General features: G+C 40.9%; 6 protein-coding genes across 6 annotated transcripts; 5 read left to right on the top strand and 1 right to left on the bottom strand.

The window, feature by feature from the left end:
• The first annotated feature begins 20,063 nt into the window (after nt 1-20,063).
• Nucleotides 20,064-25,277, top strand: LOC115365926 (arrestin domain-containing protein 3-like). The gene is made up of 6 exons (XM_030061149.1): nt 20,064-20,416; nt 20,499-20,571; nt 21,066-21,213; nt 21,467-21,569; nt 21,671-21,936; nt 23,044-25,277. The coding sequence occupies exons 1-6, from the start codon at nt 20,146-20,148 to the stop codon at nt 23,137-23,139; spliced, it is 957 nt and encodes a 318-aa protein (XP_029917009.1). The 5' UTR covers nt 20,064-20,145; the 3' UTR covers nt 23,140-25,277.
• Nucleotides 25,278-28,306: 3,029 nt separating this feature from the next.
• On the top strand, nt 28,307-31,403 carry LOC115364714 (arrestin domain-containing protein 3-like). The gene is made up of 6 exons (XM_030059267.1): nt 28,307-28,562; nt 29,240-29,300; nt 29,572-29,722; nt 29,861-29,957; nt 30,682-30,938; nt 31,082-31,403. Exons 1-6 carry the CDS (start codon nt 28,307-28,309, stop codon nt 31,337-31,339), a joined length of 1,080 nt encoding a protein of 359 aa, XP_029915127.1. The 3' UTR covers nt 31,340-31,403.
• Nucleotides 31,404-32,402: 999 nt separating this feature from the next.
• On the top strand, nt 32,403-42,028 carry LOC115365873 (arrestin domain-containing protein 3-like). The gene is made up of 7 exons (XM_030061074.1): nt 32,403-32,805; nt 33,133-33,177; nt 35,603-35,663; nt 36,264-36,414; nt 36,709-36,805; nt 36,892-37,148; nt 41,240-42,028. Exons 1-7 carry the CDS (start codon nt 32,544-32,546, stop codon nt 41,495-41,497), a joined length of 1,131 nt encoding a protein of 376 aa, XP_029916934.1. The 5' UTR covers nt 32,403-32,543; the 3' UTR covers nt 41,498-42,028.
• Nucleotides 42,029-48,205: 6,177 nt separating this feature from the next.
• On the top strand, nt 48,206-50,890 carry LOC115365404 (arrestin domain-containing protein 3-like). The gene is made up of 6 exons (XM_030060393.1): nt 48,206-48,508; nt 48,631-48,691; nt 48,786-48,933; nt 49,039-49,135; nt 49,965-50,221; nt 50,352-50,890. Exons 1-6 carry the CDS (start codon nt 48,250-48,252, stop codon nt 50,478-50,480), a joined length of 951 nt encoding a protein of 316 aa, XP_029916253.1. The 5' UTR covers nt 48,206-48,249; the 3' UTR covers nt 50,481-50,890.
• Nucleotides 50,891-50,951: 61 nt separating this feature from the next.
• Nucleotides 50,952-53,806, top strand: LOC115364713 (arrestin domain-containing protein 3-like). The gene is made up of 6 exons (XM_030059266.1): nt 50,952-51,525; nt 51,695-51,755; nt 51,884-52,055; nt 52,279-52,366; nt 52,477-52,733; nt 53,693-53,806. Exons 1-6 carry the CDS (start codon nt 51,270-51,272, stop codon nt 53,804-53,806), a joined length of 948 nt encoding a protein of 315 aa, XP_029915126.1. The 5' UTR covers nt 50,952-51,269.
• A 3,899-nt stretch (nt 53,807-57,705) lies between these two features.
• LOC115364712 (piggyBac transposable element-derived protein 4-like) lies at nt 57,706-59,733 on the bottom strand. Its single transcript, XM_030059265.1, has one exon. The coding sequence runs from the start codon at nt 59,731-59,733 to the stop codon at nt 57,706-57,708; it is 2,028 nt and encodes a 675-aa protein (XP_029915125.1).
• Between the last annotated feature and the right edge of the window lie 11,039 nt (nt 59,734-70,772).

The raw sequence follows: 70,772 nt of genomic DNA, 5'->3' as shown, positions 1-70,772 counted from the left end.
CCAGAAATGAAGGCACTTTACTTTAAGCTCACAAAGTCATCCTCTAACACATTATTGATGTTAATAAGGTATTATTCCATCTCAGAATTTTAGCATTTAAATATCTCTTATAATGTGTTACAGCAGTTCATTTTATTTATTTTATTTTATTTTATTTTTTTGTAACTGGTTATAACATGGTATACAATCCAGGACTTCAGATTCCTCCATAAAACACTGTTGTCACTTTGCCATGGAGGTGTAAAACATTATGAATGATGAGTTTATAACACATTATATCCACCACTTAAATTCATTTATAAACCTTGCTATAAGTTGTTATACATGATTATTGTTGTTTCATCTTTTGTAAAGTGTCCTTGAGAGTTTGTGAAAGGCGCTTATAAATAAAATGTATTATTATTATTATTATTTTTATGAACATTTAGAACATGTTTTATAACGCATTATAAATGGATTATAATGCATTATGATTATGAGTGCGCTCATAATGCATTATACAATAGACCTTCATAGAAAGTGTTACCGCTATGTTTCTTATTTATAATTGTATTTAGGTCTTTCACATAATGGTCTCTCGTGTTGCAATTTAAATGTTGTTATCTAATAACAATAATTAAATAATTAGAACAGTGTAGTGTATTAGTTTTCCAGAAGGCTACTGAAAACAAATCAAAACAAATCAAATCAAATTTGTCTCTTCACTCTAAACATGAGTGTAAAGGTGAGTGATAATCTAGGATGCTTGCCTCTCAAGAATGTATCTACATGAAACAAAGACATAAGCAATGCAACTGAAATCTCCAAAAAAAGTAACTGTATGCATCCATTGTTGATCTAATGTAACAGGCCTAATCTGTTACAATCCCAGTTGGGGTGTCAATTGTGGTGGTCTGTGGGCTTGTGGGCCAAAGAAGTTTCCTTCGAGTTGTAGTTGCCTTCTATAAATTAAGATCAATATTGTTGGAGATTTTGTACACTCAGATCCCTTACACAAAAATGTACCATTTTAACAATTGTAACATTACTTAGCCACGTGTAATGTTGTCATTTAGGGCTGAAATAACATCAAATAGGGAATAGCAGAATTTGAATGCAGAGGACAGTTATTTTTTTCTCCTGTGTACCAGGATTTTTTTTTTACATACATGTTTACTGTTGTTTCAAGTTGGAAATAAAAAAGATATTTTACATAGACTATAGATTTTTTTTTTTTTTATCATTTTTTTAAGCATTATTTTCAGATGTCTCCATTTATACAAAACTGGTGACTATGAATCCTATACTATTTTGTTTTTCAGGTTAAATCTCCAATATTTTGTGCTATATGAACAATCCATGACACTTCTGTTTGGCTTGAATGGAAATTTAATGGAAAGTTTAAGTAAAAGCTGCGCCAAATATGCCACCATTTTAAATAATGCCATTCTAAGCATTTCTTTAAATTCTCTTGATGGCAGGCAAATGTCAAAAGATGATTTACAGGAACGTTTGGCTTTGTTAATTGTCGTATGCAGCATTTTTTATACTGTCGTTGATTTTGGAGCTAAGACATAAGCATATTCATCTGTTATGAAAACAGTCACTAATTAAGCTACCAATACACGGTGGCTGCATCGGAAGCGTCTGTGTTCACCCTCTGAAAAAGGCCGGGGCGGCAGCAGGAGCTGTCCGCGGTGCTGGAGACTGGAAGCCGCCGCGGCCCTGGAGCGGCACGGCAGGAGTCTGCGCGTGAAGCATCTTAAAACAGAACTAGAGACTGGGGAAACAAAAACAGAAATTTGGAGATCCAGAGACTCTCACACTGGAATGAAAAATAAAGTTCAGCAAATGTTGATACTGAAAACATTGTTATCTGTTTATGTTGAAAACATTGTGAGCTTTTTGTTAGAATGTATTTTGTTTACATTTGAAGACATACAATTTGGTATAGCTTCCCAAATCTTGAAAACTGAAAAGCCAAGAAAAATAAAACTAATCAGTCATTGATTAAAGTGTGCACTGTCGCTGTCTCATGGCTTAAATACACAGACATAATATTTATTTAAGTGTTGTCATTTCCGTTCTAACAGATGATTGCCATAGCAATAAAACTCTCACCTAAAAGTTCCCCAGGGGAGAGGTGGTTATATGGCAAACAGGCTTAGTTAGACTCATCTAATCTGGGAATGAACGACCTGTCTAAAACCAAGCTAATCACAAAGTTAAACTTAACTGGTTCCTGCTTTCTCTCACTGCCATTTCCAAGGAGTGAGTTCGAAAAAAACATTCGCGATCCTGTGTTGAAACAGCTAATATTGTTATACGTTAATTCGATGTAATATAAGTTGTTTATTTATTATAGATATTGTTCACCGACAAACTTATGCAACAATAGACAATAACTTAAAAGGCAGTGGTGATTCTTTAGTAAAAGTACAGGAATAATAGACAACAGCACTTACAGCTACTGGCAGTAAAAGGACAGAAAAAACTCTTACGTTAGGTTTTATCAAAGTTAATAATAGCAACATAGATTATGATAATAATAATTCATAAGAATGACATCGGATGAGGTGATTATAGATTCGATATTGATTACCAGACATATCTGAAGACTATAGAGAAGCTCTGCTGATTGCGTTTTCCTCCCTCCATCTCACCTGGTCTTGCATAGCCGTGACGTCATAGGCCGATAATCCGCCTATGACGTCACGGCTATGCATCGCTAAGTCATAATCAAATGAAATATAAGTCGGTGTCAAGAGGAACTCTGTACCCCCCAACCTAACTCTTTCACCACGAGATCATGCCTAAAAAGAAAAATCTTCAAAAGCCTCCCCACCGGTACAGCCGCCAACAGGCGCGCTGTGCTGCGGGGAAGGCTGTGACTCGGCGGCAGTCCCCTCCCGCCGAGTCACGCCCTCCGCCTCAGGAGGACAACACAGCCGGAGCAGATGCTCTGGTCACTCCCGTCTTTGACCTCCGGCCAGATTGGCTGAAGACAAAGACGAAAAATGATTGTAGCAGGCTAGCTTTGGTCAAACAACTATTGCTACAACAGTCTCGGGAGTCAGATGACACTGAGACCATTTCAGCGGGCCGCCATGCAGCCGCCATGCAGCGTATGCCTGCTGTAATTGCAGCAGGAGCACTGGTACCCAGCCTGGAGCCAGCTTGGCTGAAAAAAATAAATGCTGGAAATGGTCATGAGGCCCCACTCTGTGTTCCCACCCCACAGTGCTGTGACCAGCCGGAGCAGCCACAAGAAGTGGGCAACATGGAGAAAAATCTGGATCTCGAGAGAGACATCCAGGAACCTGATGACCTTGAGGCACCACTCTGTGCCCCCACCCTACAGTGCTGTGACCAGCCGGAGCAGCCACAAGAAGTGGGGGACATGGAGAAAAATCTGGATCTCGAGAAAGACATCCAGGAATGTCATGGCCCCGAGGCCCTCTGGCCAGATTGGATGAAGACAAATAAGAAAACTGATTGTAGCAAGCTAGCTCTGGTCAAACAGCTGTTGCTAAATAATTCCCTTGAGTCTGATGACCCTGAGACCATTTCAGCAAGCCGCCATGCAGCTGCCATGCAGTGTATGCCCGCTGTAATTGCAGCAGGAGCACTGGTACCCAGCCTAGAGCCAGCTTGGCTGAAAAAAATAAATGCTGGAAATGGTCATGAGGCCCCACTCCGTGTTCCCACCCCACAGTGCTGTGACCAGCCGGAGCAGCCACAAGAAGTGGGCAACATGGAGAAAAATCTGGATCTCGAGAGAGACATCCAGAAACCTGATGGCCGCGAGGCCCCACCCTGCGCCCCGAACCCACAGTGCTGTGACCAGCTGGAACAGCCAAAAGAAGTGGGCAAGAGTGAGAAAAATCTGGATCTCGAGAGAGACATCCAGGAACCTGATGACCTTGAGGCACCACTCTGTGCCCCCACCCTACAGTGCTGTGACCAGCCGGAGCAGCCACAAGAAGTGGGGGACATGGAGAAAAATCTGGATCTTGAGAAAGACACTCAGGAACCTCATGGCCCCGAGGCCTTCCGGCCAGATTGGATGAAGACAAATAAGAAAATTGATTGTAGCAAGCTAGCTCTGGTCAATCAGCTGTTGCTAAATAATTCCCTTGAGTCTGATGAACCTGAGACCATTTCAGCAAGCCGCCATGCAGCTGCCATGCAGTGTATGCCCGCTGTAATTGCAGCAGGAACACTGGTACCCAGCCTAGAGCCAGCTTGGCTGAAAAAAATAAATGCTGGAAATGGTCATGAGGCCCCACTCCGTGTTCCCACCCCACAGTGCTGTGACCAGCCGGAGCAGCCACAAGAAGTGGGCAACATGGAGAAAAATCTGGCTCTCGAGAGAGACATCCAGAAACCTGATGGCCATGAGGCCCCGCTCTGTGCCCCGAACCCACAGTGCTGTGACCAGCTGGTACAGCCAAAAGAAGTGGGCAAGAGTGAGAAAACTCTGGATCTTGAGATAGACAACCAGGAACCTGATGGCCTCGAGGCCCCACTCCTCGCCCCCAACCCACAGTGCTGTGACCAGCCGGAGCAGCCAAAAGAAGTGGGCAGGAGTGAGAAAAATCTGGATCTTGAGATAGACAACCAGGAACCTGATGGCCTCGAGGCCCCACTCCTCACCCCCACCCCACAGTGCTGTGACCAGCCAGAGCAGCAACAAGAAGAGGGCAAGAGTGAGAATAATCTGGATCTTGAGATAGACATCCAGGAACCTGATGGCCTCGAGGCCCCACTCCTCACCCCCACCCCACAGTGCTGTGACCAGCCAGAGCAGCAACAAGAAGAGGGCAAGAGTGAGAATAATCTGGATCTCGAGAGAGACATCCAGGAACCTGATGACCTTGAGGCACCACTCTGTGCCCCCACCCTACAGTGCTGTGACCAGCCGGAGCAGCCACAAGAAGTGGGCAACATGGAAAAAACTCTGGATCTTGAGAAAGACACTCAGGAACCAGAGATGCCCAAGACAGTGACCCCTGTTGAGACTGAGAAAAATGATCAGGAATTGGATGACTCCCAGGAAGAGAAGAACAAACTTGCTGCGGAGCTCCAGGCTTGCAAAGCTCAAATGGAAAAGCTCCGTCAAACCATGGAGCAGCAGGCTGCCGCCCTCAAGGCTTTAGAGACAGACAACGAGTCCCTTGTCCACCTCTTGGCGAAATCGGATGACTCCAACAGGGGCTTCTGCAATGATGTGCAGAAGCTCCAAGAGCAGCTCCACAGTGCTAACCAGCAGATTGTGGACCAAAAGAATGCTGAGAGCATGCTTCGCCAAGAAAATGAGGTGAACATAAAAAAAATTGATGGGCTCAAAGCAAAAATCACCAAAGAAAAGGCCCTGAATGATGAGACAAAGGCCATGATGAACACGTTCAATGATGATATGCAAAAACTCAAAGAGGAGCTCCACAGCGCCAAACAACAGATTGTGGACCACGAGACCCTGGAAAAGACTCTCCGCCAGGAAAATGAGGTCCAGAGAAGACAAACAGAAGCGCTCCAAGAAGCACTCTGCAAAGAAAGGGCCAGAAATAGCCAGATGGAAGCCATGAGCCTCAAGGCTGCTGAAACAGAAAAAGCACTCTGCCAAACCATCAAGCGCCACCAGAGCGAGATGTCTTCTAGCACCAGAGAAGCCACCATTAAGCTCCAAACGATGACGTCAGAGAGAGATACTTTCCGACAGAGTAAGATGATGCTTACTGAGAAAATCACGGTGCTCAAAAATCTGATTGAAAAAGAGAGGGACTTCAGCAAGCGGCAACAAACCGCCATGCTGAAGTCCTCGGAAATGGAGAGGACAGTACGAAAAGAACTGGTGGAAAAGGATCTGGAAATCCAGAATCTCAAAAGCAAGGTGACGGCAGAGATTGAGCAGAAGAAGGCTCTTGGCCTCAAGAACACAGCTCTCCGACAAGAGATGGATGAGCTCACCATCAAGTTTGAGGCTTGTGAAATGGAAAGGTCAGCTCTTCGCCATCAGCTGGAAGGTCAACGCAAAGAACCAGTAAAGAAGAAAGCTTGCTGGCTGACAAGACTCATGAGGTCCGGGAGACAAAGAAAGAAAAAAACACAAGAGGACTAAGAAGACAGAGGAGTTCATTTCCATCAGGGACTCCATACATACCTCCTCCCCAGTCCCCAACTCCCCTACTCCCCTACACCCTTTTGCAATTTATCACATGACCAGGGGGGTCATGTGATGAATTGCAAAAGGTCACCATTCTATTTGTCTTCAATGAGAAATTAAAAAGAACAAAACAAAACAAAAGAAAAACTCTAAAATAATGCACTTTCCAGGAATATTGAGATTTCTGAGTGACACTAAAGCCAGCACCATATGTCTTGCTTTCAGTGCTGGAATGTAACTAACCACTTTATTTCTTAGGGAAATAATATCCTTTTTACTGCACTACATTTACATTTACATTTACATTAACCACAGTATATAAGGCAACACATCATATTTTGATGCTAACATTTTGTAATATTAAGATTTTGGATGCAAGACTTTTACCTGTAACAAAGTACTTTTGCGCTTTGACATGGCTATGTTTCTAAATAGATTTTAAGATCTGAATGCTTCTTCCACCACTGATGCTACTGAAGACAGCTGGACAAGAGGTGCTGCAGTGGCCTAACCAGTAGTGTGTGTACCGCGAAGGCAATGTCCTTGCTACAGCAGCCTGGGTTGGAAACATGTCTATGAAGGTCTGTTGTATAATGCATTGATAAGGCATTATAATGCATTTACAATGCGTTAAAAAACACATTTTAAATGTTCATAATCATGTATGACAACTTATAACAAGCTTTATGAATGATTGTAAGTGGTGGATATAATATGTGATAAGCTCACCATTCATAATGTTTAATACCTCCATGGCAAAGTGACAACAGTGTTTTATGGAGGAATCTTAAGTCCTGGGTTGTATATCATGTTATAACCACCAGTTATAAAAAATAATATGAACTGCTGTAACACATTATAAGAGATATTTAAATGCTAAAATTCTGAAATGGAATTATACCTTATTAACATCAATAATGTGTTAGAGGATGACTTTGTGAGCTTAAAGTAAAGTGCCTTCACTTCTAGAATAATGTCTAATAAACATCAATAATATGCTATAGGATGACTTTGTGAGCTCTAAGTAAAGTGACAGCATTGTGTAAGGTTATTTAGTTTAGTTTAGTTTAGTTTTTATTTTTCTCAGAGTGTCATGCACCATTAATGGTGCCCAGACCTATAGGCTTACAGGACACTGCAAAAAAAAAAAAAAAAAAAAAAAAAAAAAAGAAAAAAAAAGAAGAAAAAAGAAAAAAAGAAACAAGATGGCAAAACAAAACGAGCTGCATTAAATATAATGGCATGCTACCTCACAACATAAAGAGTAGACTTGCGTAGCTGAAATGCATCTGACAGATACTTAGCGAGTGGGAACACTTCTTTGGTAAAGAAATATAACAACATTGATTCATCGGAGAGTAGGTCACAGCCAGGAACCTTACAAAAGAGATTGAGTCTAAGAGCATGGTACAATGGACAATAAAGCAGAAAATGATTTGTGGAAGTGACCTGTTTCCAGAGCCAGGGGCAAAATGCCACACCGGAACTAGGCACAGACAGACCACTGGTTTCTGGTCAGGTTAAGGGTGATATAGTGTTCAGACTGGTAGCTGGTTTTTATCAGACAATAGGTTCTTAGCTTTGGTTTTCTCATAGCTATCAAACAATATAGATTTAATTTGCCTAACGCTACACCTCAATTTGTTTCTAAATATATGTTGTAAGCCAGCTTCATCAAAAACGCTTTCCAGCTCCTTGGTCCAGGATCTACCTGTAGAGAGATCCCATAGGAAAATCTGTTTAGTAAGTCTAGACTAGGGCATGGCAATTAATCTATTCCATAACCTCACCATGTCACCCTTATGCCGCACTTCAGGTGGCTCCCACCCCATGTCGCCCCTCACAGCAAGCTTAGGGGCCAGTTTATGCACCCCTAAGAAACAGCGCATTGCTCTGTCCTGTGTGACATCCCTTTTGACATATTTACTGTACCCCCAGACTCCAGCACCATAATCAGAAATGGGGCAGACATAGGAGTTAAAGAGCTGCATGTAGGTTTTGAACCCAAGGTCCCGACAGAATTTGATTTTGTTAAGGACAGCTCCTAGGGCCCTCCTCCATCTTGGCCCCTCCTAGGGCCAAGATTTTAGTCCCTTCCTCAAAGGTTAGGTGTTGACCTAATGTAAGTCCTAAATATTTATAACTATCGGTGTAAACTAAAGGGGTAGAGCCAGATTGAAAAATGAATTTGGACTGTGGTTCTCTTTTATTCCTAAAATGGATAATCTTTATTTTATCATTGTTAATCTTCATTCTCCCTTTGTTGCACCAACAATAAACAATGTTCAAAAGAATTTGGAGATCTTTCTCAGATTCCGCGAGGAGGACCAAATCATCTGCATAACAAAGGGTACTGACCACCGTATCCCCCAATCTGATCCCAACGTCAGCTTACTTAATTTCAGATATTAAATCATTTATAAACATAGCAAACAGTGTTGGGGACAGAGTGTCTTCCTGCTTGACTCCAAAAGGGGTCGGAAACCACCCGGTGTTAAAGGCATTGACCTCGACACACGCCATTGGACTCTGGTACATTGCTTTTATCTCCTTATAGAAATTCCCGTTCACCCCAGAATTTAGCAACTTAAAACAATGTAAATCATGGTTTAAACAATCAAAAACTTTTTGAAAATCAATAAAACAACAGAAAGTTGGCTTCCTGACCTGAATTCTAGCATGAATTATAGTACATAAAGAATTTATGTGATCAACACAATTATTATTATTATTATTATTAGCAATTATATGATATTATAATACAATTCTGAGGTCTTATGGACATTATTTGCTTACTGCAAGCAAAGTGTCGGTCAAAAAAAGCAGATCAACTCAAAGTATGGCTCCTTATTTTCACAAATCAGTCAAACCAGGAAAAATAAAACCCTTTTTGAAAAGTCAAAATCTAAAAAGTAAATATTGTTAATACTAACAACTGGGAAGGTGAACTGACCTGGGAAGGCCCAGCTTCAAACACTGCTACATGAAACACAATTCTTGTGTTACTGATCAAATATGGGAGATGTTGAACATGTTTTGAACACCATTCTATGATATGAAAGCATGTTTTTTTTCTTCATGTGTTTGAGATGTGCAATTAAATTGTTGATAATAGGACAGGAAAGAAAAACTGCACATGTACACTACATATAGCAGAATGACAACATGCATATTACTTTTAATATCTATTTCATTACAGATTACTTAAATACATTACTCAGAGTCAGTAATTTCTAAATCCAAATATTTCAGATTACTTTTTATTTAGAATACGGTGTTTTCCATAAATGTTAGGACAGAACATTTCACAAACTGGATGAATAAAGTAAAGCAAATTTTCGTATTTTATATTTTTGATTTTGCTTTATATTCATTTCTGCATGCCCCCCTTCTTGGGAAAATATCATCATCAATATCATTCAGCCACATTTGTCACACTTTGATTGTACCCAGGAGAACCAAATCGACCTGGAAGAATACACATCAGTGACATCATACATCAGCAAATGTGCTGATGATGTGAGAAATGCCATGTTTTATAAATCAATCAAGAGGGAACCACATTTTAATTTCATTATACAACCTGTTGTATAATGACCAATAAACTTCCTTGTATCCTTGTAATTTAGCTGTGTACATAATGAATCTAGCTCAGGACAGTGAGCATTATCCCATTAAAAGGACAATTCACTACAGATGTGTTTTGAGGTGTGAGGTCTCTTGATGCTGACACAAGTTTCATTGCTGGCTGACACAGTTTGCATGGCACTATTTTGTTTCGACCATGTTCATTGCTTGAAAATGAAATGTTCATGGTATTTCTAAACTGTAAGGGATTCCACTCCATTATCTCCGTGTGTGTGTGTAAGTCACTGAGAGTGACTGCAGATGTGATGGAACATTGCTGGTGGAGACAGATGTTACAACTGATTGAATACTGATGAAAATATAAAACAAATGAACAATAAAATTATAATAATAATAATAATAAAAAATAGGTATGCAAGAGAATTAATCTTTTGAACTTGTAATTGCATTTGTAACTGATTACAGTTATTCATATTTTGTATTTTAAAGGTGTAATCCCGCTACATGTGCTCCTTTAGTGCCCCACTTGTTACTATGTCTGTAATCAGGTACAGTTTGGCCAACCAGTGATGGACTGTATCAAGTGTGGCTGCCCCAAGTAAGGAGATGATTCAGCCACCCAATCTACCCACAATGCACCCTGTCAATCATATCATTATGCTGCTTGCTAACACTGGAGTGTTCACAATTTGAAAAGTTTGGCCTGATGGTGGCGCTAGAGAAATGATGATGAGATCAACAAAACCAGCAGGGAGACTCTTTCTCTGGTCTGCGGATTATGAATGCACACAGCACATTTGAAAATATTAAAATAAAACAAATTTGAGTTTTCATGCTCACTGCCAGGATCTGCAATGGTAGCAGACACAGCAGCTGTTGGGGCAAATCTATAACACTCCCATGTCTGTTGGTGCATGGATATTATTAGTTCAGTTTGTAACAGTCTTCCAGCCAAGCTTACTTGACAGTAGCGGTGCTAGACTGTATAAGGAAAACGCCCTGCCTGATGGCAGTGATTGTTGCTCCAACAATCAATCATATTAAAACTACAATTTGCAACATTTCAAGATAGCAAAGTGTATTTCAAAATCCTCCTCTTTTTCCCCTCAGTTGGGCAGGTTCATGCCCCAAAACTTGTCACACTGTCATTATGTGCTGTGTACTTTTACATGGCATCCAGCCTGAGGCCAAGGAAACCAGTGTCCACCAAAAATGACGGAGAAGCAAACAACGAATGCAGCCAACTGGCTATAAAAACAGTCACCCTGTGTTGTGACTGTCATGTCCCAAGTGACACATGCTCACAGCAGACGGTGGATGTCTCAAAATGTCTCAAACATCATCACACAAACAGTCACAGACAAACACACATAGACAGTATACATCTGAATTGCTTCTTGTTCATTTATTACAGATTAAGTTGTATTTGCTTCTTTAAATTACATGCTGAATTATTATTATATAGTTAATAATTGTTTGGTTAGGCAGACACTTAATAATTTTACCTCTAAGTCAAGTTTACAGTTCAGGGCAGGAATATCTGCAGCAGTGACTTCTGTCACCTGAAAATTCATCTTGTTTGCCGTATTTTCTCTTACCACAATATAATAAGTGATAAGCGTCTTTGTAAGTCTAATGGTGAGTGGGTAGCTGATTAAAAGCTAGAATAAATGGCATTTTGTGACATCAGATGAGTGAGGGAGGGGACTAATGTGTTGACAGCATGCAAAAAAGAAATAAATATTAAGCTTTTACTCATTTGCAGTTGATTTATTTCTGAGGACGCCAAATTGCCACAGCACAGTTTTGAAGAGATCATATAATGGGCTAGATAATCACCAAGACACAGTAAGGTGTGTCCAACCCTCCACCATACAGGTTCAGCCTATGTTCTCCTGTTCTTCTCTTTAAATACAGAGTAACAACAGGATAGCCGTTTACACTGTTCTCCCAGTCTTACTCTCTAAGTACACAGATCCTACAGGGTATGGGCTATATTTTGGTTATGTGTCTATTTATTTAGTCTGTATGGGTTAGAGCACAATGATGGAAGTACATGATGGCCATTTCTAGGCTCAATTATGACCAAAATATGACCATTTTTGACCACTCAAGAACTGATAAACATGGTCAAAAATCGCCCACACCCGCTATTTAGCCCCATTGCCAGCAACCTAGAATGACACACTTGGCACAAATGCAATGTCAGTGATTCCTTAGATTGTCTAGATACATAAGGAACCAATATCTTTACTATAAATCGACTCAGGAACAACATTACAGGTCTTATGCCCATCTGATGTTACAATAAGGCACCCAAAGACTAACTGATTCTGTCAAACCTTGAGAGTGCAAAGACTTTTGTTCAATTAGTTTTCATTGATTTCTCCTCAGCTTTTAACTGTATCCAGCCCCATGTTTTAGCAGAAAGGTTAGAGTACATCTGTAACATTGATTCTGGCCTGATATGTTGACAGATGGATTTTTTTTTTTATCTGGAGGGTCGCAATGTGAGAAGTTTAATGATGTTTTAGTAGATGTTCTTTTTTCCTCCACTGAACTGAATCAGGGGTGTGTCCTTTCTTCTCTTTTATTTGTGTTGTACACTAATGAGTGCCAATGCCAGTGTATGGGGCATCATATCATTTTGTTTGCTGTTGACTTGGTAATTATGTCTCTCCTGAGCAGTGATGACCCTAATCATGAACCTGTAGTGGCAGAAATCTAGGACTGATGCAAGTCGCCCTTCTTGAACATCAGTGTGTCTATAATTTAAAAAATATGGCAATACATTTTAGGAAGAATCCTGCGGCCATCTCTCCTGTGGTTATTACTGATCAAGCTGTTGAGTTTGTGCAGAACAAAGATCTTGGCAACTTCTTCATGAAAATGTTTCAACCGTGTTTCATTGAATCAGATTACCATATCCAACATCCATCGAAAATTTTGAACAATGTATGTTTTCCAAAAAAAAAAAAAAAAACAACAACAACAACAACAACAACAACAACCTCACAACAAAGTAAATACAGTGGTTTAGTAGTGTTAACTAAGTCAAGTGTTTTGTCTCTGTAAGAGATGTTTTTATTGTTCCATGGGATGCAATTGTGAGGAGAGCAGTTATGTTTGAAAAGAATAAAGTAGCTTGTTTCCCAACAGTGTAAGAATATAGCAAAAAAAAAAAAAAAAAAAAAAAAAAAAAATCAAGACCACCAGTTTTACTGAAAACACATTTGGAGAAAATATTCCTTGAACGACTTGGATTATTAAGATATATTTTAATCCAGTTGATTTTTATAATTCGGTTAAATACTGTAAAAGTCAAAACATCGAGTCCTCCTTAGCCTAGGATTTAGAAAGAACTGATATTAATTTTATTTTATGGGACTTTTTTTCCGAAAGAAATTTAAAGAGGATCTAATCCAGTTAGGAACATATAGATTTGGAGATTAAAATAATGATATGAACAGACACTCTTGACATCCTTTCTGCTTTGCTTCACAAAACTCGAACTTAAACAACTAAATCTGCAAGAGGTGTCATCTCAGAGTTTTACAGTGCTATTTTTATCTTTGTAAAGTGTTTTAACAGATCTCATGAAAAAAAAACCCACAAAATTAAAAGAGCATCAAAAATAAATGCGTGACTGCCTTCTGGAAGTCTAAAATACGAATATGAGTCATCAGAGATCAGTTTTCTCTAATTAAACAAATCTAAAACTAATCTCATTTTATTAGAAATGTGACATATAGGGCTCTAGTTTCGCAGACCTGGCGAGGCGCGGGCGCAGCGCAGCTGTGCTGCGCTGCGCCAACTGGGTGTGGCCAAGTGGATTTTGCAAGTTTGGCACGCCGTGCGCCTTGGCGCATCTACTGCGCCGTTCCTCCTACCGGCGCAAGGGAGGAGAGAAGGCGTGGTGTGGGTTTGACACAGCCGATTCACTTTAAACCAATCAAATGAGCCCCTGTCCTCGCCTTTAAAATGTGCTGCGCGAAGGCGTAGTGGTAGTCTACACATTTGACATGGACGAAGAGAGCAGCCGCATCACACACGCAGTGAGGCCAGTCTTGGCTGCTGCAATGTTGCTGGAGCTACCTGCCATCCATCTGTCCACCCATCCATCTAACCACCCGATGCATTTTACATTTTCGATATGTGTGGAATCAGGGTTTCATTCATTCATTCATCTTCTAAACCACTTATCCTCACTAGGGTCGCGGGGGGGTGCTGGAGCCTATCCCAGCGCTCATAGGGCGAAGGCAAGGAAACACCCTGGACAGGTCGCCAGTCCATCGCAGGGCAAATCAGGGTTTCCGTTAGAAAAAATTGGCACCGGACAACGTGACCGGCAGGTTTTCAATTTACCGGACAAATGTTTGAAATTCCGGTCAAATATTATCTGAATTTACTGAGCTTAAAATTATATGCAGGCTATATAAGAATGATATCAAGGCATGTCAATTTATAGCGTAATCTTTTTATTGAAAAGCAGGCTGTATCAAATTAAATTAGTGTCGTCAATTGACTCACGTGCGTAACGTCTAAAATAAATAAATAAATATTGCACAAGCCTGTGCTCTTTTAACATGAACGTTGCATACAATTGCAACTACAATTTGCAAACAAAAAATGGGCTCATATCATTTTAATAACGCGGCGTGCTGCCAACTTGAAATCAAATAGATGCAATAAAAACTTAATTCAGCAGCTGAATTAAAATCAAAAGTCTCAAGTGTCTCTCCGCAACTTGCAATGCGCATCAGTCTTGTGACCTTGTTCTCCCCCAGGCGACTACGCTGCGCTGTTTTGATCCGGTTCTGCAGAAAAAAACCCTCTCTCTCCCTCTGGTACACCGGAGACAGGGATCACGCAGTCTATTTTTTTTAAATTACAAATAAAATTACGTGGAAATTGACTGTTTTAATAAAATTCAAATTGTGAATATTTTCACCGGACATTTAAAAATTACTGGACTTTGGCAGATTTTACCAGTCATAGTCATAGAGTGGAATATTTAAATATATATGGAAGAAAAACTGTGTAGTTAACAGGGGCAGCGCCAGACACCATAACTGGAAAAAAGACATCACTGTATGGGACACATTGTTTGACTGACACGTTGGGTTTCCATTACGCTGCCAAACGGTGCCAATCTCCTTTGGTCTGACATCAGTTGTGACGGCACAGTCGATATGGAGATACGTTTATGTGCTGATTGTGATCGTAGCATTGAATAGTGGTTTCTGTGGGTATTTATTGCATTGTTAATGTGCCTGACATTCTGGAAACCTGCCTGTGAGGTTGTGGTGACTGTGCGCACTGCCCGCTTGTCAGCCAAACTTCCACTGCGCCAGCCACGCTGCGCCTTGCGCCGAAAGTAGACGTGGTTTCAGGAGGCGAGCTTTTGGCGCACCTCGGCGAAGCCTTTTGGCATGAAACTGTCACTGCGCCAAGCTGAATCTGTCGACACCTCCCCCTGCTGCGCCGCCACTCCCATCTCGGCGCAGATCCGTCTGCGAAACTTGGAAACTGTTCGCCTCGCGCGTTGCGCTGGTCGAAACTAGCTCTGCGCAGGGTGCGCCTCACTGCGCCACCCTGCGCTGCGCCGGGAAACTAGAGCCCATAGGGTTAAATCTACTGTGAGATTCATGAACAAGGCCATTTAACCCTTTTTCTGCCATCTAGTCACAACAGAAGAAAGCATTTCATAATCACTAATAGTAATGTAAAGCCATGCCAATTATCAGTGATTAAAGAATCCTTAATTGGTTTTGGAATTAGAGTTATTACTGTACCTGTTTCACTGAAGGAGACAATCCTTCCTTACTGATGGCTTCGCTGTATACTGCAAGCAGAAATTTTAAAATTTCAGTAGAGGATGCATGACAAAATTCTGAAGTAAGTCATTTCCCATGATCTGTTGAGGTTAAGATTTTTGATACCCCATTTTATCTCTTCAATAGATAATCTTTCATCCTATTACTCCTTATTACTTGCTTTTTGATATTTGCCAAAGGCTTGAATATATTAGGACTATTAGAACAAATGGCATTTTTATCTGCATAAAAAATAGACATATTTTGAAATCACTGTATAATTCTCTGTTACAGAGTTTTTATTTAGATAGTGAATTTCTTTCTGTATTTCTTTTTTCTATACTAAAACAAATACTTGCTATTTTTCTCACCCTCCTCAATCCATTTTAATCTGGATTGTATAAGGCACCCTTAGCTTTGTATTTAAAACATTGATAAAACTCTTCTAATTCCTGTTAAGGTTCATCTAACTGTGCAGGCAGATAGCCTATTTGATGTGATGTGTGAAATACATTTGATCAAATTTTCTGTTAGATCTTGTCTTTTTAGCTAACTCACAAAATTGAACTACAAATTTCCTAATTTCATATTTAAGCAATTCCCAATATCTCTCATACTGTCATTGTTTGAGATAACATATTTCTTGTACAGTACAAGCATTTTTGCAGTTTCCGTAAATAGGTACCTTATTACACAGTAATGACCTCCATATCCAATGGTTCAACACCCTTTTGTTAACGTTGCTTGAAAGATATAGGTTGCATAGAACTGTTTATGATGAGTCATTATAGCCAGTGTGCGAGATAAGGGGAAGCTAAGGGGAGCACAGCTCCCCTAGTGGTGACATGAGCTCCCCTGGCTGGAAGCATTGAGAAATTTGGGGGGGGGCGGTGCCTACTCGGTGCCGGCCAGCACTGCACGGTGTGCGTGGCCACCCGGTCAGGTCTGCTGGATCTGGTGGATTATTATTATCAGTTGATTATTGATTGTGCAATGCCGCGATTCGCAGTTAATCGAGTTGCGCGCATTAAACAATTTTTGCGGAAGCATTAGGACGGCATGATTTACGTCGTATCCACGTTCGCGCGCTGCGTGCGTGACCGTGCATGTGCTCGTGCATGAGCGCCCGTACCGTACTGGAGCACACCCCCTCCAACCGTGCCAGAGTAATTTTAGGTTGATTTAATTAAACAGTCAGACGTTACCTTGGTGGTCCGTGGATTAATTTTTATCTTGTGGGTTGAAGTTTGCGTAACCCATATAAATGCTCGGGAAATCTGTTGTTCTCTTTATAATAATCCTAAAACAAAAGATCCTTATAATAATCCTATGCCTGTTCTGTTGTAGGATATTAATGCAATGACCAACAGTTATACAGCGTTAGTAAGAGGTGTAGGCATATGACTGTGTGCAGTACTATTGTTAAGGTGTGCATGTGAAGTGGTTCAAACTATCCATTAAAATGCATAGAAATGCAGGAAATTGAATCGTGACGCATGTATTTATTCATCATGGAATCAATAATAGTTTCCAGCTCTGCCAGTAAGGAACATTTTAAATAGTCTGAATTATATCCCTAAACATTCCCCAGCAAAACAACACAATCATAAATCTCACAAAATGTCAATAAATCACCAAGAAAAGGCAGTGTCCCTTTTCATCAGATTCTGCTTCCAACACTTCATCTTTTAAAGTTATCGTAACAGCCTGTAGCATCTCCTGTCTCTCAGCTCACGGAAACAGTCATCAGTCTTTGCCGTACTGGCGCTTCCAAAATGATTAATTCTCTGAACAGGAATGACTTTCTTGGAAAAAAAAAAAAAAAAAAAAAAAAAAAAGTAAATTAATTTTTTAAAAAAAATCCACTTTTGCCTCCTTAGAAAACAAACAAAAATACTTTTTCTTGACAATACTTTGTGGGCTCCTTGTTTTTACAGATAGTATTTCCAAGGTAAACCCATCTTTGAGATCATCTGAAATAACTCATGCACTAATTGAAGGTGTAACTTATTCGTATGAATCCATAAACATAAAATAGCCTGCTTACGGGTTCCTACCGTCACTGACATGTAGCGTAGGCACAGACAGAAAACAAGTCAAGCAGGTAGGGCGCCTCATATAGGCTATAAGAACAAATGCTTTGCCCTTTGCTCGTGGCTATCATCAGTTCAGCAGGCAAGCTGCAGCCGCACTCCTGACATTTACTGTGCTTACGTCTGCTGCTTCTTTTTGTAGATTTGAACATGAACAAGTCGAGACATGGGTCCATACTTTTAAATAGGTGCACGCTGGAGTGGAAACCAAACTCACCTCGCCATGACGGACACCTCTATGCAAGGCTTAGTCACCCGCGGACGATAAACTAATAGCCTACAGTTATGTAAAAAATATGCATATATACAGTACAGGCCAAAAGTTTGGACACACCTTCTTATTCAATGCATTTTCTTTATTTTCATGACTATTTACATTGTAGATTCTCACTGAAGGCATCAAAACTATGAATGAACACATGTGGAGCTATGTACTTAACAAAAAAAGGTGAAATAACTGAAAACATGTTTTATATTCTAGTTTCTTCAAAATAGCCACCCTTTGCTCTGATTACTGCTTTGCACACTCTTGGCATTCTCTCGATGAGCTTCAAGAGGTAGTCACCTGAAATGGTTTTCACTTCACAGGTGTGCCTTATCAGGGTTAATTAGTGGAATTTCTTGCTTTTCAATGGGGTTGGGACCATCAGTTGTGTTGTGCAGAAGTCAGGTTACTACACAGCCGACAGCCCTATTGGACAACTGTTAAAATTCACATTATGGCAAGAACCAATTAGCTAACTAAAGAAAAACGAGTGGCCATCATTACTTTAAGAAATGAAGGTCAGTCAGTCTGGAAAATTGCAAAAACTTTAAATGTGTCCCCAAGTGGAGTCGCAAAAACCATCAAGCGCTACAACAAAACTGGCACACATGAGGACCGACCCAGGAAAGGAAGACCAAGAGTCACCTCTGCCTCTGAGGACAAGTTCATCCGAGTCACCAGCCTCAGAAATCGCAAGTTAACAGCAGCTCAGATCAGAGACCAGATAAATGCCACACAGAGTTCTAGCAGCAGACCCATCTCTAGAACAACTGTTAAGAGGAGACTGCGCCAATCAGGCCTTCATGGTCAAATAGCTGCTAGGAAACCACTGCTAAGGAGAGGCAACAAGCAGAAGAGATTTGTTTGGGCCAAGAAACACAAGGAATGGACATTAGACCAGTGGAAATCTGTGCTTTGGTCTGATGAGTCCAAATTTGAGATCTTTGGTTCCAACCGCCGTGTCTTTGTGAGACGCAGAAAAGGTGAACGGATGGATTCCACATGCCTGGTTCCCACTGTGAAGCATGGAGGAGCAGGTGTGATGGTGTGGGGGTGTTTTGCTGGTGACACTGTTGGGGATTTATTCAAAATTAAAGGCACACTGAACCAGCATGGCTACCACAGCATCCTGCAGCAACATGCCATCCCATCCGGTTTGCGTTTAGTTGGACCATCATTTATTTTTCAACAGGACAATGAGCCCAAACACACCTCTGGGCTGTGTAAGGGCTATTTGACCAAGAAGGAGAGTGATGGAGTGCTGCGGCAGATGACCTGGCCTCCACAGTCACTGGACCTGAACCCAATCCAGATGGTTTGGGGTGAGCTGGACCGCAGAGTGAAGGCAAAGGGGCCAACAAGTGCTAAACACCTCTGGGAACTCCTTCAAGACTGTTGGAAAACCATTTCAGGTGACTACCTCTTGAAGCTCATGGAGAGAATGCCAAGAGTGCGCAAAGCAGTAATCAGAGCAAAGGGTGGCTATTTTGAAGAAACTAGAATATAAAACATGTTTTCAGTTATTTCACCTTTTTTTGTTAAGTACATAACTCCACATGTGTTCATTCATAGTTTTGATTCCTTCAGTTAGAATCTACAAAGTAAATAGTCATGAAAATAAAGAAAATGCATTGAATGAGAAGGTGTGTCCAAACTTTTGGCCTGTACTGTATATATATATATGTGTGTGTGTGTGTGTGTGTGTGTGTGTGTGTGTGATATATATATACATATATATGTGATCACACTGTAAGCTATGTTAAGAGTTATAAGAAATGTTTTTATAATTTAATTAGGCTACACTAAAGCCACAGCGTACGTGCTGTTCTCTTGTTGTTACTCCGTTATAGGCCTACAGGGTAACAACAGGGCGGGTTAGATTATGAAGTTTACAATGATTTCTTTTATTTTTATAGTAGCTCTAATTGTGATTTCCCCCCCTACTAGTGATCACCAACTTAGCTCATAGTTTACCCATTCTTTTATGAACATCGGGCCCCTGACCTCTCAAGTTCATAGATGCGTAAAGGCAGCGTTCAAGACTCCCCTCTTTAAAAAGACACGCCCCTCGTGCTTGACGCTTGCGCAGTGTGCTAAAGATTTCTTTGTTATTTTGTTGCACAAGGGTGGGGCATACCCCAGAAGGTTCGTGCGTATCTCCCCGCCGACTTCCTCTGTTGTAAAACTGAGTTACATGCAGGCTAATCATAACACGGTCCTTGCGGATCCCTTGCTGCAATGTTCCAGCCGAGGTTCAAGAATTTCAGTATCAACTTCAACAGGGTGAATGAGGCGGGGACTTTCTCCAGCGGGGACCCGATCAATGGCCAGATCTCGTTCGAGCTGACGAAGGAAACGAAGATTAATTCAATAACGCTAACATTTCTTGGGAAGGCGCACGTCCACTGGAGCACGAGCTCAGGGTCGGGCAAGAGGAGAAGCCGAAGACATTTCACCGCCACCGTGGAGTTCTTCAAGCTGAGCAGCACCATCCTGCAAGAGCGCACCGGTATGGTAACATTTGCAACTCATCTGTCAGGCGCCTAAATGACAAGAGTTGAGGTATTCATTGTCCAGTCACTCTCTTCCAGCTATTGGCGATGGAACAGAAAGACTTCAGCCTGGGATGCATGTGTACCCGTTTTCATGCCAGATCCCCCGAGGGTGTGTATCAAGCTTTCCCCTGTCGAGTCATTTAGGCTCTGTTGTCGCTTCCAGTATTAAGAAAACTGTTTCCAAGTCTTCATCTTAAGTTATAGCAAAGCTGCTGTTTTGTTTAATTAATTCATTGTTGGAAAATGAGAGTGTCGCACAGTCCTGCTCCATCTTAGATTTGAGTTGGCAATATTGTTCCTTTGATTGACTAAGTGTTTTGTCTTTTTCCCATCCAGCTTGGCTACACATGATGCCTATACAGCCCATAAATGAGTGTGTTTCACTCTCTAATTTGATCTTGACAAGTTCTAGGGCCATTATATTATTCAAATAAAGCAGCAGTACAGTGCATGGAGCAAGAGTGTAAAACTTGTTTTGTTTGTTTGTTTCCAGTGATCAGCATGTCACAATTTTGCCTTTGCTGTGTGCCACTTTTTTGTTACACACTGTTTGTTGTTGCCAGATTTGATTAGCGCTCATTATTTGCTTTGTGTAAAATGCAGAGACTTCCCATCCTCCTTCAAGGGGCCAAGTGGTGAAATCACCTACACCTTGACAGTTGGTATCCGCAGGCCGTGGCGTCTGACCAAAGACTTTTTGACAGAGGTGAACTTTGTAAGCCGCATTGATATCAACCAGCCAGGGCTTCTGGTAAGTGATAGCCCTCCTCCTGCAGTATTGGTTATTCGTTTTGCTGTGCGCCCCATCAGCTGTTCTCTTTGGATTAGCCTCAGAATTCCATGTTTAAGTGCCCGAAAGTAGGTGTGTTGCTAGGTGATAATAAGATAAGAAATGAATGGTTTAAAATTAAAAGTCAGCATCACGTGGATTTCCGCCAGTCGCCTACTTAATCCACTCTAACCTCGTCTCTTTCTCTCTTTGTCCCTCTGTTGTTTTTGTGCAGGCTCCCCTAGCAGGAACCAACAGCATGACAGCGTGCTGTTTGTGGTGTGCCCAAGGTCCCATCACAATGACTGCCCGCCTGGATAAGAAAGCCTTTGTTCCTGGTACTGAATTTTGAACAGTTTTCTTGTTGTGTCATTGGTCAGAAATCAAGTGTGGGACCGAAAAAAAATCTGCCAAAATAAACACAAACACTCTCTTTCAGGTGAAACCGTCAAAATAAGTTGCGAGGTCAGCAATGCTTCCTCCCGCACCATCACTCCGAAGATACACCTTCGTCAGAAACAGATGTTCTACACACACAACAAGGCCAACAGACGCATGCTTGAGAAGCAATTGGCCTCAGAGACTAGGCAGCCAATCGCCCCTCACACCTCTGATGTATTCACTGAAATCATGCTGACTATCCCTCCCGCTGTTTCACCCACCATCTCTAACTGCGCCATCATTGAAGTCAGCTACATGATCATAGTAGGTATCAGTGACCAAATGATGCTTTGATGGTGTGATGTAAAGAGGCCTTTTTCAGAACTATTTTAACATGAAAGCAGGGTAAACGCAGCTGTTACTAATGATTAATTGCCTAATTGTTTCTTAAATCAGATCTTTAAGACAGACTGTCCATACTGTTATTTCCAAGTGAGCAGGTTGGATTTGTGTGTCCAGACATCACCAACCTTGCACGGGTTGCTGTGGTAACGACATAGGCGTCAGTAAGTATGTACATGCGGCTAGTGACATGACTTTCCAACATGGAAGCAGGAGAAATGAACAGAAGCTTCACCCAAAAAGTGCCAGCAGAGAGTTTGTTTCAGCACCTGTTTCTCTCTGTGTCGTCCTCCATACCGTTCAGCTAGTAGCGGCACGGATTCTGCTCAGCTGCTCTGATGCACTGCTGTCAGTCTGGGTTGATGTCGTCATTGTGCGTTGCATTGCGAGTGACATGACAGTTTGAAATCTGATTTGAGCGTCCAGACTGAGATGCATCTGCAGAAATCCAATTGGAATCACATCTCACACCATCTACAAATGTGGTTTGGATCCAGTTTGCAAAAATCTCATTGCATGTGGATTGTGGCTGTCCAGACTTTCTAAAATAAATGTGAATACTATCTGGATCTGCCAAAAAAAAAAAAAAAAAAAAAAAAAAAAAGATTAGGGCTGGCAGTTTGAACAAGAACCAACAGAGAGGCGGGCCTGGTATTGTGCATGCTGACTGACCGGAAAGGCTGTGCTACAGTGAGATGGATCAGAGCCATAATTGATAGCATGAAAAACACCGGTGTCCACCCTGCTATTTTGTGTCCAAATGACTGCTGTGAAAAGGTCCGTTATCGTCAAAGTCATTCTTCAGTGATTTATTATCGTTGTCAGTTTGTCTCAGCTCTGTAAAAACATACAAAAGCCTCTTGCTTCCAAACAATGGCATCACGAAACTTTCCGATTTTTCACTCTCCAACCTCTCAACCTCTCCACTTGCTTTGGGTCATCACAGGGGCTTTGAAACAGCCTCATGAAATTCAGGTGTGCGTTAATGATCGTGGTTTACAATGTCTCCTCTCATTGTCTCCCTTATAGGTGAAACTTTGTCCTAAAGGTTTACCCAGCCTCGAAGTGCATTGTCCCATTGTCCTGTGTCCTCTTGCATCCGCTCATCTGCCACCCTGTTTGTGAGTATGTAACTGCGGTATTCCACGTGATGTGCTTTTTTCCCTGGTTGAAGGAGCCACGTGGTGCACAGCTTCATCTCAAGCTTGTCCGTTCCAATTCTTTCTTTGTTTAAACCATCCAAACTGATGGTGAACGGTATTTTAAGTAAATGTATATCCTTTTAAATTGTTTTACATTAAGCCTATTGATAATATACCACTGTTACATGTCATGTGCTTCACATAGTTTCACAGTGCACTCTGTTAGTAAGCCTTATTTCTCAGGGTGTTTTTATCAGGCTTACCTGACAGAGGATGTTTCTTGTTACTTTTATTCTAATTGTTTTTCATCATTCATTTCATCATTGTTTTTCATTCATTTAATTTTAGCTGCTACAACCTGTCTTCTTATGGTTTGAGTTAATCTTACATATTGTCTAATACAAATTAATAATATATAGTGCACTAGTAGATGTTGCCATTTTTTTTGTGCACTTCTGCATTCACTTCTGCAGGTATAGGCCTATTTGTGAGTGTGTGGCGTCCCTCTTCTCCTCCTTGTATCTATCCAATAAGTATGTACCTCAGCCACTCAGGTGTGCATTTCTCCTCTTGACCAAAGTGATCATTTGTACCTGTTGTTATTAGAATAGCCATTAAGTCATTGTCTTGGCAAGAAAAAAGAATGTCATGCCAATTTGAACACTTGGACACCATAGTGCTTTGTTTATTATTAACCTTTATTTAACCAGGTAAGTCCCATTGAGATTAAAAATCTCTTTTTCAAGAGAGACCTGGCCAAGACTGTCAGCAGCAAAAACACAAAGTTACAGACAGAGACACGACAGAAAGAGTTAAAATCACAAGAGAAAATCACTACAATAAAAACAATACAACGACACGGCAGTACAATACAACCAAGTCAAAAGAGGAATAAAACAGAGCTTTCTGGGAGACTAATATAAACACTGATGTTCTAAAAACAACATTCAATCGACCTCAATTTACGATCTCTCATTATTGATTTAAAAACATTCATTGACACCGAGTCCTTTAGTTTTAGTTCACTCTGCAACAAACTTTTTTGTAATGAACCTCAAGGATGCATGGTACACTGTGTCAACCATATGAAGACAATGACCAGAGGCATACATATATAAAACATCACCATAATCCAACACAGGTAAAAAGGTGGCAGCGACAAGACGCTTTTTTACATTAAAAGAGAAACAGCTTGTTACGAAAATAAAAACCTAGTTTTAGCCTTAGCTTCCTGACCGGGTACTGAACATGTGGTTTAAAACTGAGAGAGTCATCAATTAAGATACCCAGGTATTTGTAAGACTTGACAACCTCAGAGGTATACAGAGGTATTGTGAAGCAGAAGCCAAAACCCCAACTGACTTTATGGAAACTGCCTTATAGCAACATGCTGCCATAAACTGTTACCAGTATTTACATAGTAACTGTGGGTGCATTTCTGTTTTGTGCATGCACTCACTGCACAGTGTGGGATATTGTATGTATGTGCATTGATTCGATTTCTGCAGATGGCAAAGTAGATGTTGTGTGTTGCTTTAGAATTTGAAGGTTTTTACCACTAGGGCTATTCCAGAGCCCTTATCATTGGAATATTTTTTTTTTTTATCTATGTTTCTGTACCATGTTATAGTTGGGAATCATCTAGGGGTGTAACAGTGCGTGTATTCATCACAAACTGTCACAGTATGGACATTATGGTTCGGTGCATGCAGTCATACCAAAAATACCAGGTAGCCTATGTGCGAAGACGGATGATTCAACACTGTACACTGCAGCAGTTTATTGTTTAATGCAATCAAGTATGTTTATTGGTAATTAGGTCATGTCTTCGCCATCCAGTGGAAAAAAAAATGCGTACACCATGGTTGTGGAAATACATCAAACATGCTAATATTACAAAATTGGCCAGTTGACGAAATGCTCCCTGGCTCTGCTACTCTACTAGCAAGAATTTTCCTCTGTCTTTTGTTGGGAGGGTTGGGCTTAAGCTTTGAATGTATAAATATAGCCTAAGTGGAACAAATTAAAAAAACACCTAATGCCCATGTTTTATTTTGTACTTTTATAACATAGGGAATGCCTTTTCAGTTTTGTAGCCAATTGTGTGCTATTGCCTTTTTTTTTTTATCTAGACCTACATCACTAGGTGAGCCTTTTGCACACCTGTAGGTCGGCAGGTGCGTAGGAGAAAACCGGGGACCGGCAATAATCAGAATAAAAAACTCCCGCACACTGCTTGCATCATTTGCAAAGGAGAACTTACGTTCTCCTTTGCAAATGATGCAAGCAGTGTGCGGGAGTTTTTTATCTAGACCTACATAAAAGGACACATTAAACACTATATTCTGTACCAACTACCTCAAGGTGGATTAAACAACAGTAGACTTGCACTACTTTGTGTTCAAAATAAATGAAAGGAAGGCTAGCCTTATGCATTTTTGTACTTTCCCCTGCTGTACCGCAGTTGCACTGAATTGCGATGTACCAAACATATTTTGCGTGTACCGTTACACCCCTAGGATCTAGTGACATGGAAAAAAGAAGTCATAATTGCACTGTATATTTTGAGTATGTTACATTTTAATGTTAATATCTGATATTTAATCACATCTACATGTCAACCATTGCATGTTTTATATTGTTTATAATGCCACAATATAGAATGGTTGTATCTGAGGAAATTTAAGCCATGCTACTTGCAGAAAGATGAAGTTTGCTCTAAATGATGATGATGAAGACAAAGATCAGCCGCTCCAGTAGCTGCGTTCCGGTCATTCCAGTCATCAGCAGGTCACAATTGCTATTTCCAGTCATCATCCCATCAGCAGCATGAGCACTGCAACTGCTTTGCTTCCTCTACTATGATTCAGCTGTAGGAAATTATGATGCTTCATATGATGGCATAAAAGAGCATTTGCCATTTAGCCAACACGAATCCTAAAGTGATTTTTAATCGAGTGATTAGATAGGAGGTCAGTGTCTTGCTGAAGGACACTTTGACAGCTGAAGTCAGTGAGCCTGAGCCTACTTTAGCTTCAGTCTGCCTCTGGGACAGTATCCCTACCCACAAGGCCACCCTGCAGCCCCACTTAATTTAACTGGGTGTCAAACAATTTGATGCTGCAGCTGGTTCTGAAGCCAATTTAGAGTGTCTCTGCTTTACGCTCAGACTTGTGTCATGGCAGATACAGTGGTAGTTTGCATTCAGAAACAGAGGGCTCATCAGAATGGAAGATAATTTAACTACCTCTTGGACATCGTCATCCTCCAGCTACCTTAGCGCTGACTAAAAATCTGTCTGGAAGGTCTGGTCTGTGTCTGTCAGGTTATCATTTAGGGCGAACTTGGCTCATGTGGATGTCATTCATCTCTTCTGGAAAGTTTCTCTTGAGCCCTGTGCCTTCTAACGTGATTACATGTCATGTTATTGAGTCTTTAGCTCTTAAATTAGACAGTATTAAATATATTTTTCGGTTTTTATTGTAAGCTGTATTGGGTTCTTCAACTTTGTCACTCCTTTTCTCGAAAATGTATCAAATATTAAACAAAAACATGATACGACTATCATGTTTTCTATGTTTTGTGTGTAGTTTTGTTAAAATATTATTGGAAGGGTACTGGATGTACTAGACCTGTGCTTTGTGTCCTGGCTTGCAAATATGGTGCCTTCCACCTCCTATCTTCTAGGGCAGAGTAATGCTCATGGCTATATTGTGAAGAGCTGCACTTATCTAATGCTTCTCTCCCTCCTCCCCCTACCTGGCCCTCTTTAACAGTTCAGACTGCCAAAATGCCACAAACCAATCAAATAAGCTCTGTTGCAGAAAAATGATCACCATTTTTGCCCTGCATATTTGTTTCCAGGTCAAATGTGAACACAGAAATTGGCATGCCCCAAATATTTAACTGATGTCTACTAGTTAAACTTTTCTTTATCAGATTACTGCCAGGCACATGTCTGCATTCCTTGCTCTGTTTGCATGTTATAATACTATAACAGGTGCAGCCTAATTAATGCCATCAAGCATGTTTATTCTCATGTCTGTACGGTACCTAAGGTGTTTTCACTTGACTGATGAGCCGTTTACAAATGCCCCAGGGGTGCAGACACTTACTTTGGATGCCATACATGCATACAAATACATACATGATCCTACAAAATATGTTAAACACACATGAACCCAGAACAAGAATCAGAGTCACAAAGAAGTAGACATGTTGTTCCCCTCCAACGGTGCATGGTGTTATGCCCCTTGATGTTTTGTAATATGCCATGCCCCCCACTGTGAAAAATAAGGTAGTTCTTTCATGGCCAGTGACCCACCCATACACAATATGTGCTGTATCATTTAGGTCAAGTGTTGACCACGTGTCAGGGCAAATTTCAGACCAACTGGAAAAAGATAGCACAGGTAGAGGAAAAGACTTTATCCAGCAGATCAGCGTTTTGCTTTCAAATTGCACTACACCCCATTTTTCCCAAACACAATATTTCAGATTCTTAGACCCCACACATTTTGGAAAGAAAAATCTCTCTTCGGCTAAGGCCAGCCAGGAGGGATTCATCAACGAGGATTAAGAACCAAAGATAATTAATGATGATGATGATGATGATAGTTTATTTCAGTCTCAGTTACAATCAATTGGCATTTTCAAAGATTAATAAATTAGTTTTTCAGAGTCTGAAAAGGTGTAGGCTGAAGCCATAAGTGTTAAGTTACAAACAAAACAATTGCAATAACATAAGATGTCATAACATGTCAGAAAACAATAGGTAATTCAGACACACACGAAAAAAGTGAAGGAATGATGCAGGGTAGCAGATACGCCTATCAAATGTAGACTTTGTCTTCTTCTAGTTTCTTTCCATGATATCAATGAGAGGAAAGAGAGGTGATGGCAAAATTGTAAGCAAAAACAACACAGTAGAAATAGTAGCTACCTCATACCGGTGGTGTTCACTGGTAGGTAATCTTTGGGATTACTTATTGCTAAAAAAAAAAAAAAAAAAAAAAAAAAAAAAAAGTGTTGTTCTGTACTTCTAGACACACCCTGCACGGCCTCTCAATAGTTCGAGCTCACCACCTGAGCTTTAGCACTCGCCGGAGTCTCCAGTGTTTGTCAGGACTTCTGCATAACGGTGATAGATCATGTTAAATGCTGTGAAGAATTTTTCAGTGGGGTATAATCCCAATAACAAAAGCAACACTTTCACCAGCGGTGATTACCTTACAGGAACAATTACATTGGATCTTGCCGAGGACTGCAAAATAAATTCCCTCTGTGTGAAGCTGAAGGGAAAAGCTAAAGTCAAGTGGGTTGAATCATATGGCAGAACCATTGTGGTGTACCACGCCAAGGAGAAGTACTTCAGCATTAAGCAGTTCATCATTCAGGAGGGCCATGGTGAGTGTGTGCTGCTTATGGGATTTTAATTTCAGAGCATCACAGGTGACCATAAACAGAAACTCTTATTTAGACTGTAATTTCTGTTATTTAAAGTGAAACACTACAAAAGCGATTGATGTGTTACATGTGAAACTGAATTGTTGAGCAGGTGTGTCCTGCAAAAATGAGATTTACTGAGCTTTACTTGCACATACCAAATAATAAAGTACAGCAAAAATGGTAATTTTATGGTCTGCACCTGTGAGATTGAAGAAAGCAAAGGGGTTTTACTAAAAATAAAACAAAATATTTCACATCCAGATTAATTTTATGTTATAGTTCTGTTGATATTTTCTGCAGGCCATTTATTGTCTGTATACTCAGAAAATATGCTTATTTTCACAACCTCCATAAGGTTTTCCCTAAAAATGCCTCTGCTGTTGTCACCTGATGACAATAAGTTATTTATTTGTGATTTTTTTTTTTTTTAAAGTTTGCATTCCAAAAGCTGACTGTGTTTACAAATGTAGTCCACACTGCCCCAAATAAGACCAATACAAATTATTTGCTTATCATTATTTTCTTATTTGCCTAACTAGTTCACTACACATCTGACAACTAATGCATAAACTGACATTATTTTGCAGCCCTCCAAATTGTGTAATTTTTCTTTAACTTTAATTTTTGTTTTTCAGGGAAGAGTAACGTTGGCCAAGGTAGCCATGTCTACCCATTCACCTTACAGTTCCCTGAACAGTGAGTTTTGTCTAAATTAATTTGTCATAGCATCTCGCAGATAATCAGCTACCATACTTTACAATATTTTTTGGACTTATATATTGCATAAAATCAAAAGAAACTGAAATATTTACACTTGAGTATTTTCACAATTTTACTCAATACTTTGCCAGTTTGCCATGGGTGAAATTTGGACTATTCATTGTAAAAGAAGACCTTTTTTTCCCCACAGGAAATGTCACTCATCACCCAGTCTGTTTCATACATAGTTTTCCATTGTGTGTTTCAGGGATTTACCATCTTCCTTTAGGGACAAAAAAGGAAAAATCCTGTACAAACTGGAGGCAAACCTGAGCAGACCGATGAGTATGGACAGCAAAGCTAAGGCTCAGCTCACCTTTATCTCCAAAACAAACTTGAACACTCCTCCAGGGCTGATGGTACACGACGATTTGCTGTATCTCACACACATACACACACACACACACACACACACACGTCAAAGAGGTTTGCTATTTGACTTAAGTAGCCTATGCTATGACAAGTTTATCTCTAACTACGTTTATTTTTCCTTTCAGGCTCCACAGCACAGTGTGAAAGATAAGACAATGAAGCTCTTCACTTCAGGAACAGTAGCTATGGATGTAAATATTGATCGAATGGGCTTCTACCAGGGTAATTTGGAATAATCTACAATAGAGATGGAGCACGCACATACAAAATGAGAAACTCCAGTGCCAGGAAGACAAGGCAACAACTCGAAATAACATAAAGTCAGCACACTGGACACTGTAGAGAGGTCTCAGGGTTTAATAATATATTTCAGTCACATATTGATCTGCATCAGGAAGAGTGAGGATCAGTTAACAACGGCTTATCTTTTTATGAGGGTCTTATGGTGACTTGACAGAGAGAGGGGCAAAAAAAAAAAAAACATGTGATGCAGTTGGACTTTGCTTGGCTCAAAGTTTCCTTTGGTTCAGGAGGTGTTATTGTGTGAAGATAAGACAGCCAGTAATGACCCATGTAGTAATAGTAGTGATGGTGAGTTGAGAGAAAATCCAACTATGTGCTTTAAGCTGGGCAGAGTTAGTCCTTCTATTGGACACACACACACACACACACACACACACACACACACACACACACACACACACACACAAACATCATCTGTATACTGTAGAAGGAGATAAGCTCCAGGAAAGAGTGTCTCTGAATTACATAAAATTGAATTTGTCCTGAGGTACTGGGTATATATCCAGTACCTCATTAGCACTGTGTATTGGTCTTGTGTGTAGGTACACACCAGAGAGTAAAAGCAATAGTTTTACGTGTAGGAGTAAATGGACTTGTGTTTTTCATGTTCACTATACTGTATGCATCGCTGTTTGTTTTGCAGGAGAAGACATAAAAGTTGTGGCCTTCATTCAGAATCGCTCCTCTCGTGAGATTAAACCTAAATACAGATTATATCGGAAGCACAGTTTTTTTTCAAAGTTAAAGAGGAAAGTTGAAACCAAGGAGCTCCTGAAGGAGGTGGGCGAGCCAGTCCCACCCTCAGTCAGTCAGACTGTCACCAGGATCATCACCATCCCTCCCGCCGCAGACCCCTCCATCCTAAACTGCAACCTCATCAAAGCAGAATACAGACTCAGGGTGTGTATTCTGAAACAGCGGCTCTCTAAGATGTCTGCCCCTGAATGCATGGTCGTCGTTGTATCTCTTGAGTCAAGTGTGAGACCAGGGATACAAAATTGTTTTCAGAATCATTTTAAGTGTTTCCTGTCTCCCCACTGTAGGTCTATCTGGATGTCAAGTATGACACAGACCCTGAGATCAAGTTTCCAATCGTCATCCTGCCTGCCATTCAGGCACCTGATGTGCAGCCACCACCTGCCAATCCTGCCTTTGTGTTTGAGGGATTTAGAAACCCAGAGCATCCAGGCTGGGACAGCTCCACGCAAAACCCGACAGCCTCAGGACCCTCTGCTCCCCCTCCGACCTCCCAGCTCTATGGGATTTACCCACCTTTGTCTGGTTTTGATGAAAAATTCTAGTTGTTCAGATTTGGAGGACTAATTGAAAAAGATCAGTGTTTCTTATTAAGCTCTTAATAAATAAGAAAACCATACACTCTCTCTTCTGTAATACATGTACATTTGAGACATACTTGAATATATATGATCTTAATTTCATTACATATTAAATTTATGATTTATTTCCTCTCATCCACATTTGAAAATGAGTTCACTCCAAAGTAGCCTCAAGTAAAAAAAAAACAACAACAACAAAACAAATAAACAAAAAAAGCCAAAACAAAACATAAAAATCACTGGAGGCAATCACAGGACTGATACAGAGCTGATGTGTAAGAAATTTAAAAACACAAGCAAACAGACAAAAACAATTAAGGTTAATGAGTCTACAATGACGTTTTGATGTCATAGGTCAAATGAGAACCCAAGTGCAGACACACCGGAGGCAGGCTGAAGGTATAGTCTTACAAAAGAGTTTATGTAAAAACAGGGAGGTGGGTGGGGCGGTGGCTGGCTGAGGAATCTGGAGAGGGAGGCCGTGCAGAAGAGTGCAAAGGGGTCCCGCCTGAGGGAGGGGGCAGGGGAATCCAGGGGGTTGAGGAGGCCGGCAGACATGACGGGCAGTGCAAAAGGAAACAGGAATAGGACGGGAAACAGGCAGGCAAACTGGCAGAAAATCTGACACAAACTGCTACTAGCCCTGAGGTGGATGGGACAGGCATCCAACTATAAACCAAATACTATAAATACTAAATGTTAAACATGGTAAAAAAAATGGATGAAAATTCTATTTATTTGTTTAAAACAGTCACATCTTTCCCAATTTATATAATTCTGCTTATTACCAGTATTACCAGATTATGTTCCATAATCCAATTTTTAAGCACACAAAAAAAGTTAGACTAACTAATTTATGGCAGGCAGACATAATTCATTTCCTTTTATGCACGATTTATTTGTCTACCATTTCTGTAAAATAGGATTGCAAACAATTGATAATATTACATAATGTTACCTGAGACACTGAGGAAAATGCCATAATGAGCCGCCAGGCCTTTGGGATTATTTAAACAGGCCCGTTTGGATTCAGGGGTTGCAGACACACCCATAGGAAGTGGGAGGGCCTCGGTAACTCTTCCCCGTGGTTGTTGTTGCGGCCGCTGATGCGTGTTTGCATTTTTATGCGCTCTTACAATCTTCACCAAAGGACTGTTCTCCGTGCATCATGTCGTCTACAGTAAAGAACATCACTGTGCACTACAACCCGATTAATGAGGCGAATACGTTCACAAAGGGCGACATCGTTTCTGGTCATATCGCTCTGGAGCTCGCAAAGGAGTGCCATGTAGAGTCTCTGTCTATTAAATTCAAGGGAAAAGCCGAAGTGATGTGGACCGAGAGGCACGGCCAAACAACGGTAGTCTATCACTCCAAGGACAAGTACTTCAGCATCAAGCAGTTTTTTATTCGAAAAGAGGAAGGCCAAGGTAAGTGGGCGCCGCGGGAAGTTGCGTGAACTTTGGTTGTGTCCCGTCGTGAACTCACACTCGCACCGACGGTGTTGTCATTTAAGCGGGTCTAAATACTCACACACTGCTAAGAGTTGCTCCTGGGCACAAAGCGTCCGAGCATTCAACAGCCCACCAGTTTGCAGCTTGCACCAACACGCAAACATACCTGACAGCTTCACAATAAAAGCTCCCATGGTGGAGACCCAGGTTTGTGCGCTGAGCGGATGAAAGATTCGTGCCATGGCTTGTTTAAATGGCCAGTGCATACAAATGATGAAACTGTGCTTGTTTTTCTCTCCTCAGGGGATGACTTTCAGGTGCTGCTGACAGACCAGGAGGGCTGTGCATGTAAGTCATGTAAACATTATATTGCATTCGGCAATCTTATCTCAAGTTGTGATGGGGCTTAATACACAGTTTTGTTTGTTTGTTTGTTTGTTTGTTTTAGATCCAGTGGTTTTAATGTCTGCAGTGAATTTCTGATTTGCAGAGACACGTCTTTTTTCATCATAATTTGTTGCAACTGGCTCACTGAGCCTCAACGGCCATCCTGTCTTGTTTACCCCAAAGATCCACATCCAGATAAGGTTAAAGTTACAGTTTCTTTCAAAGGAATGTCCTCTGCAGTATTCAGAAACCTCCGGGTTTACACCAATAACACCAAGACGTGCCGGTGTATCGTTTCCACAACACTTCATCTATCACTATCACTAGCATTATCATCTTTAGTTGAGTGTTTCTGAGAGATTTTTGTAAATGGGTCGTTTGTAGCGCATGCTGCCTTCACAGGAGCTTGGACATCAGAGCACCTGTAGCCGTTCACCAACATGGCGTTTGCTGTGTCAGCTCAGGAAAATGGACCTCATCTTGGAGGCTGTGCAGGACATCAAGAATTAAGAGGAAATTAAGAGATTGTTCCTATGGAAGATTACTTTCCTCTCTGTTTGTTTTGCACATGCACACACTTTTTTGCACTTTGAGCATCACATAAACTAATCACAGCAATCAGAATCAGAGATACTTTATTAATCACTGAGGGGAAATTGGGTCAGTTGCAGTTGCTCAACTCCCAAGACAATTAAAGTATACGAAAAAGAAAGAAATAAGAAATCTAAAAATATGTCCTTTATGAATTCAAATAATAGTATGTGCATTATATATAAAGTTGTAGGTAGGTCATGCAATGCTCCATTTAAACTTATAAAAATAGTTTGTTTAATATTGCTTTGTTTATTGGTATTGGTGCATACCTAGAGCAAGATAAGACCTTTATTGAATTGCTGGAGTCTTCTGACAAATTTTAGTAAATAGTAGAAATACAGTATATGGTATTGTATGGCTGTGCCTGAAGACTTATTCTATGTAGCCAAACCTGTTCATTTGTGTAAACAGATACATTTGCCAGCTTACCAACTTCTTAATATTGGTATCACTTCATATGAGTTTATTTCTTCTTGGTCCATAAGTGGCAATAAAACTTGACCTTTATTCGCTGTCAGAATTACTAGTCCTCTCTCCAGTAATGCATACTGAGTTAGCAATGTGTTTACATGGACCTTTTAATCTTGGGGGGACAGAAATGTATTCTTGAACTTCAAAACTCTTCAGCATAACCGAGCCTTTGTGATTTTTGTGTTGTTCTGCAGAAGGATAAAGGCAGCATTAACATGTGTTGAAAGAAAGACAAAAAAGTAATTTTAGTTGCTGGCAAGAGCAGCATATTGTAGGCATGTGGTGTAAAATGACATAAGGTCATTAATTCCAATTTATCAGTTATCAATTTATCAAAGCTTATTACTTTAAGTCAAACAAATGTTTGTTTGCTCTACTGATGTTGATTTATTCATTTATTTATTTTGTATTTAAGAGGTTTACCTCTTACCAGGCTATCCTTGTAACTATGATAATATTCATAAGTAACCTGCCTGGTAAAATAGAAGTAACATCAAAAGGTGAATGAGCAGGCTGCCCACTGGCTAACCGACCACAGGGTGTAAGGCGTGCCTGCTGTCAGTCGGTCATCAGCATGAAGTCACTCATGAAAACAAGTAGCGTGGACATCTGAAGTGGTTTTGGTGATAGCTGCAGGGATAGCTTCTGAGAGAGTTTTGGTCAAATTCCAGAAACAGTAACAGTTAATGTCAGCGTACATTTGAATGAACGTGGCCTTTTTTATTAACAGTACCATAAGACTAAGAAATATGACTCTCTCTGCACTGTTTCTTTAAATCCTCCTCAATAAAAGCCCAGTTTTTTTTATCTGCAGTCCTTGCTCACATTCTGCACATGATGTTCCCTTTGCCTAATTGTTTGCATGCCCACGAAACATGACCGCGGACTGTTACAGAGTTGTGTAGGTTCATGCTGTAATTTGAAAAAACAACTAGACACTTCATTTCAATGAAATGTTAAACTTTTAGAAATGACTTGCCTGTTACTTCTGACTTTGGACATTTTATGGACATTTTATATACATAAATGTGAGGGCCAAATGTGCGGGTTCATATTCAATGACCCCATACATTTAAATGTTAAGCGTTGAATGATAAACAAGAAACACTAAACTGTTAAAATTTTGCAGTTTGAGATTACCTAAAGAGAAAAAAAAAAGAAAAAGGCTGCCATGTGTCTGTGTAATCAGGCTGTGTAATGAATATTGAATGAAAACAAGTTGACTCAGGATGACTCAGGATGATTGCAATATGCCTGGGCAGTAAGATGCTGTTTTTGACAGCCACAATAAAATAGCAGCCTTTTGATGGTTCTTTTTCAGACCGCAATGTCATCGCTCCAGGTCATCATATCTACCCTTTCACCTTTCAGTTCCCCACCAAGTAAGTACTGTCAGAAATTAAATAAAAATATAAGATACAATGTTCTGTAATGAGTAGAAAGACCATATTTATTTTCCCTATACTTGTTTCTGATTTTTTTTTTTTAATTAAACAATGACTACAGTTAGATTGTTTCAAAATGTGCCTGCATACTCCTGCATAATCTTGTCAAATACCTTTTATTTTTATGCAAGATCAATCATAATAAGTAATTATATAAGTACAAATAAAGCCTTCCCAGTTTTATGGTTCAGATCTATAATACTGCACATACTGATTTTTACCTTTATGTGCAGTGCTTTCAGAAATATCTACATTTCGACATTTCAAAATAAAGGCCTTCTTTGCATATCTGTCTCAAATGAAACAAGCTCTTCTTAGGATTAAAAAACACTTGTAACAAATACCGAGGCACTCATCTTATAAAAAATAAAATGCCTTTATTAAGTTAAGGGCCAAACATGGTAAAAGGTCACTTCGACGCGTTTCGGCTGGAAGCCTTCATCAGGAAGTGTGTCTCTTCTTAGGATTGATGGACTAATAAGGCTCAGAGGATGGCCTGAAGTATGTTTTGATTGGCCTGCTGATCCTTTGCATTAGGGATATGCCTTCCTCCTTTCATGGTTCTGCGGGTAAAATTGTATACTCACTGGAGGCCAGGCTGAGTAGATCGATGAGGATTGACAGCAAAGACACAACAAAGATCACCTTTGTCTCAAAACCTGACCTCAGCAGTATCCCTGGACTAATGGTATGTGCTGACTCACATGTGGGAGAATGAAAAATGTATATCTATCTATCTATGAGAGATTCGCTTTTATAATTGTTTCCGTGGTAGAATTACTATTGACTGGTTGATTTGACATGGCTCATTCGGTAGCACAATCTTTCATTGCAGCTCATTAAAATATAAATTAGATGCAAACACAGTGAAGTGATTGATTGCCAGAATAACAGAAACATGTACTGTCATTCTTATGTACCAACATACTATTTCCCTTGGCTGTTATCAATTAAAGTCCTTCTGTTTTAATCTCTGTTTAAGACACCACAGCATGATTCCAAAGATAAGAAAATGAAGTTTTTCACTTCAGGAACAGTAGGCATGGATGTAAGTCTGGAGAAGATGGGTTACCAACAAGGTGAGAGCCTCTATTCAAAGAGTGCCATTCATGGACACCGAGTCTCAAAGGTTGTGTCAAAAAGGCATTGTTGGTCTCTTTTGCAGGAGAGGGGATAAAGGTCATAGCCTTAATTCAGAACGACTCGTCTCGTGACATCAAGCCCAAGTACTGTGTGTACAAAAAGCACAGCTTCTTTGCAAACAAAAAGAGGAGGCTTCATACCAAAGACCTCTTCAAAGAGGTTGGACAGCCCATCCCCCCCTCGACTCACCAAAGGGTCACCCAGGTCCTTACCATCCCCGCTGACTTGGAGCCATCCATCCTGAACTGCAGTATCATCAAAGCAGAGTACCGGCTCAGGGTAAGTGTCTTACTGACCTTAATTGGTGAAGAAATCATCAGTGTTTAAAACAGAGGTGTGTGAGTGTGAACATACATTCATAGTTTATGAGTACTGAATATTATAAGTAGGGGAGACTGGGGTAAGTTGAGCCAAAGGGTAAGTTGAGCCACCCCCTGTTGCTAGGAAACGATAAAAAATATTGATCATGTGACCAAATGTTTAGGAGGAAGGCATCATTTCATGGAGTCTGTGAAGGTAAGAACCACATGGGTAAAGTGGTTAGACATTTATTTCCAAAAAAACATTTTTTACTCTTAAAAGTGAATTTAGTCTATCATCAGTTTCATGAGAATTGTGTTAAGACCAAAATAGATAATTTTAAATTTGTTTTATACGTCAATTGTGGTATCTATGAGCTACAACATGAGGTCATAAACCTAGCATAAAAGTGCACCATTTTAGCTGTGGGGCCTAAAAAAGTCAAAATGGTAGCTCTGGGGTAAGTTGAGCCATTTGGCCAGGGGTAAGTTGAGCCGGAGGCCCATACACTTAATAAGTGTATTTTGGCTGTAGCCTAAATGTCTTAAATATTAAATAATAAATAAAATAATAAATATCAATTACTTATTAAGTGTATAGGGTAAGTGTATTTTGGCTGTAGCCTATATGTCTAAAATATTAAATAAATATTAACCCTCCCCCATGCCCCCATGCCCCCGGTGGGCATGGGGGCATGGGGCCACGGCCAGTGTGGCCGTTGCCACCAAATGTGTTACGTTCATATGCTCATAACTGACCTTACTGTCAGCAAGAACACCAAGAAACTAGTGTTCTAGTGTTTTCTTTCCAAAAACACAGCTGTTAATTTTCTCTTCCGAAGCGCATTTTAAGGCATGTTAAAACAGCTGTTTATTGTACCTGCTGAATTGTGTTTAATAAAAAAAAATACATATGAATGTGAAGAAGTGACTGTTATTTAGGGAGGGAGAAGGTGAGGGAGGGGTGGGATGGAGGGGGGGAGGAAGGTGGGGGGTGAGTAGGGATACGGCTCAACTTACCCCGCTCCCTGGCTCAACTTACCCCATACACGGGGTAAGTTGTGCCACGAGACCACTTTTTTTGGAAATGCTATATTATGGAAACAGTTATGTTTACACTCATTCTGTTTGTTTGAAGAGATGCACAACATCCTGAAATATATGCAGATATATTAGTTAGCGACAAAACTATGATTGCCTTGATGTAGTGATCCTAAATATGAAAAATGGCTCATCTTACCCCAGTCTCCCCTACACCTTCTGACATATTTATGCATATGGACATTGATCTTCATTCCAACAGAATTAACAAAACATGTTGCAAAAATGTAAAGCCTGCAATAATACAAATCAGAATCTGGTGTTGCTCCTTTTGACATGCACTACATAACTTTATGTAGTGCATGTTGTAATACTTTTGCCATAAACTGATACTTATATTTGCTGGGGGAATATTATCTTAGCTCTTAATAATTTTATAACTGAACTGTCTGATGGTTGGGTGCTGTCTTGCATGTACTGCCACATGTGGCTTGATTTTGTTGTTCTGAGCCATTCTGTAGATTATTTGAGCTTTTCAATCACTGGACTCTCTTCAGCCGTAGATATTTGCCTTTTTCCAAAGAAAAGGGACATACTTAGCTTTCCACAGCACATAATGTGTGCAAGGAGAGGATATACTGAATGCAGAAGTTTTTGCCAAAATTTCAGCTCAGTGTTTATAAAATGCCACTAAAATTAGTGGCCTGGCATTAGTTCATAGTTCTCATGTTCATATGAGATTAACTCATTTTGTTATGCAGTATATGACCCAGATTTTCATGAAAATGAGCTGTGAATGCTGGGAAATACACCCTCAAGTATTTTATGTAGGAGTGAACTAAATCTAAAACAAAAGATGTTTGCTTTATTCTTCTTCCTCCTGTTTTTGCCACTGTAGCAGCTTGTAGTGTATTTGTGATGTAAGCATATTATCAGTGAATCAAAGTTGCAGGGAAAAAAAAAAAGAAGCAAAACAGCAGTTAATTGGGCATTGCTATGCCTTTTTGTCCAGATGGGTTGCTCCTGGCTCTTTCCTCTCAGACCATTTGCAACAACAGCCTTGATCAGTTGCATATCAGTTAATTTGTGCCACAGATAATAGCAGCACAGTGTCCAATTCTGTAGTGTTATGACTTTTAAATACATGCACTTTCAAAAACTCTAGGCCTGCACTCTGCAGAGCCAGTATGGTTTTGAACCCTATTCTGCTCTCATTTATGTTGTTTCCCAAAGGAGTGATTATACATATGTAAACTGTGGCCTTTGTAAAAACAGTCATGTCCATAAGTTTTCAGTGTAGAACAAAGGTAAGATGGACCGTTCATTATTCATTGTTGTCTCAATGAAAAATTATTTTATCTATGAGGTGAAACTCACTCACTCACAGAATCGCAGTTAGCTATAGGTCTGCTAGATTTGAATGTGCCAGCTTGCTGCTCATTAGGTAGCAGCAAGGGCGCCCACTTTCTTTTTAGACTGTTTAAAAGGAGTGTGGAATTGTGTAACTGAGAAAACACACAATGTATTACCCATTATTGGCTCTTCATCACAGCCAAACTTAAAATCCATCTTTGTGCTTCTGGAAGCATTGTGATGGTAACCTCATGACGATATCAGCCATGATTTAGCTATAATATGTGCCATTGATCAGGTCAGTGAAACTGACCAGTCCAGTTTTAGCACATACAATCGTTCAGGAAGCAAGATTTGTCCAACATGCATTGAAAATTCAACCAAAAACACACTATTAAATTGACTGCAGGCACATGTAATCTGTTAAAAAAAAACAAAAAAAAACAAACTCTAAGCTACGTTTTACACATCAACCCTAGCAGAACATGGGTACAAACAAATAGCGGTGCTTTGCATCTATGATAAGTGTGTCCTTGTTAAAAGCTATACATAGAAAGACTATAGCCTCGGGCTACATTTTTCTCACTGAGCCACAGATATGTAAATGTTTATAGGCCAGTGTGTTTTCAGTCATACCAAACATGAATGTCCCATTCAAATTCCTGATTTTTTTTCTTAATGCCTGTTCGTGTTTTGGGTCACACCAAGTTACAGTCTTCCCAAGTAGGAACTTTGTAAAAGGCAGGCGAACAGGTTGCAAGCCAGTCAGAACATAGACAGGCAGTCACTTGCATGCACACTGATACCAATAGGCAATTTAGAGTCTTCAGTTCATGTGACTTGCATGTCTTGAAATGTATAGTGAAGTCAGAGAGGAAATCCTCACAGACATGGAAAGGACAGGCAAACAGAAAAGGCCGGGACCAAACCCTGGCACATCTTGCAGTGAGCACATCACTAACCACTGAACCACCATACCATACTTCACGGGAAATTTATTGTTTCATATGCTTTTCTGTGAATATGCCATGTCATGCCTAATCTTACATCTGAGAGATTTTAGCTTTCTTGTCAAGAAAGACTAAATGTTGAGGGGAAAAGGATAAAAGCATAAAATACATTAGTGGTGACGTGTTGTCAGGGACATGTACTGCAGGTTCCTGAATTTGGCAAACTGCAATGGATTTTTTTTAAGAGCCTAATGCTACAGTTCTTTAAAAGCCCTTGTCACACCTGCATTTTTTAGCCCCAGGCTAACCTAAGCTAGCCCCCCCCTGGACGAACCTCCCCGGGCTTACTGTAGCCCAGGGCTTAGGTGAGCTACAATTCACACTTGCACTTATTAACCCAGGCCTTACAGTAAGCCCTGAGTTAAGGATTCTCACTTGTCTTCAGAAAGCTTGTACAATTCAGACAACGAACATTCTGTTGCTTTTGTTCTAATTTCAATTCACACTAGACACCTTATCCCTGATTACTCTTTTGTATCTCCAGAAAATCAGGGATAGCCCTGCTCTGGACCTTTGTTTAGTAAATTCTGGCTTAAGGGTTGGCGTATCCCACATTCTAAGTTTGAAGTGTGAAGTGTGGCTAATGAGGACCTTAGCTAAGAGCTCAGTGTATGGTGAAACACAATGTGGATTTTTAAAATTTTTCTTCTGCATATTTCATCTATAGGTCTACCTGGATGTCAAGTATGCTTCAGACCCAGAGATCAAATTCCCAATAGTCATCTTACCTGCTTCTGAGGTTCCTGCCATGGACCAACCACCTGCTTATGCTGGATTTGGATATGAAGCCTCTTGGAACCCAAACCAACCAATCTGGGGCGCTGCAGCACAAGCCCCAGTGGCATCCCAACCTGCAGAGCCCCCACCTCCTTATGGGCAGTATGGGCTGTACCCGACCATGTCCGATTTTAACAAAAAATATTAATGACACCGTTCTGAAGATACTTTGTGTTCTGTCATTAATAGGATGAAGGGATATCCAGGGACTACAGTTGACTTGATTTCTAATCAAAATGCCAGCCTATATTACTGTATGTGTGATGTTTTTCTTGTACAGTGTCTAATAACTGTTCCACATTGTTCTACATAGCGGAACATAATGGATAAACTGTGCTGTGCAGTGATACCTCTCTGAGTGAAATGTAATGTTGGGGGGGGCGGACACAATATAGGAGCAGCTAATGAATGTAGCTAATACATACACTATATGATGCCACTGATCTGGTATGACATAACACTCAGCTATTACAATTGTCTATTTTTTTTTTTTTTTGCATGTGTTTCAAATCATTTTTACTATTTTACCATATACTAACCAGGATTTAATGTACCTGTATATGTGTGTGTTCATATTATATATTTTGTAGTGTTTGTTAAACAGTTACGGACTGGATCATTTGAAAATATATGTATCCGCTTCCCTGTAAAACACATTTAAAATAACTATTGACATTCCGCCACTTGTTCCTGTTGTGTTTCCTTGTACAGATAATATAAGAACAGTTACCTTAAGTGCTTATTGTTACGGTGATAAATGCTCCACAAACATGCCATGGTAATAAGTCACATCCAATATTTTTTGAAATCTCACTAGATAAATACTATGTGTGTAAATGGGTAGATGCATCATGGGAAATCTTGTCAGAGTGTAGCATGTGACAGTCTGTACAGAGTGTAAAGACACCTGGCTCACCTGTGCACTCCGCCCACTTCCATGACTGTCAACAGAAAATGTCAGGGGTAAAGTACAGCTTGTTCCTTGATGATAAAATTGTTGCTCATTGCTGTGGCCAGGAGAATGACCATAGAAAGTAATATTGAGTATTATGCAAAAAAAAAAAAAAAAGAGAATGTTTTTTTTTTGTTTGTTTTTCAAGAGAAGATGCAGTTACAGGAAGCATTATGTTTGTGATTTCCAAAGACATGAAAATCAAGTACTTAACTGTGAAGCCCCAAGGGAAAGCGAATGTGTTGTTGATTGAGCATTATGGATCCAGTGTTCATGTTCCGTTTTGTGCCAAAAAGACGTTTGTCTCCATTGAAAAGACAATCCTGAAAGACGGATGAGGAAGTGTTAAGTTGTTCCTTGTTCTCAAGTGTTATCCAGCTGAAATTGAGGATTTGCATACACCAAACAAAGGTGAAAATTACACTGTGTTTTGTCTCCCTCTTGATGCAGGATCTGAAATTGTGACACCAGGAGGGCATGAGCATTCCCTTGCTTTCAAACTACATGAGATTTAAGTGAGACAGAAACCCATAGCACCACATAAAATGCGAAAAATGTGTGTATTGACCCTCTCTGTTATTCAATTGCACTCAGTTTGCCTGATATATTTTAAAACCATTTCTTTATCCTATGTCTTCTTTCAGGATCTGCCAACAACCTTTAAGGCAAAACAAAACTGGTGCATTTACTTGAAAAAAGAGTGAGCAGATAGATGAGATTGGCTAGTAAAAAAAAAAAAAAGTCCATATTTGCTTCCAAAACAGACATTCCTCAGAATGTCTGTCTTGGAAGTTTTGCTTGAAATTAATCTGCAAATGATGCCGACAAACATGGAAAAAACTAAGGCACTCCATCTTTGAATGAAGTAAAATAACTTTTCGTTGAGCAAGGCAACTGAGCAGATCAATGCATATCAAGAAGACAGAGTCAGGGTAAAGTAATTCAGTGACTTTTGAGAGAGCTATTAACTGTAACTAATTCGATTAACTGTAACTGATTTTCAGTAACTCTGATGATAACATCCTCACATCATCCTTGACTTTCTCATTATCTGTTCTTATGTCACATGTATCATTCTCCTCTTTGTTTAAAATGTTGGGTTTAGGTGAATGAGGTAAATGGTGCCAGTGGGTAAAATGAACCCCCTGCCACCCCCCACCCCCACCCCCTGACCTCAGTTTAAGGCAGAACATTTCATTTCACCCAGGCTGTGATGGAGATGAGCCTGTGGAGAGAGTGCCATCCACAACCAGAAGCATGTTTCTGTCACATAAAGTGCATTCATCATGATTAAAATATCACAAGTTTTGTGTTTTAATAGAAACAAATAATACTGGGATGTTACTGCTTATTAGATTACCACAGTATATTCTACAAATTGAGATCATAAACCTATCACAAACATGAGTTGGCAGAGGTGTGTCAAGCAGTTTTGCCAAATTGAGCCAATGAGTCAGCTTACCCAAAACAATGTAATGTTGCAATGTTTCTGAAATGTTAAATATAGCCTATTTATTCAAGTTTTATTTTCTGTTGTAGACGATCCATTAGTATCTCAAGACAAAACATGCATCCATTAGTTTTTTATGACATTTGAAGTAGTTTGCCATCCAGCAGAGGGTGCTCTAAGGCTTTGCTATCACTTGGCCTACTGCATGTCCTATTGACCTACTAGTAAACTAAGCCAGTAAAATTATGTTGTTTACTACAAGATAAATGGGATGAACCTAGTGAACAAATTAAAATACATTTGAACGCATTGCATGTCATTTCAAATTCATTTGAACTTGATTTTTTAGAAAAGTGACAGCCCTATTTATACCCTTTACTCTCCAGACAGGGGAAAGATATAGCAGAACAGGCAGTTATGGAATATGAACCCCTAACCTCCATCAGTAAACCTTTAATAAAACACTGAAACTAAATAAAACACAAAACTAAACATTGTTAAAATGAAACTGACAACAAAACAAATTGAAAATTTAACAAAATGTTCAGGCTGCATTAATTTGTGCAGAGTTAAAGGTATTATTTTTTTATGCAAGACTGAACTAATTCTTCACTGTTGCTTGTTATTCCTGCCGCCACCAAGTTTGTGTGTGTGTGTGTGTGTGTGAGAGAGAGAGAGAGAGAGAGAGTTTAAGCAGCTGTACTTTCAGCCTACCAGACAGCATAAAGCTTTTCAGGATGAAGTCTTAGTTTTGTATTCTTTCCCTTTAGTCAAATAATTGTTCTCTGTCAAGAAAGGGTTAAAAATAAGCATGATTTTCAGCTTGCATTTCTGTTTTCCTCTCCTGCTGATCTCTCACAAAGAAATCACACCAAGCCATGCAAATTAAATGTCTAAATGATAATTTTGTGGAGGACTATTGCTCTTCTTTGTCAAAGACATCAGGCCTGTGAGAGAGGGTTTTTTTTCCACTAGGTGGGGCTACGGCCCTATAGGCAGCTCTGTGTGTTTTTGCAGACTGTCCTCTGGCTAAAAAACAACCTATAACAACAGTATAGTCATGTAACTTATACCTATAACGTTAGCTGTGAACATAAAAGTGCAATCTGTGTACAGTTCAGTCAGTGAATAAATGCTGCCACTCCTCAGAACCGGTGTGTGTGTGTGTGTGTGTGTGTGTGTGTGTGTGTGTGTGTGTGTGTGTGTGGCAGCTGAGCCCCACCCTCGTTGAAACACAGAGAGCCTAGAAGTAAGCACTGCCTGCTGCAAGCCTTCCTGACTGAGCTGAGGGGAGTGTTAATCTTGGTTGCCATTTGTGTTTTATTGTATTTTTTGGGTTCTACAGAATTTGTGCTGCCATGCACAGCAAAACTGCAGTACTGACACTGTTGGTCAAAATTGAGTTGTGACTATAATCAGTCTTCTGGATGTCAGTTTTATGTTGTGACAAATAATCCCACTTCAATCTTGCTCCATTTTAGAGAAATTAAAGAATACATATGGCGTTAATTACAAAGCTGAAATGCCCAGGCAGGCCGCAGTTATTATGTCATTTTGCTATCGCCAATATTTCTGGAGCTCTGAACTTTCATTCCAGCAAATTTAGGGAAATATGTTTCCCTTACTTTGTCATATTGTGGACAGGAGTGGAGGAAGTGCATTTCAGTCTGTATTTCATAGATTACATTGAGGCAGCCAGTAAAAAGTGGGCTAGAACAGATTTTTTTTCACTCAAATGTGACACTGATCTGATTCTTTTTAACACTCACATCACTGTCAGAGTGTCATTATTCATTGTTTGTCAGCAGTGGTGGACAAAACAAAATATGAAGGATCACAGTAACAACAACAGGAGACTGAAAATGTAATAGATATATTGGAAGATGCTTCAATCTTAGCCCTTTTCTGCTGTCTTGCCATCAGCCTGAAGAGCCGAGGGAGACGCACCACGCTGTTACCACAGCAAACTACTCAAGAAAATGAATGCTGCACCACTGCTTCATTAAATGTGATGGTGGACTGTCATGACAATGATGTTTTTTGTTGTTCAGCAGCATGTTGTAAATATGTAAATACTGGGTGAGATATGTCTACCCTAGGGTTGAGCCGGATACTCGGCTGAAAGGAGTATACGGTACGGATGAAGCACTTTTGAGTATTATCCGAGTAATATGAGTCAATATCTGTGCTTGTGATGAATGAAGATCCTCAGTGGGTAGCTGACTGTGTCCACGTTGTGTGATAGGCCAGTCACACACAGTGCCCCTCCCCTACACACACACAGTTCACTGCAGCGGTGCCCTGCTCACACACACACACACACACACACACACACACACAGTGACAACCTCTCACTCACTCAGGTCTGACAGCTCACGTCGCGTCTCTCCTCAGTACCTTGGTTTGTAATCACTAATAGTCAGTAGAGTTTCTGCTAAACTTGATTGGTAACAGACGCAGTGCTTTTGAGCAGACAGGCTGAATGCGACTCGCGTCGCTCTCTCACTGCCGACACACCACTCTGTTTTTTTTTTTTTTTTTAACCATCTGCTTGCTCTTACCAGCTGGTCTTAACACACACACCACTTACACCAGTGGTGCCCAACCCAGTCCTCAAGGGCTGGTTTATGTTTCAGCTCTGCTCTTTCACACCTGATCCAATTGACCGACTGCACTTGGGGACACATTCAAAGTTTTTGCAATTTTCCAGACTGACTGACCTTCAGTTCTTAAAGTAATCATGGACTGTCGTTTCTCTTTACTTAGCTGATTGGTTCTTGCCATAATATGAATTCTAACAGTTGTCAAATAGGGCTCTCAGCTGTGTACCAACCTGAGGTCTGCACAACGCAACTGATAGTCCCAACCCCATTAAGAAGGCAAGAAATTCCACAAATGAACCCTGACAAGGCACACCTGTGAAGTGAAAACCATTTCAGGTGACTACATCATGAAGCTCACTGAGAGAAGGCCAAGGGTTTGCAGCACTGTCAACAAAGCAAAGGGTGGCTAGTTTGAGGAATCTAAAATATAAAACATATTTAGAGTTATTTAACAACTTTTTCTTTACTACATAATTCCATATATCTTGCTTCATATATCTGATGCCTTCAGTATGTATCTACAATGTAGAAAGTAGTAAAAATAAAGAAAAAACATTGAATGAGAAGGTGTGTCCAAACTTTTGACCGGTAGTGTGTATAGTACTTAATAATTGCCAAAGCTGCATGTGTTGTATTCATTGATGCACTTAAGAATATTAATGTTCTGTTTTTATTAAAAAAAAAAAACTTTCTAATAAACAATAAACATAGCAACTTCTGATCAATTTCAGGCTTAAAATAACATACCGGTTAAGCCCCAACCATTTCCGGTCAAACCCCACCAACTTCTGGTTTAGGCCCCGCCAGGTCCAAGTATGGATACGGATATTGTAGATGGTTGAACGGATACAGATACAGATACAGATAGTGGTGTACTCGCCCATCCCTAGTCTACGATGTTATCAGATATGGGGCACATGTAAACAGTCAAGGCAAAATGATCAGATCTGAAAAAAAAAAAAAAATCAGAATTGGGTGACTTTCCTCTACTGTGTGAAAGTCGCCATTGATGAGAGTCTGCTGGTGTCCGGCAGCAGACATGGACTTGTGCTGCTAGCAAACTATGATTCTTATCTAAACCAACAACATTGCTCCATATGTCACATGACAACAGAAATAGTTCACATATCTTTCCATTACCTCACCATGGCTTCAAGGAAAAAGTTATGTCATGATTACATTACATTTACATCCAAACATGCTTCCTCCACATTCCCCTTAGGTGAACTAAGCCTTGGGCCAGGAGGAGTTAATGTCGCCAGACAGGGTCATCAGGTGTTTCGACCGCTGACTTTGACACCCTCTCTGGTGGGTTGGCAGTGGTGCACTGCCCATCTCCTCCTCCTGGTTTCCAGCTCAGCTCTTCTCTCCTGCTCCATAGCCAGTAAGAGGCTCTCTCCTCCCCATCCTGCGAATTGCTGTCTTTCTCTCCTTCCCCGTTATTCCCAAGACTGTGAGCATTCTCCATAATCACCTGCAGCCGACCTCGACTGGGAATAGCCATAGCCATAAGTTATGGCCCTAGAGAGAGCACGGAACATGTGATGGTAATAAACTAACTCACCCTGGAGGTTAGATGATGTCACCAGGTGTAGTTTTCACCTGGCAACACAGTCTCAGCACACTACTTTTCACTATTAGATGTCAGGCTTCACAGATTTGTGTCTGGGGTTTGGGGACTCTGTATGTGTGTCTATACACAGCCTCTCATGTGTGGCTGCAGGCATGAGCGGTATGCTACTGACCAAACTGGTTAAACAAGATTTACTTTTACGTGTATATATGTGGATGAGCTCTACCATTTAAGAGCAGCTGGGAGTTTGCTTCCCTAGCAGAGTATCATCATACTTTTGACAAGAGACGTCCTTTTTGAACAGGATATTTCTCTGAGGGAAATGACCATCAAAAACTTCTCAATCGAATATGACGCTATCAACAGCAGAAACACCTTCACAAATGGAGATACCATTGCCGGGAGAATCATCGTGGAGGTTTCAAAGGAAATTCACATCAAATCGCTGATTTTCATTGCCAAGGCAAAAGCTAAGACTTGCTGGACTGAACATTATGGACAAAATGTGCATGTTGTGCTCTGGGCCGATGAGAAGTACTATGAAATCAAGCACCACATCTTGAGAGAGGGAAGACAAGACGGTAATATGTTTTATTAACCCTGTCAATTATACAATAGACTTTTGGATAATAAGACATTCTTAACTGATTCTTTGTGGAGAGGATAATTATAGTAATGACATGTAAACAAAACCTCTTTTCAGGCTCTGGAGTCATTGGTCGAGGAAGACATGTATTTCCTTTTACCTTCAAGATTCCTGATGGGTGACTATTATTCACTGTGCTTTTTACATTTCCACTCTGATTTGTTTTGCTTGCTTGTCATTTAATATAAATTTTGGATTGCTATTCTTCATAGAAAAATACCTTCATCATTCAAAGCCAGCACAGGAAAAATCACCCATCGCCTGAAGGCAGAGCTGCATCAATCAATGAGGGTGCCAGTAAAAGCTAAAACTAGCTTCACCTTTGTGTCCAAAGCAGACATGGACATGCCTGGACTTATGGTAGGAAACTTAAAATTTTATGTTTTTTATCAAAACCTTGCAATAACAGGATTGTCTTAGCACACACTGCTTGACCACCCTTAAAGTGGGTAGTTTTTCTTTCAGGAACCTCAATATGGGTGCAAGGATAGATCGGTCACGTTCTTTGGTTCTGGAAACATCTCAATGGAGGTTCACACGGAGCGGATGGGGTACCAGCAAGGTAAGAGTCTGGTGGAGCTCATTTGTCTTTTGTCCACTAAATGAACCTGTACCCAAAGTTACCATATGTCTTACCTGTGATGGCCAAAGGTTTGTCAGCTCTCCCTGATAAGAGACATTTGACTCCACTCTCACCTATCACTGCTGCACAAGCACATGACCCATTTGACTACATGTAACTGGGCCTGTGTGTAGCTGATCCTCTGCATGCCTTTAACATGGAACTCAGAGTTTACCGGGGATTGTACCTGGGTAGACTGCACTTTGTTCAGTCTTCTTTGAGTCCAAGGCCACAGACTGTACGTGCACACCAACTCTTTGTAAAAAACCTCCCTCCCACTGGCAAAGTGGAACTGAATTATATGTTGATTGAGCATAACATTGCAAATAAATCAAATTTCCTTTTATGAGTTCATCCCCAAAAATATTCACTGCTACTGATTTGGACATGTCGTCAATTTTTTATTTATTTATTTATTTTTTAACTTTACATCATGCTATTGCAGAGACCATAAATGACTTAGGGATTCACCTTTTTGATGACCTAAAAGATGCAGATGCTCATTTAAATATTCACTGAAGTTCCCTTGTTTATTTGCTGAATTGCATTTGTAAAAATTTACCACATTTCCTTTGTTATCTGGACCACTGGTGCAGTTATGGTATGTCACTCACTGACTTACTGATTGCTTTTTTTTCTGAAATAAGATAGCAGAGCCTTCTAGTGGCAACATTAACATTGCTGACTGACAGGACTGACTTAAGTTTTAAAAAGTATTGACTTGACTCTAGGCTCAGACAGTAACTGTGTTCTTTCCCCCGTCTTACAGGTGACGCACTGAAAGTCACAGCTGAAATCAGCAACCGCTCAACTCGCTCAGTGAAGCCAAAGTTCGTACTGTATGAAAAAAAGAGTTTCTTTGCCCAGGGTCGTAGGAGAGTTAACACAAATGACATCCTGAAGCAGAAGATTGAGCCTCTGGCATCCTCTAGCAAACAGACTGTGACCAAGGTGATCAGCATCCCCAGAGAGCTGCCTCCCTCCATCTTGAACTGCTCCATCATCAAGCTGGAGTACAGGCTGAAGGTAAAGTGCACTACGGCCAACAATTAGCTTTTGGGACGTGACATGCTGAGTCTGAGTTGGTCTGTCTGTAGGCATTCAACTGGAATACTTCAGATTTTATGAACATTTCCTCTTTTTTGTCTCCATGCAGGTTGTGCTTGATGTTTCCATGACCAAAGATCCTAAGGTCAAACTTCCTATTGTAATTCTTCCACACAGAACTGGATCTGTTTCAAAAGAGCAGGAGGCATACAGCAGCAAGTCTCTGACTGCTTGGTGATAGAGGCCTGTTTGTATCAGATCCCTTAACAAGTAATACTGGCCTGACTGTATAAATACATCCAGAAGCAAATATGTTCAACCCCCTCATACAGAGCACTAATGTAAATACAATTTTTATGAGGGATTTTGATGATGTAAACTTTTTTCACATTTGCTGTATAGCATGTTACTTCAGTGCAATGATTCTACTTGTATTTGTACCTTGATTTTTGTTTTGCGGTGTTGCACCTGACGTTAAATATGACAACAAACAATAAGTGGCAATGTCCACTGTCATGTTTATGAAATACATTTACGTCCATAGGCAAAATACATTTACACTGGTAATGCATGTTCATTATGTATTATGTGCCTTAATGTCAACAGGATTTTAGTTTGAAATAACAATAAATTTGAACAAATACTGCACAGCCTTCCATGTTATGTGCTATTGTCGTAGTGTATCCTTAGGGGTCATCATGTCAGTCACATTAGCTTGCATCACTGCTGGCTCAGGTTACCTATGTGAAAATGACACCTGCAAGCTTGATCACGTGATCAGGTGTGACACAGATACAGGTTCTAGGGAATTCCAATGTGACAGCACACATGCCAGCCTTTTCTGCATCCCTGCTCATAAAGGCTCCTCTTTACTATGGATCGATTCAAACGATTCAATACAAAGGATTTTTATCGGCACAGTTTGAGGTCTGTTCCCTTGCTATGACCAGACAACCTCTGTAAAAGATTATCTGTGGCACTGCAACTCATTGATGATTCAAACCGTGACAGAGCTTAACGTCTCATCATGACTGTGAAGCAGCTCTTGCTGGAGTACGACAAAGTGAATGAACGTGGCACCCTCTCTCCGGGGGACACCCTCTCTGGGAGAGTCACGGTAGTGACCGACAAGGAAACCAAAGTGCAGTGTTTTTTGGTCAAAGCCAAAGGTAAAGCCGAGGTGATGTGGCCTGAACAGGATCGGGGAGCCTCATTGGTGCACAGTGACAAGAAGACATACTTTTATTTTGAGGATATTATTCTTCAGGATAAAAAAGGAGATGGTTTGTATAGACAGTTTTTTTTGTGCCAAGAAATGTATCTCAAACATGTTAGTCTGGCATTTTTTCCAAAGCTATTAAATATGTTATATTTTGTAAGAAGTGTCACCATCTAGGCAAGATGCAATGTTGATGGATGTACTACTAACACACAAATCAATCTTTTCATTAGGTTCTATAATCATCGGCCCTGGGAAAAATGTGTATTCGTTCACATTTGAGATTCCAAAAAGGTGTGTTTTCCATCCCTATCTGATATATTTGAATTTTTTTGTTATATAAATGTTTGAACATCCCTACACTGGTGAAATAAAATGCCCTCCTCTATTCATTTGTTTTTCATTTGTTGTATTTTTTTCAGAGATATGCCTTCATCTTACAAGGGGAAATGGGGCAAGATTATATATAGTTTGCGGGCAAAGCTGACCCAGTCAATTTGGCAAGTGCACAAAGCCAAGACCGAGTTTCCTTTTCTAACCAAGTCAGAGTTCCCCTTTGTCTCCAAGTCAGAGATGATCATCATTGGACTGAAGGTTTGAACTGATCTTGCCAAACTTTGCCTTTTCCTCTTTACTTAGGCCACTAAAAAGACTTCATTACCAATGGTGTGCCAGTTCAGTGTGTAATGGTTTCTTCAGAGACCTTCACATTTTATGATAGTTATCAAACACTCTTGTGTCAGCTGTGGAATTCATTCTAGCTTGAACTGATGCTGAGAGATTTGACTCCTTGACAGCTGTACTCTGTACCTGCCAGGAGCCACAATATGGGACCAGGATTTCATTCTATGGCTCTGGAAAAGTCACTATGAATGTTAGCTCAGAAAAAATGGGACTTAAGCAAGGTAAATGAATGAAGATGATACTATTTGGCATCTTTTGATGAATGAAATACAAATGGCTAAGCTAAAATATGAATATTGCTTTTCTGCTCTCCCCTTTCTTGTTATTATAGGTGAAACAATGGAAGTTAGTGCAGAAGTACTCAACAACTCAGCACACACAGTAACCCCTAAATTCTTCCTCTGTGAAAAGCAGACCTTCGTTGCTCAGTCACAGAGGATAGTGCACACAAATGCCATCTTGCTTGGGACGGGAGAGTCTGTTTCAGCTGCCACCAGTCGGACTGTAAGCACAGTGCTGACTGTGCCCTCACATCTCCCTCCTACCTTCTTCAACTGCTCCAAGATGAAGCTAGAGTACAGACTGAAGGTAGTTTCAACATGCAGACAAATGTAATGGGTCACTTGACTTCACGCCAGCCTCTGTTGTTAGATATTTTCTTCAAATATTGTATAACACAATGAAAATGACACATCTGCATCTTTGGTAAAGGAATGAGAATTAGTTTTTCATTAATCATCGACAACAGAAATACTTTTGATGTGATTGTAATTTGAGGTTGATTTTTTTTTTTTAAAGAACAGTTTTTGGCATTTCTGCTTTATTTGACAGTCACAGTAGAGAGAGACAGGAAGGGCAGGAGAGAGAGAGGGGATGACATGTAGCAAAGGGCCTGGGGTCAGATTCAAACCCAGGATGCTGTGATCAGGACTAAGCCTTGGTACATAGTGCATGTTGATTTATCTGCATTTATTTGCAGCCCAGATATAATATGGAGTATGACATCAGGGACAACAGCCCCATCTACTGGCTAGAGGAGGGAGGAAGAGAGAGAGAGAGCCAGAGAGAGAGAAAGAGAGTGAGAGAGAGAGAGCGAAGGGGGGGAGGGAGAGGAAGAGGCGGGGATAGGAGTAGAAGTGATATGAGGAGTCCTCATGGCTTGCCTGCACTCAAATGAGGCTACATGTAGAAGTTATCAAATTACAGGCCAACCGGTTTTGTCATGTCACCAAGTCAGATTAGGTTCAGGTCAATGCCTCGAATTAAATAAGGGCTGACAGATATACTTGAGCAACCATTTTGCACAATGAAAAACTGACATGAAGAAATTAGATCTCAATATAAAAAAAAGTGCATTTGTTGTGTCATAGTGCATGAAAAGCAATATCAGTATGCATTTTGTTTTTTTAAATGATTTTTTTTTAAAAATATAAATGTATGACTATTGCTTTGAGTAACTTGTCTTATATGCCCATCTATCCTACTGTATTTAATATATGGCGTTTGAACTAAAAATTATGTTGACTCTTGTTTATCTGTATTCACAGGTCACTCTTGATGTCCCGTTGGGAAGAGACCTTGAGATCAAACTTCCTCTGGTCATTCTGTTGGGTCAACCAAAACCGCCTAAAGAGAAAGCAAAGAGATCCTGGTTTACATAGCCTCCTGGTGAAAACAGCGCTGTTGTTCAGGAGGCAGTGGTGCATTTTGTAAGTGAACACATGTTGTATGATAGGTTGTCAGTAAGTGACAGGATTCCAAACAACAGCACCGTATCATAATTCCAGTGCCTGTGAGGGTGAGACCACTGAGTCTTTTATTGTCCACTAGATGGAGATGTGAGCCACATAGTCGCTAAATAGTAGATTAACTGGTTTTGATTAGTCATATTAAGCAAGACTGAGTGATGTCTGATTGTACCGGTGTTAGTTATACAAATACAAATGAATGAGAAACAGCTATTTTGTAATGTCATTTTTAACAAGTGTCTGACAAAATGCACAATCCTCGCTCACCCAAACCGGATGAATCCATCTTCATCTTTTCCAAGCTTTTTTCACTCCTGACCACAACGGCAGAAGGCCCTGACTGAATAGTTCACCCCAAAATGACAATGCAGTCATTATCTACTCACGCCCTTGTCAGTTAAAACTCTATTTGAGCTCTCAGAAGCACCAAAGCACCAAACTGAATTTGACAAGGCCATCTTCTTACATTCCCACAAAAAACACAACATGCCATTCAAACTTAAGCCAAATAGCATAATCCACATGTTTTGTAGCTAAATGACTTCACTGTCAGCCCATAAGCTCAGTATTTACCTCATTATTTCCTATTATATGTTTGGTAGTCCTACAAATGACACAAGGGTGAGAAGAAGAGTGGATTTTCATTTAGGGGTGAACTATTCCTTTAATAAGATGCATGTTAATACTATGACACTGATAAGCAGGGTAAGAAAGGCTTCTCCTGTATGACACGTTAGTTAATTTGAACAGATGAGAACAGTTTCCATTTAGGAAGTGCCTGCTTCCTCACCTCCTCACAATCCAGTCTCTGACTGTGAGGAATGAAAATTCATGCACTGCAGTAGAGAATCAAACAATGAATCAGTAAAGACAGAGTCTCAGCTGGGGGATTTCTCATGCTCATCCATGTCCACTTGTTCATTTAGCAGGAGAGGAAAGTATAAAACAAAGGAACATTCATGATTCTAGCAGGACATGTGTTGCCCAACCAAGGGGCTTTAAGTGAAACCAGGCTTGTGTTTTTGACAAAGACTCGGGGATCTTTCCCTGCCCAGAAGGAGAGAGCATGTTGTGAGCTGAGGGTTTTATGGTTGAGATCCATGCTGGAACCATTAAATCTGGCGATTGTGACACCACATACAGCACACCCACCTACCCATCCACCCACCCAGAGAGAGAGAGAGAGTTACAGAGCAGTGCTAGTTCTGACTCAGCAGAAGAGCCTCACGCCTCTTCACTTTCAGGTTGAACTCCACAAAAGAGAGGGAACTCATAGCAAAATCATGATACTGGCCTTATCACACCATCAGTAATGCAAAATAAGACTGAACAACATTGCTTTCAGACTCCACAGTTCTAGTGTAAGATAAATAAAATTGAAAGAAAAATAGACAGAAATTAATTACCATTACCATTTGTATCACTTGAGTCTCTATTGGACATTTTACCCAAAAAATACACTACATTTTGAATTTAATTACAATAATATATCAAATGGCCTTTATATAGCTATTTTATGTATTTGTCACTGCAAGTAACTGAAATAATTTGGGATGTATGATGAGCACACGGGTAGGCACTGAGGAGGGAGAGGAAGACGGGAAATTCTCATGTAGCAAACAGTCATGGATGTAACGTGTCACATTTTTGAAAAAAAAAAAAAAAGTGAAATACAGAGGCAAACCACCACAGAATAGAAATTTGCAGTCTGTGTTTTAGTACAGTACACAGTATGACAGCTTTCCCTAATCTTTGCCTCCTACACCTGCATGAAGGCGTCTCCATATCAGCAGTGTGGCTCATGTTTGACATAAATTCTTCAGTGGAATAGAGGAGAAGAGAGCAGAATAGAAATTTGCAGGACAGTTTGGTGTGATACAGCACAGGGTTTGACAGATTTTGCTAATCCTATCCTCCTACACCTGCATGAAGACGTCTCCAGACCAGCAGTGTGTGGTTCGTGTCTGGCATCAGTCTTGGTCTTGGCTGCCGGCTAAAGCAGAGCCTGCCTGGTAACCGGCCTGGCTCCCTGTGCAGTGTGTAGGCCCTCAGCCAGCCAGCAGCTCCCTGCACACACCACAGCCTTGCCTGATTTTGGAGAAGGGGTAAGGAGGTGTGGCCTGTGGCACCTCCCACCCCCGTAGCCAGAGCGAGTACCATGACAACCATGCGGGCCTGCTGGCGACTCCCTGTCTTCATCGGCCGCGGTTGCCATGGTAACTCCCCACGGGGCTCCCGCAGATCAGCGGGAGGGGCGTCCAGTTGACTAACCCTCTCCCAGCTGGGGAACGGCTGAGGGAGAGCAAGAGAGAGTGAAGTGGAGGAGGAGGGAGGGAGGAGGTGGTGGTGGTAGGGAGAGAGAGAGTGAGAGAGAGAGAGAGAGAGAGAGAGAGAGAGAGTGTGTGTGTGTGTGTGTGTGTTTGAGTCAGTGTGTGAATGTGTAGGATGGCACAGCAGAGCCTGAGGAGGGAGAGACGCAGCAACCCAGAACACAGCAGAGTGTGCTAGACGGCACAGTTGAGTGCTAAGAAGAGAGAGGGAGAGAGAGAGAGAGAGAGAGAGAGAGAGTGAGAGAGAGAGAGAGGGGGTGAGAGAGCGACAGAGAGAAAACACCCAGAAGGAAGGAATACACAGCAGACAGGCAGTCTGAACTACAGAAACAGGCCCATCACTGCTTGCACACAGGTTTACTAGCCTATGATAGCTCTTAAACTAATGCCATCTATGTCAAAGTGGAAAGAAAAGATTATATGAACGTACTGAGAAGCTTGGTCAGTGTGCACTACAAGTCTAAACTGTTCATTTAAATGTTCTCAAGTCACAGGAAAGCAGAGACGGCGCTCATAAAAAACACCCTAATTTAGCTAGATGTGTAAATCCTGCTGCTGAATTATTAACAGGATTCAAATGAAAGTCTGTACCCTTTAGGCTCACTAAACCATTCAGGGAAGCTCATAATGGTGCTCTTTTTAAAAAGTAAGGATGTTTCTATAATCTTTCCTCCCTCTTCTACCCATTTCAGTGACAAGTACCACTTTTTGGGTTTGGACCTGGTGTAATAGGGCCACAGATGGCTGTGCGTCTGTAGTGCGGTTGGAGAACGAAATGGCATCATTGGGTCCGTTGGCTGGAGAGTACTGAGGGGCTTTTTCTACTCTCTAATTGCTCCAAGCTGTGTCCCCTTGAAAGCCCAGAGACACACAGATTTGCATGTGTGTGAGAGGGATCAGAAGGGATCGCAGCTCAACCTACTTCAAACCAGCATTAACTTATTTAATCAGAATATTTCGCCAACATTGTTAATCTCCTTCATAATACACATCTATCCTTCTGTGGTTTGCCTTGTTTGAAATCCACATTAAGAAAGAGGTGATTCAGTTCAGTTCATCATAATGAAGTATTTATTTTGGAAAAGTAGAGAGATAAACTTCCCATAGTAAACGTTTGCTGATCTATTGTAAGTGCAGAAAAGTCTTTTTTTTCTCCTTCTTTCTTTTTCATATAAAATCCTTATCGTATTTTCAATGTATAAAAAAAGTGTGACACAAGGCAATTCTGTCAGTGTTATGGAAGGCAATTTGCCAAAACATTCTATACTAATTCAAATGATCTACAGTTTTTCCATTTCTTTTCTCTAGTAATCGTGCAATAATATTTCTTCTATCCTAAAACTAGCTCTACATAAAGTGTATGACTATATTGTGCACTCGTAGTGGCAACCTTTGGATTTACAAATCTTTTAACTGTTAAAAAATCCTTTGACACAAGTTGTTTGATTACACAAAGGTATAAAAACAAAAAAGAGTTCAGTCTTATTTATGAAACTCAGAGAAGCACCCTCCCCTGCATAGGTGGACATTGCATATCTTGCAGCCGAACACACTTTCATGTCGTAGTCCCTTGTTGGTGCAGTTCCTGCAGCGGCGAGAGCGCTCTGACATGCGCTCCAGGCGGTGTCCGTACTCTATGGGTGAATCTGCGTGTCTCTTGCGTGCTGCCCGTTCCATGCCCCTCGCCCCCTGGTAATCCCCAATCAGCTGCTGGGCCAGGCGCACCCGGAAGTGGCGCTGGGTGAACTGCTTGCCATTGAACCCGGCTGGCGGCGTGCCACCACGACTCTCCCTCAGGATGACGTAGGCGTTGACGATGCACAGGTTGACATAGAACCACAGGAAGTAGCGCCACCACTTCTTACAAGGCCGGCCGACCTGGTAGCATTCTCTTAGCTGGTCGCACAGGTCCACGCCCCTCATGTTCTCCTGGTACAGAAGCAAGGGAAGCGGCCGTGGCACCCCGAAAGACAAGCCACTGCTTCCTGAGCTGTCCACACTGTCGCTGTCCCCATCCCCTTCTGTCTCACGCTGCTGGCAGCCCGGGCTGATACCCACAATCCCTGGAGCCGAATTAGTGGACAGGCAACTAACCACCTTGACATCCCGTGTCACGGTGGCGACCAGGTTGCCGCGCTGGCACTGGTAGAACTCACCTGGGGACAGCTTGCCAACATTGCGTGGGCGGAGAACCTCTGGGTAACCTTTGCGTCCTGGCTGGGTGGGGCCGCAGGCGTACAGCCCGTCCCGTAGCAGTCTCTGGAGGAGGGGCACAGAGGTGAAGAAGCTGTCCATGAAGAGGTGGTGGTACTGGCCCTCCAGGCCTCGCACAAGGGAGGTCACGACCCTGTAGCCCAGGGAGGCCGCCGCTTCGTCCTCGCTGGGTTTTGCCACGTAGATTCTGGCCCGGTGACAGTAGCCTGACCGTGAGTCACAGAGCATCCACACAGTCAGGCCCTTCTTCAGGGGCTTGGAGGGCATGTACTGGGTCGGGGAGAAGCGTCCCTTCACAGCAATGGCGCACTTGTCGATGGTCAAACAGCGATTGGGCACATAGGCGTCCCACATGGTGTTTTCCACCACATCGAGAAGAGGCCGGATCTTGAAGAGGCCATCATAGCCTCGCTCTCCACGCACGGGCTCAGATTCACGGTCACACAGCTGGAGATACTGGGTGAGTTTTTCAAAGCGCCTGGCTGTCATTGTTTTCTTAAAGCCTGCGTTGCCAATGAAAATGTCACTGGCCCAGTACATGCCAGAGTCTGGAAGCTGATTGATGCCCATAAGAATGTTCAATCCTACATAAGCTTTCATCTCTCTGAGATCAGTGGGGTGCCAGTGGGGGTCTGACTTCCCACTCCTCCTTTGCCGATAGAGGGCGTAATTGTTTGTTTGTTCTACCATGTGTTCAAAAAGAGAATCTGGGAAGAGTATCCGGAAATAGTCACGGGTGTCAGCATCATCCCCCAGCGAATGCTGAGGGCCGCTGACAGCGGAGAATGGTTCGATTGAAATTACCTGGTCAGGTTCACCCCAGAAGTCGGGAGAAGTGCAGTCCTCGTCCAGGTCATCTTCAAAGCTGAAAAAACTCGTGCGCTCCTCCTCCTCCAAATCGGAGAAATCAATATCCGAGTCGTTTGAGGTGGTATCAGAGCAGTTATTGGAGGCAGAATAATAGCAGTCCTCTGCGTACTCCTCCTCGTCGTGCTTGATTCCATTACCAGTAACCAAAATAATGTTGCAGCCTCCTCCTGCGATGAAGCTGGCCGCGTCTGCAGTCTCCGCCGCGGCTGCTGTGCTTGTGAATCCATTCTCCCCCTCGCCGTCCTCCTCCCGCACTTCGTCTTCCTCGTCGTCCGAGTCTGGCTTTCTGAAAGGAATTTCAAACCACTTCACATCGGCCGAAAGATTAAGCGGAGACTCTTGACTGTCACACACCGTGGTAGTTTCTGTGTCCGCGCTAGTTTCCAAAATAGTAAAAAGCTCTCTCCTTTTTCTTGCCGTCGCCATGTCGGGGTATTAAAGTGTCCCTGCATGAGTCTTTTTATGTATATTTTTCCAACGTGGAAAAATAATCGCAGAAACCGGTCATTCGAAATGATTTGGCGTGCACTTACTAGCACCTCTTCTCAAAAACTTGCTGGTCGTGAACCTATGCGGCTTCTATAAGCTTGATTCTCATTGTTTCCGCTCCTGGTTTTTCTAGGCTTTGTAGCGCAGTGTGGCCGCAGACGTCAGAAGCTGCATGCATGTCCTGCTTTGTAGGGCGTTTTGCGACTGCAGCTGGTGGGGTTGCTAGTTCGCTAGGCTGGCAGATGGCCGCTTGCTGTTCTAATGCCCGCTGGCATTCACCACTATCAATAAGCCGGATACCCATCTCCGAGGCCGCGGAGAGAGACAAACCACTGCGTAAAAACCAAATATGTTCATCTCATCAAAATAATATATTGTCAGTCAAGTGTTCGACCTCTAATTTTTAAAGTGGGAAAACTTTTTAATAGCCGACACACACAAATCCTAAACTGTAAATGGTATCCTTTCAACATGAATTTTTGTTGTCTGCATTAAGCCATTTTTAAGAGTCCATAATCAACACAAATGCGCAAAGATGCACAGCAGTGGTTGAAATTGCTTTGATGGATGTTCCCATATCTCATAGGACTCTCCCATTCATTCGTTTGCTAAACACACTACACACACAGTGAACTCCGGCAGAGTAGCAGCTAGTTCATTCATAAACATGCTTCTTTCCTCTGACAGGTTCCTACATGAATCTGAAGCCCCATAGGCTATTGTGGAATTAGGGACCTCCCTCTATTCTATGAATGTGGGCAGATACTCTTATGTTTTACTCCAGGACTGAGGTTGAAGAGCTTTGCTGATGAGGTGGATCACAGATTGATCAACTGTTGTATGCATAATCCATATAGGCTTATGCAAACACCAGTTGTGTGTGGCTGTTTTTCTGTTAATGAAATACTAATTATTTTGGCTACTTTATGTAAATGTTGGTCCACTTACACTGAAAGAGACTAGTGAATTGCATGCCTATGAAATGTGTCAGTTTTAGCTGAATAATAAAGAGTTCCATAATTTACATTTCAATATAATGAGCAATTTATTTTTGCTCAATGCGTGTCGGCATATGTGTTTATAAAATGAACATCCTGCTTATTTCATGCCAGCCAAAATTTATCTTGGAGTATAGTCTCCCTCAGGTGTAACACCTTGGTGATGAGGAGAGGGAGCTCGAAATAGCCTTTGTAATATTTGATGTGACACAAGTCAAAAGTGGATTGTTCTATTAGCAGCAGGCTAAGGCCTCGCATATTATCCCTTCTATTTTCCTGTCATCACAATGTCATCATAAATTAAACACAACATAGGCACTGTGTAAATGTACACTAATGCAATACTCCTGCCACAGCATTATTAATCACGCATAAAATGCAACTTGAATCAGTTTCACTACAAGATAAGGTTGAAAGCTTGCAAAAATGTCCCTGTCTCTGTGTTTGACTTAAAAAAAACACCCTCGTCATGGATTCCTCGCTCACTAGGGAGGAGGCTAGTTAAATCATGTCTTCTTGTATGGGGGATGGGCTGCAAGAAAGGGTCCTTCCAAATTCTTTTAGCTGCGGCCTGAGTCTACATGGCTGGCTGAGCACTGGGTTGCTGCCCCTGGGCCCTGCAGTGGAGGCACGATTTATGTGTCCTTCCTCACGAGCTTATTGCACAGATTCTTGTTGTCTCAGTAGTATCATATTGCCTCTGTGAGCCAGAGGCCTCACTGCTATTTTATCTGCAGAGAAGGGATTGAGGCTGTGACTAGCAGTGTGCACTGGGAACCAGTATGTTGGAAAACAGTGGAAAATGGGAGAGGCTGTGGTCCTCCTGTGCTTAAAGATATCCAGCCCAAAAATAGAAGTAAGGGGAAAAAAATGGCTCACTCCAGCGTTTCCAGGCCCCTGGAGCAGAGTACTGCAGCAGACCCCTCAGAGACTCCCGCGGTGGGGTGGAGAGACGCCGACCAATGGGGGCTCAGATGTTCTGTGTGAGTGTGTGTCGTGTGTGTGTGTGTATGTCTGCCTGTGCGGCTAACTCAGCTTCTGCACAGCTCAGATGCTTCTCTCATGGATGAGTTCAGAGATGATCCCTGTTTGTGTGTGGGTGCGTGCACACGCATGCTCGCGAGTGTGTGTTATGTGTGTGTGTGTGTGTGCGTGTGTGTGTGTGTGTGTGTGTGTGTGTGTGTGTGCATCTGCCGGCATGTGAGCGAATGGTGCAAGCACTGCAGCCCCAGCTAAAGACAGACCAACCCTTCTCTCTCAGGGCTCTGTTTTTCTCTGCTGGAAAACACAGGCCAACATTCCCTTATTGGGGGGTGGGGTGTGTGTGTCTGTGTGTGTGTGTGTGGGGGGTGCTGTCAGCATTTTCATTTTTCACAACACAACAGCAAACAAAGTTAAATGCAATGAAATGAACGTTTTGGATATATTAGTTACCAAGTTAGCTTTCTATGGTTGGTGGCTCATCATTAGTGATGCCTTGAAACCCTTCTCCTCTCCTACTGCCAGAAGCAGCCTTACGGTCACTTGATGTGACTGGAATTGAGAAGGCAAATAACTGACATGAATGTGTCAGTGAGTCTCTGCCCAACTCGGTTTAACAAAGAGGTAAACCCAATCTTGGATAGTATTTTGTATTCAAAAGAATGTCTATTAAAAAGGAAATTGATATGCACAATCAGGACTATCACACTCTCCAACATCATTATGGCATCTCACCTCTCTTTCTCTCTCTCTCTCTCTCTCTCTCTCTCTCTCTCTCTCTCTCTCTCTCTCTCTCTCACTCTCTCGAAGTTGCCTTTTCTTGAATCAGACCATATTCTCTGTCTTCTCTGTATCTTCTGTGTGTTTAAAGAACCCAGTTACTCGTTTAAGTAATCACTCGGAGGTGCAATATTGACCTTGAGAAACATTCACCTGGTTACCCTGTCTCTGTTGCCAACAGTGACACACCGCCCTCTTGTGGTGGCTTGAAAGAAGTGGCCACATCAGGAAACTGGGCTTTAGGCCTACAGCCCTAGTAAAGGATGCCTTAATGCTACATGGTGTGACACTGTCTATCATGGGTGGTCACATTTTTGGAAAGCTTCTATATACTGCCTTTTTAAACATCAGTCATTGTTAAATAAAGTGTAATTCTGTGGTGTAATTATTGTAAACAAGCAAGACAATAATTGAGACAATTGGGAATCTATTTCACACTTCTATTGGTAATGATTCTCAAAATTAAGACCACATATATTTCATATTCCCCTTTCTGTTGCAAAGAGGATGCTGCTACCATGCTATCACAAAAAAGCAATGACAGATAATGTAAAGCAGTCCAGCAGATTGCTTTCCTGGTGGCACACAATGTAAAATGTAGAGGTGAATAGAGGCAGGTGATGGTCTTGTTTGTTTGGTCATTACATTCATGTCTCAAAATGAAAGTGATTATCAAATTAGCCCGCAATTTGTTTTTGTTTTATTTCCTCTGTACATTCTATATAAAATCCTTGAACAAAAGCTACATGTTGGGTTTGTGAAAAGTAATTATCTGGTTGCTCACCAACAGTTGATCAACTTGCAGATGTCTGTTTGATCTGGAGGTAACTTACCCATCATAACACCATATACACACACAGGAAAACAAAATAAACATTCAAAACATGCGAAACAACATTTAACACGAGAGATGTTGCTGCATTCAGACCACATAAAAAACGATTTTTTTCTACTTTTGACCACTAGATGGCGGTAGAATACAGGCTGGGTAGCCATTTCAATTACTGTGCTGCAGTTATACAGATAGAAGAAACTGCTCTCTTTCACTACAAAGTTCTCTTAAAACTCTCAGATTAATAGTTTTGTTGATGGTGTTATATTCCGCTCTCTCTCTCTGTCACACACACACACACACACACACACACACACACACACACTGACTCAAACACCGATAGAAAGTTTTATGTGGCTCTTTTTTGTCAGACCATGTGTTCCTCATTACACCCATTGTGCTGGGCTGACAGATCCGGTCAGTGAGGCTTTGGCTCAGGTCTTAGCATACCCTCATGGCCTCTGCTGGTTCTGGACACGTCTGATCTGTGATTAATCTTAATAATAAATCTCTTTTCATCACTGAATCCTGTCTTTAAGGCTCCTTGTTTCATTTTGGTTTCAGGACAAATTGTGGATTCTGAGAGAGGCGAATTCAATGAAAAAGATCCAGTGTGAGTGTGATGATGAATGTTACAAGGATGAATACAACAGAACAAATAACCAAAGGCAAACACGAAACAAAACAAAAAATCTCAGACTATGTTGTGGTGAATCTAGGACCCTGTCTCTGCATGCTATCCTCAAGTGCCCTTTGTCAGCATGTGTAAACACTGTTTAATGAAAAGAGAATCGCTGGAAGATTATGTGCAATTAAATTGCCATTACTAACATTAAGACATCTCCATTCGGTTCAGCTGGTTGGCTTTGTGCCACCTTGGAATCGACCCCTCGTCCTTTTTATTATCCCCCCAGAAAAGTGAAGCCCCAAACAGAGAGTACCAGTGCCAAAAAACAAGGCCTGAGAGAGAGACACACACACAGAGAGAGAGAATTGATTATATAGACAGGTATTGGTGCAGAACTGATTTGACTCCAGCAATTTCTTTGATTTCTTTTCTTTTTTCCTTCAAAAACCCACAACCTTTATCTCCAGCTCCAGATTGCTTTTGTTGCTGTCATCACAGATTAGTTTTGGATATCTTGTTAATAACTTTGGGACCTTATTGTTTATTTGTTTATGTTCACAAATATTTATTTAATATTAATATTTATTTATCTACAATTATATATATAGCTACTAAATTAAATAACACACACATACATATATATAAAATCATTTTTTTGAGTCTGAGTTGAGTTTTCTGAGGGTTTTATTTTGAAAATGAATTTTTTTAAAAATCCATTCCATCATTTTAAGTCCTTTATGTCATATTTCCCCTAAGCACTCTGCCCATTATCATGGACATCCCATCGTCCTTTCAGACACTGATCATATCAAAAGAGGGGAGAATTAAAAGTCTGTCTGCAGACCTCAGCGAGGGAAACAGTTGAATATTAACTTCCCAGCTGATAATGACTGCATTATCAACTATGTTTGAATTATTTTTGTCCCCTGTAAAATGTCTCCATATGCTGTAATCCTTTGTGGTGTCCTTCCATCAGGTTTTTCTGCTCTTCTAAGAAGGAGCGCATATTGTGGACCATTTTTGCCATCTACCCTGGTACAGCGTTTGTGCGACTCCAGTCCTTCAAACAGATTCCCACAATGCCGCATGAAACAGCACAAAATATAACACGTTTGGGGATTGTGCGAAAGGGGTTTATTTGTCTACTACATACAGAAGATTCATGTTGTTATGACCGGAACAGTTTGCAGACAGCAATATCAAAAAATACAACAACTGGTGTAAAATATTGTTTCAGTGATCCTCCAGCATATGTCAGTAATTGATGCCATCCTTTGTAGGCATTCATGGGAGACAGAAAATTGCTTTTGGTTTTAAAATACAAATTAATCTCCTTTGTGGGGCAGTTGATACACCCTGACAATAGTGCTGATCATTGGCTTATCCCATCCTGTTAATATTCTACTGTGATTTTATTATTACCAATAAATCATCTGTTTGCGTCTGTTTGTGTAGGAGTCTCCCAAATTACAAGAATTGTTTACATGTTGCCTTTAATTAGATCCGAATGGACTGGTTGAGGGGGAAAAAACAATCAGCCAATAGATTGTGGGTGCAGTACAGTGTTATTTATCAGAGCTATAAGTAAGAAAACAATGCCATCACTTTGTTGGTTTGCGACTTCATCGCCTGGAAGAGCCACAGTGTGTTGGTGTAAACTTTGGATCTGAGGATCATTTGCAGCATTTACCAACCACTGTGAACAAAACTATAGCAGTGGCTTTTAGGAGTGTCTGTGAATCCACAGCCACTGTGTGTTTATTTTTAAAATTAACACATTTTTCATCTGTCCACAAATCATTTTAACACTCTGCCTTTTGATGACATTGGTTCCATGCTTTATCAAATGAACAAAACAAACAAGCAAAACATACAATTCAAAAATGAACTAAAGTCATTCTTCTTGGCTCCACGTCTCAACCTCACCCAGTTGCCAAAGCACAATGTGTGGACACTTAACCTAACAAATAATAAATGAGTAATCTTCTAAATACAGTACTACAGCTGCTATACTTTTGTGGAAAATTTAGGAGGAGAACATCTAAGATCAGTAACTCAATGTCCGGGATGTCTGGGAGCACACATTTAACTCAGAATCTCATAACTCGTCAAGCTGTGTGAAACCCTCTTAACAAGAATCTTGTTAGTGAGTTTCACTCCTTTTCCATAGGAAATGCTTGTCCATACATAATATTTGACTTGTGGGAGTATGACTGCACTCATATATGATTCAACCAGCAGGATGTGACCAAAATCTCCGTTATTACAGCACAGTTATGCACAGCCCTGCCAGAAAAAAGCTGCTTGGCATTCATGCAAAATAAACTGAATATCTTGTGAAGGTTAGAGAGAATTCTTGAAATCCCTTAAAATCCCGCAGAGTTGAGTTTTTCCTCTTGTCTTTTGGCCAGTTTAAACCTTAATTTGGGCCCATTTCAATCACTTAGCAATGACCCTTCATTGTATCTGTGAAGAGAAGCAGAAATTTCAGGTCCTGGAAGTCTCCCTTTTTCTCTTTGTGTCTTTCTTTTTCCTTTTGAGAGTAAATCAATAGGTTTCCTGACAGTGCCATCCTGTTAATACGACCCCCTCACGTTCGGGCAGCAGAGAGAGGAAGTAGCACATATGGACCTTGTTACTGTCCCACAGGCTTGATGCGTGCTTCATGTCACAGACCAAGAAGAGGAGGGATACCCAGTCCACAAATGCCCATAATCCAGATGGACAATTACTACTACCGGTGTGTACCACAGGCTCTGAGCTTGATATTCAAAGCAAAAAAAAAAAAAAAAAAGATGTTATTCGTTGTATTCTTTAAAGTGCAGATCCTTCAGCGACAGAGGGCCGAAGGTGAGGGTGACACCACGCTTTAAATGGAAAGAGCTAATGGACCGACTTGTGAACCTGAACCTAAACATTCTCATGACTTCAGCCAACAAACAGAAAAGGGAACTATTTCAAAGTGAGGAAACTAACATCCTCTGCAAGTGTTTGGAACGAACCCAAACTATTCCCGGGGTTTTCTGTAAACCATAAGTGATTATTTTTACCGGTTATCATGAGTGCAGTAAGTTTAAAGAGTGTGAGCTGTTCAGACGGTGAATAATACGTGTGCATGGGGCGCTGTTTATTTCAACCTGTCAGGCAACACTTCCAACCGTGACAAATGATGACATTAGGGCGTATTGTATGTATGTCTCTCTAACCTGCCTTTCAATTTGTATCCTAAAGGTTACAGTGGGACTTGTTGAAAACCAAAAGCTGGCTTTGTCTCCAAAAGAGCAAACATATAAAATTACAGACTCTTACACCTTTTGTTAATTTATGAAAAATGAATTGACATTTTCTTGGTCAAAACAACATGTGAGTCAGACAGATTTTGTAACCATTTATAATACATGACTTTTTTTTTTTTTGAGATGATGCAACATCAAGAGTGGAATAGGCATACCTGCAGATTTAAACACCCACACCCACACACACACAGTATAGATACAAGAGGATGTGATGTGTTGTGATTGTCTTGGCATATGTAATGTAAGTGAGGACACAGACTTATGGCCTGTAGTTTTGCTGTTGCAACGGCACCGCCAAGGCCTCTCAGTGAGACATCTCCCTCTCATTGCCTGAGTCATGTCTGAGAGACTAGGAGGGGACAGAGGACTCTTTGTTGCACTCTCAGTTTCTAACATCTGACAAACTGACTCGTATCTGAGCAAACCTGGGAGGGATGCAGTTTTTTCTTCACTCCTACACGCATCGACTTGACAATTCACCTAAAACAAGATAAAAGAGAAAGGGCTCTGTCGTCACTGACATCGCGTCTGCCGGAAACTGCTTTACATAGTCATGAATGTACACACGTGTGCAGCATCCACATGTAGAAATCAACATGTGGTGTCAGACAAAGACCACAGAGACCATTTGTTATTGGCTATTTCACTGCAGATTTTCCCCCTAATTCAGCGATTCTTCATGAACCGCTTTCTCGTCATCACATCACATTCCAGTCACACCCAATGGAGAAAAAGGAAATTAATAGCGGTTGGGAGATTCAACTCAACAATCGGGTTGAAATACGAAAACATGTTACGTAATTAACTGTGTACAACTGAGCTGATTTGTTGGAGCTACTATTGCACTGGGATTGAAAATGGCTGGGATCACAAAGCGGCAACTCAAAAAACTGCTCAATCTTACTGCTTTTCAACCACAGAGCGAGATAAAGCTTCCCAAATATTGTTTTTGGGAGCAAATATGTTGGCTGTGTGAAGTGTATGAGTGACTGATCTGCATTTTTAGCATCACAGTTATTTATGTCCAAGCTTGTGTTGTCTTATGAGCGTAATATCATAGGCCTTGGTGAAGATTTCTATTTTTAGTGGTGCTTTTTTTCCTCGTTTGGTTTGCCATCAGCATTCAACGCTGCTGCTCAGATTTTACTGGGGATCCACTGGGAATTGGCAAGCTTCCACTAAATCCTTATCTTGCAATATTTCCTGCACAGTTTAGAGCTCTTAATCATTAACTTTGCATCAAAGTGTAGCTCATCATGTTGAAAACTTGGACTGACCTATGCAGTTATAAGACCTCAAATAACCGCTGTTAAATTGAGTTTAGTTTTAATCTCTAGAGGAAGAATATCCACACTTCTCTCTCTGAGCTTGATCAGTTTTCCTACTAAAAATGTAATGCAGCTTTCTATTTAAGCCTTGATATTTTTGTTGCTGCAATGTTATACATTCTCTCTTTAGTGCATGGGGCACCTTTTTATTCCTCCAACAGCTGATAGATCTTGTTGCTCCATTACCTTGTCGACCTCTGGATCCATCATGCTCAATATGGAGATGGTTTGAAGTACATGGCTAAGACCAAGGTCTTAGCTTGCTTGATGCTCAAGGCACATACATAACCATGTGCGGCATGACCTCCATACCTGTGATTGATTTGACCTTTGACCTCCAACCTGTCCAGTCAGAGAGGAGAATCCTCTGGGTTTGTTTGTGGAGTGAAACAAGGTCAGCCTCCATGGTGGTGGCTGAGGTATCAAGTTGTTCCAAAGATCTGAAAATAAAACAAATACAGTTTACGTTTTGGCCTGTAACTCATCCCCATGCTGCGATTGGCTGACAGACGGTTGAAAGCTCAGAGTAGGAAAGATCTATTTCATGGGTCATTTTTTTTCCCCACACTGATAAACAATTCAATGAAATAAAACTGTCAAAGTGTGAGTGATGTTGGGAAACCCCTTTGTATGGATGGTGGCGAGGCAGTGGATTTCGAGAATATTGTGTGTGCCTGACCACTTCAGAACCACACCAAGTATTAAACAATGTTTTGAATGGGAACAAGTGGAGCTAAATAATGCAAGTGTTCACTGGTGGTGAATAGAACAAGTTCAGTCACATTTTCTGACAGCAGCAAAAAAAGAAAAAAAGAAAAAGAAAAAACACTCTACATGTCAGTTAATAGAAATTACACTTTTGAAGATGACTGAATGGTATTTTTTATCTACATTTCCCTTGACATGGCTGAAGAAGAGGAAGAAGAAGAAGAAGAAGAAGAAGAAGAAGAAGAAGAAGAAGAAGAAGAAGAAGAAGAAGAAGAAGATGACGACGACAGTCACAGAGTTTCTCTCATCTGGAATATTTTGATCTTATAAAAATCACATCCAGCAATCCTGTAGTCTCAGGATTTCAAGTCACTTCATCACTCTGAGCTACAATGCCTCAGCTGTTTCTGCCTACTTTCATCACTCAGACTCAGAGCTCTTTTTTTTTTTTTTTGTCTTTTCTAAGTTGTGAATACTCTCCAAAGTGCTGAACTGAAGCACTGAACCAAGTTTAATGATCGTATCGTACCGTATAATTAGACTTATTGGCTGACCAGTGATAGAAACTTGAAAGGATTTCATGAATTCACTAGAAGAGCACCTAATTCATGCTAATTTAAGAACACGCTGATCCTGACATTTAAAAAGATTAAATATATGAGTATTATTTCAACATAGAACTAAAAGTGTATCGTCCTTTGTACAAGCCTCTACCATCCAGTGCCTGCTCTTAACTGCCTGATTAATATTTACATTGATCGCCAGCCAAAATACTGTTGTGTGCCAGAGAGAGCAATTCCCAGCTCAACTCTCACAAATGGCAGTTGTCTTGTTTGAAAGAGCCTATCCCACAGAGAACCATTTACAAAATGAAATTAACCTTGACAACTCTAGTCGGAGAGAGAGATTTTGGGAGTGCATTTGAAGCTTGATTTATCTGAATGACCTTAAACGTTTCACAACTAAGAGCATCAGCAAAAGAGGATTGCGGTTGCTCAACAAAAAGGAGTGTCATCCCCTTATTTTCATATCACTGCTCCAAATCCTGCTGTCAGCTGAGCACAAATATGAAGTGGGACCTCTGGTAGTGTCACTGTTTTGCTGCATTGCTGGTGATGCCATAAGGTGGTGGTGCCAAAGATAATTTACACTAAATCAAACCAGAATATAGAAACACGGAGGGCTAGCCAATGAAAAAAAAACAAAAAAAACACCAGAAACATTACTTTTTCATCAAGCATTGTGTCACTTATTAAGATGTTTATGTTTGTCGTGCTCTAAATCACTGCAGAGCCATTGAATTCTATTTGCAGCATAACTGTAGATCATTTCATTGCTGATGTTTCTCAACATGAGGTACGCCCATTACTGTGCCTTCCTGGGTATCTAGATAGGCATCTGACAGTATTTTCAAACAAGTTATTC

This window comes from Myripristis murdjan, chromosome 9, assembly GCF_902150065.1.
Source record: "Myripristis murdjan chromosome 9, fMyrMur1.1, whole genome shotgun sequence".
NCBI classification, from domain to species: domain Eukaryota; kingdom Metazoa; phylum Chordata; class Actinopteri; order Holocentriformes; family Holocentridae; genus Myripristis; species Myripristis murdjan.
Note: the sequence above shows the minus strand (reverse complement) of the source record. Positions and strands in the feature narration are given on the sequence as shown.

What these genes read in the sequence shown, in the direction of transcription:
- LOC115364712 (XM_030059265.1), bottom strand. Translation starts at nt 59,733, where the DNA reads ATGGCGACGGCAAGAAAAAGGAGAGAGCTTTTTACTATTTTGGAAACT.
- LOC115365404 (XM_030060393.1), top strand. Translation starts at nt 48,250, where the DNA reads ATGACCATCAAAAACTTCTCAATCGAATATGACGCTATCAACAGCAGA. An exon ending in ACCTTCAAGATTCCTGATGG is followed by an intron (nt 48,692 to 48,785) that starts GTGACTATTATT and finishes TATTCTTCATAG; the next exon opens with AAAAATACCTTCATCATTCA. An exon ending in TGGACATGCCTGGACTTATG is followed by an intron (nt 48,934 to 49,038) that starts GTAGGAAACTTA and finishes TTTTTCTTTCAG; the next exon opens with GAACCTCAATATGGGTGCAA.
- LOC115365873 (XM_030061074.1), top strand. Translation starts at nt 32,544, where the DNA reads ATGTCGTCTACAGTAAAGAACATCACTGTGCACTACAACCCGATTAAT. An exon ending in TCGAAAAGAGGAAGGCCAAG is followed by an intron (nt 32,806 to 33,132) that starts GTAAGTGGGCGC and finishes TTCTCTCCTCAG; the next exon opens with GGGATGACTTTCAGGTGCTG. An exon ending in GAAGATGGGTTACCAACAAG is followed by an intron (nt 36,806 to 36,891) that starts GTGAGAGCCTCT and finishes TCTCTTTTGCAG; the next exon opens with GAGAGGGGATAAAGGTCATA.
- LOC115364713 (XM_030059266.1), top strand. Translation starts at nt 51,270, where the DNA reads ATGACTGTGAAGCAGCTCTTGCTGGAGTACGACAAAGTGAATGAACGT. An exon ending in ACATTTGAGATTCCAAAAAG is followed by an intron (nt 51,756 to 51,883) that starts GTGTGTTTTCCA and finishes TATTTTTTTCAG; the next exon opens with AGATATGCCTTCATCTTACA. An exon ending in TGATCATCATTGGACTGAAG is followed by an intron (nt 52,056 to 52,278) that starts GTTTGAACTGAT and finishes TGTACCTGCCAG; the next exon opens with GAGCCACAATATGGGACCAG.
- LOC115364714 (XM_030059267.1), top strand. Translation starts at nt 28,307, where the DNA reads ATGTTAAATGCTGTGAAGAATTTTTCAGTGGGGTATAATCCCAATAAC. An exon ending in ACACTCCTCCAGGGCTGATG is followed by an intron (nt 29,723 to 29,860) that starts GTACACGACGAT and finishes TTTTCCTTTCAG; the next exon opens with GCTCCACAGCACAGTGTGAA. An exon ending in AAGCAGAATACAGACTCAGG is followed by an intron (nt 30,939 to 31,081) that starts GTGTGTATTCTG and finishes TCCCCACTGTAG; the next exon opens with GTCTATCTGGATGTCAAGTA.
- LOC115365926 (XM_030061149.1), top strand. Translation starts at nt 20,146, where the DNA reads ATGTTCCAGCCGAGGTTCAAGAATTTCAGTATCAACTTCAACAGGGTG. An exon ending in TCAACCAGCCAGGGCTTCTG is followed by an intron (nt 21,214 to 21,466) that starts GTAAGTGATAGC and finishes GTTTTTGTGCAG; the next exon opens with GCTCCCCTAGCAGGAACCAA. An exon ending in TAAGAAAGCCTTTGTTCCTG is followed by an intron (nt 21,570 to 21,670) that starts GTACTGAATTTT and finishes ACTCTCTTTCAG; the next exon opens with GTGAAACCGTCAAAATAAGT.